This window comes from Staurois parvus, unplaced genomic scaffold (assembly GCF_062004578.1).
Source record: "Staurois parvus isolate SC_StPar_1 unplaced genomic scaffold, SC_StPar_1.0 ptg000832l, whole genome shotgun sequence".
In the NCBI taxonomy this organism is placed as follows: Eukaryota; Metazoa; Chordata; class Amphibia; order Anura; family Ranidae; genus Staurois; species Staurois parvus.
In genome coordinates this window covers 4,907,986-4,962,460 of record NW_028318628.1, presented here as the reverse complement: position 1 = coordinate 4,962,460, position 54,475 = coordinate 4,907,986, and the positions used below count along the sequence as shown (strand labels likewise).

At 40.4% G+C, this 54,475-nt stretch overlaps 1 protein-coding gene across 1 annotated transcript; it reads left to right on the top strand.

The window, feature by feature from the left end:
• Positions 1-6,349: 6,349 nt before the first annotated feature.
• NCAPH2 (non-SMC condensin II complex subunit H2) lies at positions 6,350-51,423 on the top strand. Its single transcript, XM_089655333.1, has 21 exons — positions 6,350-6,478; positions 11,270-11,386; positions 12,801-12,902; positions 15,641-15,696; positions 20,846-20,924; positions 21,360-21,431; positions 21,782-21,861; positions 22,390-22,544; positions 22,862-22,954; positions 25,007-25,107; positions 26,392-26,463; positions 29,952-30,021; positions 30,111-30,218; positions 30,653-30,706; positions 31,017-31,087; positions 33,513-33,618; positions 34,272-34,346; positions 37,047-37,102; positions 39,449-39,550; positions 42,511-42,660; positions 50,104-51,423. The coding sequence occupies exons 2-21, from the start codon at positions 11,279-11,281 to the stop codon at positions 50,242-50,244; spliced, it is 1,851 nt and encodes a 616-aa protein (XP_089511459.1). The 5' UTR covers positions 6,350-6,478; positions 11,270-11,278; the 3' UTR covers positions 50,245-51,423.
• The last annotated feature ends 3,052 nt before the right edge of the window (positions 51,424-54,475 follow it).

The following is a 54,475-nucleotide window of genomic DNA, read 5'->3' as shown; positions in this document are numbered from 1 at the left end:
ACAAAAGTTGACAAAATGTTGCATTTTTTCTGCGTGGAATGCATCTGGAATGCGGCAAAATGCATAAAAAACACACTGGAACACACATGTCCTCAACTGAGATGAAGAAAAAAGAGTGGAAAAAAACGCATGGGAACGCATGAAAAATGCACATGCAAAAACGCATTTGGAACACAGAAATTGTGGTGTGAACAAGTCCTAATCCCCCGGTCACATCAAGCCCAACTTTGAAATTGTGCGACTTACAGTGAAATTGCACGATTTCAAAGTCGGGTGAGATGGCGATTTCAGGTGCGATTTACAAGACATCTGACACAGATGTCTATGCAAATCGCACCAAAAGTAGTGCATGTACTACTTTAGATATCAGTGCGGCTCCGACCGCTCTAATTTATGTCAATATCTACATTTAACCCTTTAGGGATCAACGTCCCCATTTGATATATCCATTTGGTTTCATTTTGTGAAACATTTTTAACCATATCACCCCCTCTCCATGGGGCATCAATTCTATCTATCCCACAAAATTTCAGGGATGTCAGATCCCTATCATGACATAATCTAAAATGATGTGACAAACTATGATATTTATATCCTTTTTTTATATTTCTAATATGTTCCCCCAATCTTACAGAAAGTTTCCTAGTAGTTCTACCTAGTACTGGAAATGACAAGGGCATTCCAGCAGATAAGTAACATAGGAACTATTACACGATATAAACTTCTTGATTTTATATGATGAACCATTCGAGCAAGATTGAAAACTATCATGGTGTCTCTTATTATCACCTCTCAAATTTTTACACCCTATACGCCTTCTACATTTGAAGAAGCCGACCCTATCTGGGAAGGTACACACCTTCCTAGGTGCGTCAGGAACATTTTTTACCAGTCTAGTTCTTAATGTTGGTGGTTTCCTATAGATCAGTGGTTCTCAACCTGTGGGTCGCGACCCCTTTGGGGGTTGAACAACCCTTGCACAGGGGTCGCCTAAGACCATCGGAAAACACATATTTCCGATGTGTAAAGAGCAGCTACTGTGTAGAAAGCAGCTACTGTGTTGAAAGCAGCTACTGTGTTGAAAGCAGCAGTATTGGAGGTAAAATGACACTTCATGAATTATAAATACTGGGTAAATAATTTTATGGTTGGGGGTCACCACAACATGAGGAACTGTATTAAAGGGTCGCGGCATTAGGAAGGTTGAGAACCACTGCTATAGATAAACATGGGTTTCCTGGGTAATACCTTATTAAGGACTTCATCCCTTCTTCAAATCGCCAATATTTCCTAATGATCTTTTCAACCAATTTATGTTGACTTGAGTAGCTTGTAATGAAAGCCAAATCACCTATCTTCCTATTCTTATCCTTCTTTTCCAACAAATCATCTCTTTTAATTTTCTTTACCTGTTCTAATGAGCAGGCTAGAACATCTTCTTTATAGCCCTTTTCTCCAAACCTTTGTAATAACATGTCTGCTTGATCTTGAAAAATATTTTCATCATCACAATTCCGTTTCAATCTAATAAACTGACTTTTAGGAATAGACCTTAACCAGTTTCTATGGTGACAACTATGACTTGGAATGTATCCATTCCTGTCTACCTCTTTAAAGTGCGTTTTGGTGCAAAATTTGTTACCTTGTTTATAAATCGTTAGATCTAGAAAATCTATTGCCTCCCCACTGATATCATTAGTAAATGATATATTAAAGGGATTACAACCCATATTATGGATGTAGTCCTCCAATCCTTCTCTTGTCCCTTTCCATATTATAATAATATCGTCTATGAACCTCCTATAGACCAACAATTCCTGGTTTCTATTCTCAAAAATGGCTTTACTTTCCCACCTACTCATGAACAGATTTGCCACCGACGGTGCATATTTGGCTCCCATAGCCACCCCCATTGCTTGCCTATAAAACTTCCTGGAATGCCAGAAAAAAATGTGTGACATAGCTAAGTCAAGGCTTTTGAGTATAAAATCTTTTCGCTTGGATTTCAACCCCGATTTGGTATCCAATGCCCATTTGACTGACCCTAACGCATCCACATGTCTAATATTGGTGTAAAGAGAGTTCACATCAACACTTGCCATAACACAATCCCCTTCTTCTCTAATACCTTTAAGTATATTAATCAGATCTCCACTATCCCTCAAATACGCAGGAAAAACTGGAACCAAGGGCTGCAGAAACTTGTCAACATATTCCCCTAGCCTAGAAAATAGGGAATCAATCCCACTATTAATGGGTCTTCCAGGGGGTTTCTCCAGATTTTTGTGAATCTTTGGTAGTTGGTATATAACAGGTACTATTGGGGCATTAGGTACCAAATATTTAACCTCCTTTTTATTAAATAAACCTTCCCTCTCCCCTTCTTTAATGAGTTTCACTAGCTTCACTTTATATTCTTTAGTGGGGTTCCCTTTCAGAACTTCGTAAGTGTTGACATCATCAACTAATCTGTTGAGTTCTGTGTAGTAGTCACTCTTATTCATTACCACAACCCCTCCACCCTTGTCCGCTGGCCTGATTACAATATTTCTATTTTCCTCTAATCTTTGAAGTCCTCTTATCAGGTCCTGTTTCATTCTTATCCATGGGATAGACAAATTTTCTAAATCGTGTTCCACCATCTTATTAAATGTGTCTACACAACAATTATTTCCTATTTTAGGATTAAATACAGATTTATTTCTCAACTTCGTATGTAGATATGGATTCAGTTCTTCTCATACTCTCATTGTTGATACCTGAATATGGATCATCAATTCTAACAGAGCTGACATTCCCAATATCCTTTTTTGTTTTATTATTCCAATATTTCTTAAGATTCAATTTTCGAATAAATTTGTGCAGATCAATATACGTTTCTAGTTTATTAAGCTTTTTATCCGGTGCAAATTTTAAACCCAATGATAAAACCTTCATTTCCTCATCATTTAAAACAAAATCACTAAGATTGAAGATCCCTTCACTCACATCGACCTTTTTCTTTTTCCTCTTACCCCCTCTACATCCCCTCCTTCTGCCTCTCACCAATAAGGGTCTTGGTGGACCAAAGGTGGTCTCCATCCTCCCCTCCCTCTTCTGGGAGGGTGATAAGGTCCCCCTCTTCCCCTCATATGGAATGACCCTCTTCCTCCCCCCCCCCCCTCCAAGGGGGTCCTCCATAACCTCCTCTTGGAAAATCCTCTCCCTCTGTTTGATAGCCATATCCTCAGGGAGATGACATACCCCAATTGCTTAATGGCTCAAATCTATTTTTCGTTGGAACTTTATAAAGAAGTGTATTATTCCCATTGTAATTTCTACTCTTTCCAATAGGGGAGGAGTTCTTATTCCTAATTTGAGAAGAATTATTTGTGTATTGTTTATTTTTAGATGGAGATGATCTTTGTAAAGGATCACTAATTACTCTTTCTATTGATGAATTCCTAGACTCACTAGTACCCCTATTTTCATCCTCCTGCCATTTGCAAACAATATTGGATTTATAGTCTTGAATATCCCTACAATATGTTTTGATCTTTTTCTTTTGCATATCCTCATCTAATTTTATTATATAATCCTGGACATGTTTCACCCTTTCTTTAAAGTCATTAGACTCACTAAAAGGTGCCATTTTATCTCTCAAAATGTGAATTTTTTCTTCCAAAATCTTCAATTTCCTTTTCCTTCTCTGCATAAGTAATTCCAATAATTTCTTTTCCACATGGCTAAAAAAAAAGAACCATTCTTCATCTAACCCTTTCCCTATCAAACCATCACTAGGAGCCAGATCCCATCTTAACCTCCTAGGCGTAATCCCCTTCTTAATATATTTCTCAAGAGTTAGTACATCCCACCATGCCCTAACCTATTTATCTAATGAGTTCTTTAAATGTTTGAAATCTTTAGTTAAATCCGTATGTTCATAATTCTGTGAAAAAATATCCTCTACATTAACCCTTTTCTGGGAAACAAAGTTAAATATGTCCATGGCTGCTAGGTCTAATGAAGTATACACCTCAACCAAAAATTATAAATCACAAACCCCAGCGCCACATAAATAACACACCCTCAAAATATAAGGGTAAGAACTGCTGCTGTACACAAGTGTAATACACCAAATAATAAAAACAATATAAACAGCACAAATCAAAACCCTACATAAATTATATTGGTCAACCAATAAATCATATGTAAAAAAATTGATAATTAAATAAACAAATATTGTGATCAAATATAAAAAAAGTGTCCAAAACCATAAAGTCCTTTTTCCCAAAATTCATTCTTGGGTAATATACTATTGGAGCGGATTCTTTGTTCTTCTCTTTTCATGATATGGTGGAATGAAGTTTTAAATTATCCTGGCAATCAATCAGTAAGTGGGCTGTTCTTGGAGGAACCTCATGGTCATATTAGTGGATATCATATTGAGTATGCTTTAATAAAGGCAATATCTGGTAAGTGGACACCTGAGTGGGGGTACACGGTGGGCACTGCACAAGGTTTTCTATACCTTAAAGTTTTTCTTCACATGAAGTTATTTCATCACTGGACTTTAATTGCTTTTTCATCACTGGACTTTTTTAAATGATATATATTTTCTATTTTATTTTATATATATATAAACTTATATATGGACTTTTTTGAGATATCACATCATGTGTTGTATTTATTAATTTTTTTTTTATATTTATTTTTTGTTACAGAGATAATGTTTAGGATATGTATTAATCATTGATATATAATGCAATGGTGATAATTAGAGATTTATCAATAATGGTTTAATGATAACACTGTGACGTGTATGCGCTGTTTGTATTCACTAAATAGGGGTGATACTTTTTAATCACAATAAAGGACTGAATCAGTTTTATTCAGTAACAATGATTGCAAATATCAATTAAATACATTGGTATTAGCAATCATAATGTGTTTAAAAAAAAGTCCTGATCACTTGCCCCGAGTAGTTCAATGTTACTATGGTAACATTGTATTGCTTTTGTCACAGTGTGTTGAAAAAAAATATAAAAAAAATAAAAAATTATGTAATAAAAAACAAAAAAAAAATTGAAAAATTTGAAAAAAAAAAATTTAAATTATTATATTTGTTTTACATACTGTCACCAGTCAGTGTCCCCGATCACCGTCACACCAGTTATATAATCATGCTGTACTGGACTGATGACAATATGTAAAAAAAATTTGTTTTTTTTCTTTAATTTTTACATTTTCCCAAAAATTGTAAAACAAATTACAACCTCCAAAAAACTCACCATGTCTCTTACTAAATGGGTAATTTTGGGGGTATTTACACTATGCTGACATTTTTGGGTCTCAAGAAATGAGATTGGCCGTCAGTACATTGATTGATCGCTTGTCAGATATATACACCATGGTTTGTGGACTCTATAACTTTCCTACAGACTAAATAATATACACTAATTTGGGGTATTTTTACCAAAGAAATGTAGCAGAATACATTTCGACCTAAATTTATGAAGAAATGTTATTTGCAAAATTTTATAACAAAAACGAAGAAAAAGTAGTTTTTTAAAAAAAAAAATTCGTTTTTTTTATTTAGCAAAAAATGAAACACTCAGTGGTTATTATTATACAGGATTTATATGGCGTCAACAGTTTGCTCACCGCTTTGCAATATAAAGGGAGACAATACAGCAACAATACAGTTTAATACAAGAGGGTCAGGAGCAGGGGCGGACTGACAACTCATGGGGCCCCCGGGCAATAGGGGATCATGGGGCCCCTGTATCCTTGCCCAAGCTAAAAAAAAGCCTATAAAAAAGGTACCGGGGGCGTCTCATGGGGCCCCCTACTGGCCCTGGGCCCTCGGGCGGTGCCTGAGTTTCCAAATGGTCAGTCCGCCCCTGGTCAGGAGGGCCCTGCTCCTTGGAGCTTACAATCTAGGAGTGATTACTACTAAAAGAAAGCTTTATCTGTGTGAAAAAAATGATAACTTTTTTTATGAGTACAGTGTTGCATGACCGTGCAATTGTCATTCAAAATGTGCCAACACTGAAAGCGGAAAATTGGCCTGGGAAGGAAGGGGGTAAAGGTGTACGGTATTGAAGTGGTTAATTTTCTATACCGTTCGCCTGGATCAATTATGGAAGAAGGGAGACAGAACAGAGGCTGCAGGCAGACAGCGCCGCATTTCCGCACCTAATCACTAGATGGCGCAATGGATCCTTCAGGAAACCAAGGAGGGATCCTGTTGGCCACTTCCGTGCAGTGTACGAAGGGGGGGGGGGAGCCATCTTACTAAGCCCATCTCGTAGCCATCTTAGCACACCCAACTCCCGGCAACTGATTGGTGGAATTCGAAGCGTGAGAAAGACGTGGACTAGGCGGGAAAAACAAAAATGGCGTACAGGAGGTTGCCGTGACCAGGAAACGAGGAACGGGTTTTATTTTTTAGGCTGCTCTGTAATATTGTATGTAAGCGGACCAGAGGTTGACAGAGGTGAGATTAGTAGGCTGGTCGGGCGGTGTGTAGAGGAGATACGATGGCAATGAATGGCGGTTTGTTCTCCGTCCACTGGTGCTATGAGGAGATATTACCCGGCTGGTTTAGCTGTATTGGTTTGCAGTGGGCTCGTTAGATTAGTATTGGTGGCCGAGCACTCGCCTTCTGGGATGAGGTAACAGTGATGGTGGCCATTCAGGGTTGCCACCTCATCCCTTTACAACCGAACACATTAACCCCTTGCCCTCCAGAGGATCTAACCCCCCCCCTTCCTGTTCAGGCCATTTTATGCTTTACGGCACTACGTTACTTTAACTGACAATTGCGCGGTCATGCAACGCTGCATCCAAATAAAATTTACGTCCTTTTTTCCCCACGAATTTAGCTTTTTTTCGGTGGTATTTGATTGCCTGTGCGGTTTTTATTTTTTGCGCTTTAAAAATGACAGTTTTGAGAAACACTATTTTTGACATTTTGCTATTAAACATGTCCATTAAAAAAATTGAAAAAAAATAAAATTTCGTCATAAATTTAGGCCAAAATGTATTCTGCAATGTGTCTTTGCTAAAAAAAAAAAAAAAAATCCCAATACATGTAAATTAATTCGTTTACGTGAAAGTTATAGTATTTACAAATGGCGGTGTATATACTGGGATTTGTTTTTTTTTTTTACTAGTAATGGTGGCGATCAGCAACTTATAGCGGGACTGCGACAGACATTCTGACATTGGGGGGGAACTGACTTGGTGTTACTGACATCCCCAGCGACACCAATACAGTGATCAGTGCTAAAAAAAAAACAGACACTGTACTAATGCCACTGGGCAGGAAGGGGTTAACCTGAGGGGCGATCAAAGGGTCAACTGTGTGCAGGGAGTGTTTTACTAGGGGGTTGTGTCTGTGTGCTTCACTGTAATCACACCGCTTTGGATGGCTGTGCGCAACCATCCAGAGCAGTGTGCCCGAGCTGGCAGGGAGAACTGTTAGTAAACAAAGCAGTCCTCCTCCCTATCGGAGATGCTTGGTAATCACCGGCCGGGACCCGGTGATTGACAGCTGCGGCTGCAAATGGCGGCGCAAGTAGGGCGCTCGCACATGCCTCTTACCTGGAAATGCGAAATCACGTATATATACACGTGATTTTGCGCAACTCTGCCGCTCTGTAGCAGTATGTCTGCTATAGGGGTGCAGGAAAGCGGTTAATTACACAGGTTCTGAGGCTAGTTTATTGCAAATAAGGTACCAAGTGAATCTGAGCTGGGTTCACATCTATGCAGTTTGCGTTTCTGCAGTGGTTTACATTTTTTTTTTTTTTTTTCTTGTTGCTAGGCAGATTTAAAACTCCGCAAAACACACTGCATGCTTTTTCTTGCAATCCATAGAACCAAAAACGCAACACTTTTGCATTTGGAAAAAAGTCCCTGACCTTTCAAAAAAAAAAACGCACTGGGTGGAAACGCAGAGATGTAAACGTGTCCCATAGGAAATCCTGGTAAATGGACTGTAGTGCGTTTCTGCAAAATGCTGCAGGAAACCGCTTGGGTGTGAACCTAGGGTTAATCAGCCACAGAATCTGTGTAATCAATATGTGTTCGGATTTAAAGGGATGAGGTGGCAAACCTACGGCCATTGCTGACCTCCATTAGAAATATTAGATTTTTGGTCGTCTTGATCATTTTGCTTCAACGCTTTGAGGGCCGGCTCACACTATAGAAACGCAGTTCAGATGTGCTCTGTATGCGTTTCAGCATGTGCATTTTTGATGAGTTCCAGTGCGTTTTTAAGCATTTCAGTTCATCCCCCCCTTTTCTTCAATTTAAATAGGGACATGTGTTCCAGTTCATTTTTGGTGCACTCCGGTGTGTTTTTGATGTGTTTTACCGCGTTCCAGTACAGTTCTGTGCAGAAAAAATGCAGCCTGTTCTACTTATTTTTTTCTGCAACCAGAATGCACTGGAACTGCGAGCACTGATGTGAACTATGACATTGACAACCATATAACCTACTTCCTGTGCGTTTTGGATGCAGAAAGAAAGCTACTGAAACGCATGTAGTGGGAACTGGCCCTGGGTCACTAAGACCCCATTCACACCTGTGTAAAGTGCACTAGCCTAGGGCGGCTCATTCACTTGAACAGTCTGCCCTACGCGTAACAGTAGCTCCTGCACCTTTTTGTGTCTGTGAGCCTCGTGCATCTTTGTAATGCCTATATTGGTGTGACAAAATGCGTCTGATAGCCGCGTTTGGGGTGTTATTAGGAAATAATGACTCAGCAAGCGCAATACGTGTTTTCAGAAATACGCACAAAAATGTGTTTCTCTGCATGCATTCCCAGAACTTGGAGGTGTGAATGGGATCTAGAGGCTCGTTCTCACCAGGCGCACATTAATGTGTCTTATGCAAATCTGTGGGCAAAAATGCAACACATCCCACTTTTGTTCAGAGCGTCAGTGCAGTGTGGCGGTGTGAAGTAAACTAATGCTCCTTCCACACGAGCGCACTGTTTGGGTCCGCCTGTCAGGTTTTCATGCGGACCTCATGTGACCCTCCATTCTCCTCTATGGAGCAGGGGGTGTAAATGTCCTGATGCTTGTAAAAATGTGCTCTTCGTCTCTCTTCACAGCCTGTGGATATTGTCCTGAGCGGCTGTTTCCTGGTGCCTTATGGGTTGACGGCAGCTTCTGGTACAGTGAAGAGTTGCGCCACTCTCCTGCCCCATTGTGCCATTCAGACATCTTGTACCATTATTTCACAATGCAATGTTTTTGGGAACGTTTAATAGCAATATAGTGGGGAGAAAAGCTGACCTAAGGAAATGGGGTTTTTAGTAGTTTTTCAGACATGTTACCTTGGTTTCAGTATCTGTGTTTTCCCATTGCTTAACCTCCCTACCGGTCTGATTATGTCCATATTTCTGTGCTCAAAGTGGTACATTTTTGCATGGAAATGTATTTTTTTTATTGTAGGCCTGTAATTTTTAGGAATAACTCACTAAAATCTGTCCGAACAAGAGTCTAGTAAACATCCCGGGTATGATAAAATTTGAAACACAAAATCATAAATTATAATTTAATAAATAAGCATAAAAAATAATAATTTAATTCAATAATATAATCAAACCAAAAACACTGAAATTTGAAATATAGCGCCAAGTTCGCACATCACTTAGCAAAATCGCTAAATCGTTTTCAGTGTCTGATGACGAATTTCCCCACGAATCATTATCAGTAGTTCTAATTTACTATCACTGTTCTCTAGCCGGTCTAACTCCGCTTTTGACCTAAAGGGACGCTTTTTGGACACCATGGACGTTTCTCAGTTTCACAGCAGAAAGAACAGTAAAAATGCAGGCAGGGCACAGGACAAAGCACTAGGAGCAAAATGTATGTGAAATGGTTTGATACAGTAATGTTTTACTATGTTATTTTAGTGAATGTCACTTTTACAATTTTCAAATTTCCCGCTGTTCCGTCCCCCGTACGTCCTGACGTCGCAGGGAACGGAACCCAGAAGACAAATGCCGGCATCCGCCGGAGGACATTGCAGGGCACACTGCAGGAGGGGCATCGCGGGGAGTGCAGGACAAGGTAAGTGCAGAAGGGATCCCGGAGCAGCGCTGCAGAGTATTCCCGAGGTTAGCTCGGGGTTACCGCTTGTGGTGCTGAAACTTTACCCCGAGCTACACTCGGGAATACCGCCAGGGGGGTTAAAAAAGAAAGGTAGCTTTACCTCAGGGGTGTCCAAACTTTTGACTTTCCTGGGCCACATTGGAACAGGAGAAATTGTCTTGGGCTGCACATAAAATACACTAAACAGGATAGCTGATTAGCAGTACCTCCTGCACCTCTCAGCATGTGAGTGTGACTGATGGGCCCATTCACTATGACATGTCCCTGGGAGCCACACTTATTCACAGCTCTCAGAGCAGCCAGCAGTTCCCTGCAGTGATCGCTGATGTATGCAAACAAAGTGCGTCCAGCAGTGATTATGGCAGGTTATCACTAGCTGTGTAGAGAGCTGCGAATAGGTACAACTGCCAGAGAACTGTCATGAATGGGGCTCAGCAGTTGCACCCACCCGCTGAGAGCCGCAGGTGCAACTGCTATTACAATTCACATTGGCCCTAATCGCTGGTGAAAATGTAGCCTGTGTGTGGGGGAGCGCAATTGAAATCTGGGGGGCACAGTACATCCCTAGAGCTGGCCATGCAGCATTTACTTACCTAGCGCCCCTGCATTCCTTTCTGCTGGTGCTATTGCAAACATGGCAGCCCTCTCCTCCCTGCAGACATGATTTTGCCTGGCTTGTCAATGTTGGCTGCTGCAGCTGCTATGTTTGCTCCACATCTCCAGTGTCCCTACAGATGTGCATAGGCTGGGTTTGTCCTTCAACAAGCACAACCCCCAAAAATACCCTCTTCCAGAAGATGAAGATCCAGCTCAAAGGTTGCCATTTTGACAACATTTCAGAGATCCAGTGATTCGGCCAGCGATCCAAGTGTGTTTGGCAGGTGGTGAAGAGGCGATATGTTGCCTCCTCACCACCTGATTTAAACCCATGATTGCTGTGCAATGTAACTCGATTGCGACACGATTAGAGGTTTAAATCAGGTGTGAGGAGGCGACACTGTGTCTGGTGATCTTTGACTTCCATGTTGTTCAGGTAGATCTCCACCTCTTTAAGGTTGCCTACCCCTGGTGTAATGTATGATGCTGGAAAAAATTTGAGTCATATTGTGTTTGTGATTTATCAATATAATTATGCATTGGTCCTTTGTGTCATTTATAGTTATAAACAATGGAAGATGCGGAAACAAGATTCACTCACCTGCTGCAACCAATCAGGGATCTGACCAAAAACTGGGAGGTGGATGTAGCTGCTCAATTGGGGGAGTACTTGGAAGAGGTAGGTTGTTATGAGTGCTCATAGATGGTGTTGTCTGTCATTTTAACTACTTTCTACTATTTATTATTTTCACTATTGTTACATGGTTGACTTATTAATATGGAATTTCCATCTTATTAACAAAATAAAGCCCAACTCCAGAAGTATAAAAACAATTCACTCTGGCCCCTGCACTGCAAGGGTGAAATGCCCATGATGTCTAGGGATAGAGGAATAAGGAAAAATATTTACCTTTTTCCTCGCTCAAGCAGGGTCCCTTCAGTGCTGTGATTGGTCCCCCAAAACTGCCTCATTAAGCCAAGACTAGCTGTTGTCGGATTCACTCAAGCCTCTTCAACGTACAATACAAGGTCGATGCCCTTGTATTGTGCGTGATGAGGCCGAGGCGCCTGCCACAAACAGGAGCTTCAAGGAAAGGAGGTGACAGGTAAGTGATACCTTACCAATTCTTACGTAACCACCTAGACATAACAGATATTTAACCTGTGTAGTGTAGGGAAAAAGATAACTTTTGGATATTCCTGGAGTTAAGCTTTTGAATCCATCCTCCAGCACCAGTGTTTTTTTTGTTTTTTTTTTTGTTTTTTTTTGCTGCATTCATCTGCATCTTGCAAAGAGTCAACAGAACTCTTGACAGAAATGACAACTGTCAGCCATGTTTCCTAATACAGTAGTATAAATATTTCGCAATTTACTAATGTAGGATGGTGGCACTAACTAAACTGCAGACGTCCCCATGTATTTCTCTCCCCTTGAATAACTTTGAAAGTTAGTCTAGCTATGGTCAAAATGAAAAATTGTAATTTCTACTATTTCTTGCCTACTTCTGTTAATCTGAACAATCTTTGTATATGTACTCTGTGAAGTTCCCTACACATTTTCTTACTTGACACATATTCACTATGTCGTGTGAATAGGCACTGATGTGTCACAGAATTCACAGAGCCGGCCTTCTGATCTACAGAGGTGCTGAGAGGACGAGTTTTCAGTAGCACCTTCAGTACAAGAATTACTGCTTGCAAGCAGCAAGGTACCATAGGATATGTAGCTCTTTGGAACACAGAGCAGAACAAAAAAAAAAAGTTAGATTAACTAATTTTCTCATATACTTGAACTTGGGTCTATATAAGGTAGAAGAAATATGTAATGGCGCTTAGTGCAAGGACTTTGAGATTTTGATAGAGATAGTAGACTTCATGCCATGAGAAGATATAATAACAAATGGAATGCTTTTGTTCCACATCTGCATAGCGTGGTTATGAAGGCTTATCAAGCATAATCATAAGTGCAGCTTTAAGGGATGTAAAACCGATCAACAAGCTGTCGCCTACTCTAGGTTGTCTATATGTCTTTAGTACCTGTTTTTTTAAGACTTCATCTAAATGTACAAATTTTTTTTTCCTGTTTTATATAGTTAGATCAAATATGCATCTCATTTGATGGAGGTAAAACCACCATGAACTTTGCAGAAGCTGCTCTCCTGATTCAAGGATCAGCATGTATCTACAGTAAAAAGGCAAGTGTCACTTTTCTGACAAAAAAGTTACTTTAATAATGAGTAACTCATGTCCTTTTAACAAATTTCTACATAATATAATCTATTTGTAACTGAATAAAGCAGCTCTATATGTTTTCTAAATATATGCAAGTAATCCTGTTGTTAAGCTGAAGTGAACAAATGACCATTCCAGCCACAAACAACCAGGCTTGGTTTTTTTGTAAAGTGCCCCAATGAATTTGAAATATGGGATTATGTATCTGCTAGAAAGAGACCAATTCTGTCATTGTATCTTTGCTATGAAGTCAACTGCGTTTGTACATGTCTAACCTGATTGGCTATAAACTGTGACGAGCATCCTTGGAGCATAGGAAGGCAGACTACACAGGTACCATATGAATTCTAGCCACCCCTTCCCGCACATCACCTTGAATTTTATGGTTAGTGTGGAAATTTGAAGAACTAAATCTGCATGCAAGACTTAGGGGATGCCTGTATTATCCTGCCAGTAGTTGTATGTAGCTGGAACCACAGGCAACAGTATAGTCCTTTGCTTCAGTTACACATACTATATTGTTTAGCTGTTAATCTCCTGATACCATGGCCTGTTCTGCATACTCCTGCTGGGAAAGGAAAGGGCTGAATCTGGATCAGTCGCCTATAGCCCTGGGACCAAATACAGTGACCTCTCTGGCAGGGTGCTATACAGGTCAAGGGCAGTGGTCCTCTGAGGGGTAGTCAGGTCCCTGAATGCCCTATGAGGTGCGCCCGCCCTATGAGGCGTGCCCACCCTGAGGGGTAAAGATTGGGCCTCCATCTCTATGGCTAGAGAGATGTAAGTTCCTTTTATGTAGAACCTTTGTGGCAGTCCCCTAATGTGTTTGGGCAGCTAGTATAATGTGTGCACATTTGATTGGCAGAGCTTTTGCATTCCTGAGCAGCACTTGCACAGCAGCCTTTGGCAGCAATTACTGGTGCCTCTACAAATATTGAAGCACTTTTTTTTTTTTTTTGTAGGGAAACTTGCAACATAGATGTCTGGCCTTGGCAGACACTCCTCAGCAGGGTGCCTGTCCCTATTATTCTGGTGACAGACTATTAACTCTCAGCAAGCCATGGCACTGTGCAGGAAGAGGTGGGGGGGGGGGGGGAGGATGATGGGGTGGGCTCCCATATTCCAGGTAGGAAGTACCTGCTACATTGTTTGTCCTGCAATAGCTTCCCTAAGGGTTAACTTGGTTTTGAAATGCCCTATTTGGTTATTTCCACTGTTTCAGAGGCACAATCCTCCAGTTCCTTTGTGTTCAGGGTGAAATTATCTGCAGTCATTTCTGGTTTCCGAGACCAGTTCTCAGGGGTCCTTACTGGGTTGGAATGACTGGGATGAAACGTGGTCAGAACAAGCCTTGGGCTCTAAGCTGAAGCCTATGTCTCTTGCATAAGAAGAACTGGACCCTCAAGTCCAAAGGCATGGCATCTTCACAATAAAGGGGCACTCCCACTCAGTCCTCAGTCTTATCGCATCCGGAGGGCTGCTGGGGATGCAGGAATTCACTGTAGTAGTCAGTGCTACATACAGTCGAATGACTTGCCATATATATAATGAACATGACAATGCTCGCTCTTAACTTCTGCCATTTATAGAATGTTGTGTTTTTTTGTTTTTTGTTTTTTTTTCCTTCAATGACTGCAAAGTGTTCTTTGAATGGACAACATGGAGAAGAGTGATGGATAGACAGATTTAAAGTTTAATTGAAAACATTTAATTCCTGTAATCCTGCTTTAACTAGCTGTTAGGGCATGCAGCATGAATCTAAAAGTAAAAAAAAAATGAAGTTTCATGCTGTGGTCTTTCATATGTTTTTGAAACTTGTCCTGGGCTTCATCAGCAAGTTACTAAATGAGTTAAATTATTACTTGACCCAGGACCCTGCATTCAGTATATCTGGTCTCCCACAGTACACAGAACATGGAAATGCAATCACTTTAGTAACTATAAACTGCTAAATACCTTTTTTCATCAGCAGTTAGTGTAGTGTTGTAACTTCTATCAGTGTCCAGCAGAGCACTGGTTAAAGCATGTAGGAGGAGTTTTCATTCTCCCCTCTGAGTCTGCAGGACCCCTTACCCTCTGCCTGGACAGTGCTGATTGGTCCTATGCTGATCACTTGCACTTTCCCAGCAATACACACCAATCTGAGCATGTGCAGCTTGCCTCCAAGCCTCTGTTCTGTCAAGAGATATATTGGGGACAGTAGAAGAAGGGAAGCATCAGAGAAGAGTGGATAAAACATCCTTTTTACAATGCAGAGGATTAGCCCATTAGGTTCCACAGTGAGTATAACAAGCATGCTTTACTGCATATACAGACTGATTTTACTGTTGTGGGTTTAGTAACACTTTAAGTCTTCACTCAGTAAATTCACTGAAGATTTACTTTGGTTTCCTATAATGTGAAAAGGCAAATTTCTGTTTATTTTCTACATTTGACTGGGTATTCAAAGTGGACACGGCTACAATTTTTTGAGTGAAGACTCTCAACCCCTTTAGTAAGCCTGTAATTATGTGTTCCAGTATCTATACAGGCTTTATTTCAATGTGGCATGTAAGAATTTCTAGGCATGTAATAGCATGTAGCTGTAGGGACCCACCAGATCAGACAGTGGACTAGGAAACCTATGCTTTGACTCTTGCAATGGATGTTGTGAAAAATGTTTTGTGTGAAATCATTAGATCTATTTATCATCCATACACAGGTGGAATACCTTTATTCTTTGGTTTATCAAGCTTTGGATTTCATATCAAATAAAAAGTATGTATCTTTTTTTTTTTTTTTTTTTTCTTTGTCTAGTGTTTCATGTTGTTGGTGTGTGTGTGTGTGTGGATTTTATTTTTTCCTAAGTATAACAGAGGTTACACTTTAAGGTAGCCATACACAAGAAGTTCATTCCAAAGCTTTCCTTTCAGGAACATTCGTTCAATCTTCAAATTATTAATGGGATGAAATCATTGTATGTTTTCAATTGCAGTGATGAGAAAATCTGAAAGAGCAGGGTGACAAATTTTCTCACACCGTGAAAGTGTTTTTTGTTCAGGAAATTACATTAATTCCAAATTGAATGCTAAAAGTAAATTAAATTTCCAATGTCTTTTTGTCAAGTCGTTGAATGTACTGATAATTTTCATATGAAAATCTACTAGTATATGCCCAGCTTTAGTCCACCCTAATCTGATATAGGTTTGGGTCCTGTGTGGCTTCTTACAACTCTTGAACCCCAGTGCTGCGATATGACCTTTATAGTTCTGGATGCTGCAGTCAATATCCTTTAGGTGTTATCATTCTTCTCGTTGAAAGTTTCATGATATAAATTATAAATCCAACAGAATATAGGAGCTCCTCCTGGTAACTACCTCTGCACAAGGAACATCTTGCAGCCAGAGTCACCTAAAAAAAAAACTGTTAAGTTACATATTCCAGCATCAGCCAAACCTGAAAGATCAGGGCTCGTTCACACCTTTTGCATTGCGGTCAACTTGCATTAACCCTTGACGTTGACCATACGCAAAATGTGGCCTCTTGGCAGCTGGGCCTTGACGCCGAGCAGCCGCATATTTGTGTACCATTTGAAAACACATACGTGCTGCTCCCAGCACATATGTTGGTGTCTCATGGAAAGGTCCCGATCTCCCCTTTGCGATCGGAACCTTTTCGGATCATGTGACAGCGAATCATGGTGGTCACATGAACCTAAAGCCCCGCCTCCCAACGTCTGAAACCCCTTAAAGGTCCGGGAGGCGCCGTCGTGAAGAGGTTAAACTAGTTGATGCACTGCTGTGCTTTTCATTGTGCATGTTATCCTAGTGCACCTCCAATACGCACGCACACTGCAGCACAGTGTACAGTATCGTGTGTTGCACTGTTCTAAAAGGAAAAAAAAGGCACTTCTTTTTTTTTTTTTTTTTTTTATTTTATTTATTTATTTACTTTTTTAATTCCATGTGCTACTCTTATGATGCCTAATGCAGCACACGAAATTGCATATGGCGTATATAATTTGTTTTTCTAACATAAATTTGCACTCACTGGTAAGATTGGGTTTGCATTTTAAGTCTCCTGGCAGTTAAAGGATCTTGCCGTCCCTTCTGTTTTGTGTTAGTTTACTTTCTATAAAATGCAACAGACACAAGACACTGTTTTAGTAAAGACAGGGAGGTAGAATTTTGTAGGTGTCAGCTAGCAATCCAGATTGTCAGTTAACCTATATATGAAATGCTGGCTGTGGAGCGTTGAAACTAGACATCTGCCTTGTTGCCAGTTTTTTTTCTCTTTCATGTACCACCTCCAAATTTGAAACTTATTTCCAAGCAAAGAAATTGAAGAAAAGTAGATAAAATTAGATAAACTGTGATACGCAATGCTACTGTACATAAAATAGCAGAGCATAAAACACATTAAAATAAACCATTTGCAAAATATAAGTAACAAAATGTTAATAATGATGTTTGTATTAAATTATATCAGGCCTGTACAAACTTCACTCAGCTAGCAGCCTGCATTAAAAACCTATGGAACCAGCACTTCACAGCCTATCTGACATGGTGGCTCTGTTTGTCACTGCATGCAGCAGGTCATTTTATATGAGCACTACAAATAATACTATTAGAGATGAGCGAATTATTCAAAAATTCGATTCGGCTGATTCGCCGAATTTGAGGAAGAAATTCGATTCGATGCGAATTTATTCGCTGCGAATTTAACTTATAAAAAGGGTTTCTAGGCTTCAGAGAGCCTTTATATTAGTGCAGAACACTGTACCTTTAATTTAAATGCCCTTGGAGATGAGGAAGGAGAAGAAGGATAAGGAGAAGGATGAGAAGAAGGAGAAGGATGAGAAGAAGTAGAAGGATGAGAAGAAGGAGAAGGATGAGAAGAAGGAGAAGGATGAGAAGAAGGAGAAGGATGAGAAGAAGGAGAAGGATGAGGAGGAGAAGGATGAGAAGAAGAATTCCAAGCCGGCAAAAAGTGTATCTGCAGAGCTCTGCTATTTCTTAGCGGAGCTCTGCAGATACACTTAGCGGAGCTCTGCAGATACACTTAGCGGAGCTCTGCAGATACACTTAGCGGAGCTCTGCAGATACACTTAGCGGAGCTCTGCAGATACACTTAGCGGAGCTCTGCAGATACACTTAGCGGAGCTCTGCAGATACACTTAGCGGAGCTCTGCAGATACACTTAGCGGAGCTCTGCAGATACACTTTTTGCCGGCTTGGAATTCTTCTTATTTTCATCCTACTTCTTCTTCTTCTGCTTCTTCTTCATCCTCACCCTCAGAAGAAGAAGAAGAGGATGAAGAAGAAGAAGAAGTAGGATGAAAATAAGAAGAATTCCAAGCCGGCAAAAAGTGTATCTGCAGAGCTCCTCTATTTCTGACAGTTCTCTGACATTCACATTTACAGCGGTTGAAACATTGTATCTATTTGTTTCCATAAATGGAAACAAATAGATACAATGTTTCAACCGCTGTAAAATGTGAATGTCAGAGAACTGTCAGAAATAGCGGAGCTCTGCAGATACACTTAGCGGAGCTCTGCAGATACACTTTTTGCCGGCTTGGAATTCTTCTTATTTTCATCCTACTTCTTCTTCTTCTTCTTCATCCTCATCCTCAGAAGAAGAAGAATGAAAAGAAGAAGAATGAAAAGAAGAAGAATGAGAAGAATGAAAAGATTCTTCTTCTTTTCATTCTTCTTTTCATTCTTCTTCTTCTTTTCATTCTTCTTCTTCTTTTCATTCTTCTTCTTCTTTTCATTCTTCTTCTTTTCATTCTTCTTCTTTTCATTCTTCTTCTTTTCATTCTTCTTCTTTTCATTCTTTTCATTCTTCTCTTCATTCTTCTTCTTTTCATTCTTTTCATTCTTCTTTTCATTCTTCTCATTCTTCTTCTCATTCTTCTTCTCATTCTTCTTCTCATTCTTCTTCTCATGAAGAAGAGAAGAATGAAAAAAAGAAGAATGAAAAGAAGAAGAATGAAAAGAAGAATGAAAAGATTCTACTTCCTCTTTTCATTCTTCTTTTCATTCTTCTTCTTCTTCTTCTTCTTTTCATTCTTCTTCTTCTTCTTTTCATTCTTCTCATTCTTCTTTTCATTCTTCTTTTCATGAAGAAGAAAAGAAGAATGAAAAGAAGAAGAATGAAAAGAAGAAGTATTCCAGTACAGCAAAAAGTGTATCTGCAGAGAGCTCCGCTATTTCTGACAGTTCTCTGACAGTTCCTTCACATTTACAGCGGTTGAAACATTGTATCTGTTTCCGAATAAAAACATCTGTATCCTAAATGGAAACAAATAGATACAATGTTTCAACCGCTGTACATGTGAAGGAACTGTCAGAGAACTGTCAGAAATAGCGGAGCTCTCTGCAGGGACACTTTTGCCGGCTGATCGGGAAAAATCCGATTCGCGCACCCGAAGTATGGTAATATTCGGATTCGCCGCAAATCGAATTTTTCCTGAAATTCGAAACTAATTCCACTTCGCCTGGTTCGATTCGCTCATCTCTAAATACTATTCCTGTTCTGGTGGTAACTAAAAATATTGGATTTAGCCTATCATTCATTCCTGGTGACATTCGTGATAAGGACTATTAAAGTGAATCTCCCCAGTGGGGACTAGGCACTAAAAACTTGACAGTGATTCTAGCCCCTCACCAGTCTCAAATCTGGGGAAAAAAGCTTTACGTTAGTTATATTTTAAGGTGACCCTTGGAAAACTAAATGGCAGTTAACTGCAGTAGATAAGTTATTCTTCTCTATAGTGGTCCTTGTCTCCTAGTTTTGATCTGTCAGACTCTGCAGGATTCCACACTTCTTGCAGTGTCAGGTACCCATGCCCTTCCACTAAAATATTGTGATTCCATCATCTGACCACTAGTACATTACACAGAAATGACCTAGGGATCAAAAGATAAAACCACTGATCACAGAAGGGGCACATAGGCATCTGACATTCCTGAATGTGTTGAATGCTGACTATAGGAGACACGGGCCACCAAAGAGGTGAGGAAAATGGCTCTTCTGTTGAACTTTTTAGGTGACTAAGAGGGTCCGTTCGGGCCCTGATCACACCATACTGCACTGCAATGTACACCTTTTCCTGCATTGAGGTGCATTGTTCTTTTTTTAGCATACAAAAGAATATTATGAAAGGTGCAGCTGTGACAACAGAAAATTTAGATGACACGCATAAGAACAGGCTTGCAGAAATTGGGACATTAAGCTCAGACCCTGAGTGTGCAGTGAGAATGAGGCTCCTCACACTCAGACCTGGCCTCTCAAGCAGTCTTCTGGTTCACGTGGATAGTCCTTCCAGCCTCTGGATGCATCTTTACCTGTTTGCTGCTTCCAGCAGGCTCGATTTGATATGGCGACTCTTGTCTCCTTTCCTGATATCTCCTTGCTCTAGAAGGTGAAGAAACTCTTCTTCCTCAGATGCTTCTCTGGTCTCCCCTCTTCTTCTCTGCCCTGACTGGCTGTTCATCAGCAGTGCAGCTCTTTGGAACTGGAGCGTGGGGCTCAAGCTGCTTGCAGGCAGGGATATAAGAGGAGTGGCAAGGCCCCGCATTCAGTCTGTGCCTTCATTCCCTAGGTCTCTCCAGGGCCTGTGCCAGCCTGCACTGTGCCTCATATTACACTAGCAGGTGTTTGTCAAGCTCACTGAAGCTGAAAGTGCTGCAGTACCACAAAGGGATTCTTTCTAGCTGGCATTAGACGTGAACAGGGCCACTTATTTCAATGGACAACAGTGATTTGTCCAGCCCTGCAATTGTAAACAAATTAGCACTACATTATATAACTCACGCCAGCTCTTTTCAATAACCAAAAAGTCTTTTTTTTTTTTTGTTTGTTTTTTAAGGTAGACCTCTGTTTCCTTATGGGTGATTGTGATAAATTTTTATTTATATAGGCGGAACCAACAGCCAGCTTCTGTAGGACTGGACGGAATAGACAAAGATGCAAATTTTGCAAACAACAATGAAGAAGAGGTGAGGAAGTGTATGTTATTTGTGGGATGTGCTTTTCAAGGCGCTCTGATCCTGAGCACAGGATGCCTTGGAAAGGTTTGCTGGCGTGCTGGGAAATGTTGGTTTAGTCACCTCTTTTTATATAGAAAAGATCAAATATATAGAAATAATCATTTTATGCTGCAGATCTCTAATGTAAACATTGTATAAATCAGGAGGAAGGTGAAATTGCTATTTTGGATGATGGGTTAAATGTAAGCTACATTTGTGTGGCCTCTTTACCAAGTTAATAAAGGAATATCTGACAAATTGATATCTAATATTTTTTTGATTGGACATTTCAGTGTTTAAATATTTAGTAACTAAATATATTCATTGTTCTGTAATTTTTAGTACAACCTGTATTATTGCAATATCAGTATGTCCTCTAAATTTACATTTTGGACTTTGTTCTAGTTTTTGGTCCTAGATGATATTGGGGATCCCAAGAAAACAAATGTGAACATGAAGACGGATCAAAATTCAAATGTATGCTATTCATTTTCCATTTTATACACTATCCATAAAATTACACTGCAAATCTTAAGCCACATAGACTCATGTCTGGCAAATCTAGATGTAATTTTTTTAAATATAAAACTCTCTCTCTCTCTCTCTCTCTCTCTCTCTCTCTCTCTCTCTCTCCCTCCCTCTCTCTCCCTCTCTCTCTCTCTCTCTCTCTCTCTCTCTCTCTCTCCCCCTCTCTCTCCCTCTCTCTCCCCCTCTCTCCCCCTCTCTCCCCCCTCTCTCCCCCTCTCTCCCCCCTCTCTCCCCCTCTCTCTCCCTCTCTCTCCCTCTCTCTCCCTCTCCCACCCCATTTTTTATTTTTATCGTTGTAGCCTGTGAATATTGTTCCCCTAACGCCTATGGCTCTAGTTCCTCCTGAAGAGGTGGAAAAGAAAACTAACCCCCTTTGCAGGTGAGCATTTCAGTTTGTTACCTTTCTTCTCCTGGAAGTACTTCCCTGGACATCTTTTGTCTAGATGTAATTCACTTTTTAATTTGTATGCTTGAGTTATTCAGATTAAAGCAGAATTACAAGCAGACGGGTAAATACACTTTAGAAATGTATACAGACTTTGCAATTCTCTTCATACATATATCTGTCACACTGTACAGCTGGGCAAATCAGGTATCATTTGCTGTACATTCTCTTGTAACCATGCTTGCTCATTGTGTAGCGATTCAACAGTGTGTTTATGCTGATTCATTAACTGTTGAGCAGGCTGAAGCTAGAGAGGTGACATTGGAAGTTGTAATGCTGAACCAGGGAATTAAGTATTTACACTTTCAGTACCAATCATATGGTTGGCTGAACAGAAGTACAAATCCTTTTGGCAGCTAAAACTACTCACATATATACATTCCCATCTGTTTGTCTGGAGCACTGAAGCAATGGCCAACTTATGTTGCTTAGCTGTTCAATCTATTTACTTTTCTTTTCCAGCCGAAAGGGAGAAATTTTGGCCAGCAGGAAAGATTTCCGAATAAACACCTGTACCCCTCACACATGTGGTGCTTTTACATTAGAGCTGGTAATATTGTCACCAACGCAATTTAAGCAGAATACACAAAGGACAGAGGATGACAACAATTGTCCAGGTTTGGACTTCTCAATTGTTTAAGATTTTGCATTACATCTGTTAATATAAAGTTTTTTTAAAAATTTCACACAGAGCAATTTACATCCCAAAGCCACGTGAAAAAAACTGTATGGAAACCAACCCACCTAATTTTACAGTATTATCTTTAACAATATACAAATATGCCTCTACCAGTGGGCTTAACCCTTGAAATGAAATGCTGCATGTTTTGGAGTGAAAATGTCAGCACAGCACTTGAATTTAGAGCTTAACTCACAAAATCCCAGTAATATTCTTGATCACTAATGCCATGCAGTCTTTGTTCTTTGTCATTAGGTTTGATGAACGCAGAACAGGCAGAAAGGAATGATAACATGGAGGAAAGTTGTGGTGATCCAGTGCCAGTTTTGAATTTCTCTGATGCCGATGGTGAGAGCAGATATCTTTTCCAGTAGTATGCAACCTAAAATGATCACATTCCAGATGAAAAAAAATTATGGCTGTGCCAATGCAGGTCGCTCTTCAGAGATTACCGCACAGTGTAAAAGAGCCTGGATACAGTTAGTGTTAACGGAAGTATACTTCCACTACTAGATTTGGTCTTGGCATTTAAAGTGGGCCTTCACGCTCCTAAACAAGTATCCCGACACTTATCTGCAACTTGAACAAGAATGACTTGTGCTGCTTCCACAACCTCCTGGGATACCATGTTACATAATCCAGAGGTTGCAAGAGCAGGAAATCACAACATCATCGGGGGCTGGATGCAAGAACCCAGAGGAGGCAGCCAGGGGTTAAATAAAAAAAAAAAACCACAAAAACCGAGTAAGAAAATTCTTTAAGGTTAAAGTCACAAAAGCATTAAAATCCCTTTTCTCTGTTTTGTGTTTACTTTCAGTGATGAAGGCTTTCACTGCTGTCTATTAGCATGGTTCTCTGCACTTAGGTGTTAGTAAAATTTAGTTTGCAGTTTGTCAGTAATAGCAGCTTTTACAAAATCTCAAATATAGCAACCGTGTGTACTTGGCTGCTCCAATGTAAGGCAGTAGTTATGTTTTTGTGAGATACCATATTGTCTTTAACCCTTTTTCTGCCAGGACCATATGGTGTATGGACCTACAGAATTGCTTCCAGCTGGTCAGGTCCATATGCTGTACAGACCTATTCCTCCTTTTGCTACAAACTCATGGTCACTAAAGTAACCATGAGCTTAGACTCTGCTGAACAAACGGATAGCTAACAAGCCGCTGAAAAGAGATATTCGTTTAAATTGTGACACGCCCTTTACCCTACCCCTGTCACTGCAATCACTGGCTTCCCCTCCAGTCCCTCCTTTAACTTTGTTTACTATGCCTCAATTTGTGAATGAATAGGAGTCTATACAGAGACTCCTGTTCATTCATCTGCATTGTAGCTGAGGCTGCAGAGAAAGGGACTGTCTTCAGTCTTTTTCTGTTTCAAAAAAGAGACATTTGGGGTCTGATATCTCACCAAAGCTCCCCCCCCAATATTAAAAATAAAATTTTACTCCTTTAAAAAAAAAATAAAAATAATTGTAAAACAAAAAAAACAGGTCTCGTTCGCGCAGGACATACTACAGCAAAGCCGTGTTTGACTGCACAGGGATACACAAGTGTTCCATGCATCCCTGTGCAGACAGTTCCATTCATGTCAATTGGGACACAGTGGCTGCTTGGACACAGCCACTGCTCCAAACATGACATCTGTGTGGATGCATGTCCCTGAACTCACTCTGTGTTTGGGGTAATGCACCTACCCCCGCATGGATGTCAGATGGGGAGCAGTGGCTCTGTCCTTGCAGCCTCAGCGTTCCAGTTGACCTGAATGGGAATCCCTGTGTTGGTAAACGTGGTCCTCCATGGGTGTATGCTTTAGTATGCCCCATGTGAATAAGGCCTTAGTAGGAATTTAGCAGGAGTTTTGTAAGTTACATTGTATTTGTGCAACTATTTTGGGGCAAACAGAAAAATCAGCAGCACCTTCTTTTTTTATTCTTCTGGTTCTATGCTTTCAGAAAATGTATGGTTTGGGGGGGTGGTACTTTTTTACAAAAGTGAAAACCTCTCAGATTGTTAGAGAAAGTTATTTACAGTTTTCCAAAAGCGTGCAATTTATAACTTACAAATATTAACTCAATACAGGTTTAGCTTTTATATTTTGTAGGAATTTTACAAAATTTGCTGTGTTTGTATCTGCTAACCATGATGAAATATCGTAGGGCCTTAAAAAAATTAGTAGCGCCTTGTTTTTATTCTACTGGTCATGTGCTTTCAGAAAATATATAGTTTGGTGGGTCTTTCACAAACTCGGAAAGCTGTAAGGGAGAAATAAAAAAGCAATGGAAAAATTGCAAAAATGGTTTGGCCACCTGAGTTTAAAAGTGGAGCGCAGGACCTGTCCGTGAAAGGGTTAAAAGAAATCTAGATATAACCTAGTAAAATGTATGTTTCTCTTACTTAGCCCCGCCAAATAATGGGGATGATATCTTTGTCCCTCTAAATGATCACCATGAAGCAGAAGATGAAAACATGGAACCTGCAGAACATATTGAACGACAACAGGTATCATTAAAAGTTCCTTTAAGTTTTCTGCTTTTAAAGTGACTGTTCTTTGTTTTGTAGTCCTATATGAAACAATAGTAAGAATATTTAATTGTTTTCTGGGAACTGACTAACCACGGAGGGTTTGGTTCTTTTCGGTTTTACACCTTTTATAGGGCATTCATAGGAATACCTTGTTTGTGACTGTTAGTATTTCATATTTCTGCTCTGGAAGATTATACCCCCTTCCTGACCAGGCCATTTTTTGCTATTTAGCACTGCGCTACGTTCACTGGTGATAGCGCAGTCACACAATGCTGTACGCAAACAAAATTTATATAATTTCTTTTCACATAAACATAAACGAAAAAAAATCGAAAGTTTTTTAATAAACATTTTTGTTTACATTCACAGGGCTCTGTCCTGTCATCTGCTTCGCTGATCAGCAGGTCCTGGCCATCAGTCATTGGCCGGAACCTGCTGATCGGCTTGTGCTGTAACTAATCACAGCACAGCCAGGAGGGCTGGTGCATGTGATCCCTACCTGGAAGAGCTGGATCACGTGTTAGATACCTGATCCAGCGTAGGAAAGCCATTCTGCCACCATACATCTAAGTGATGCAGTCAGCAGGCGGTTAAAACTAAGTGAAGACAGCCTCTTGACAGCGTCCTTATTTATGTAATAAACATTTCTTCCCACTTGACAATGATGGGCACTGCTGATAGCTAATACACTAGGAGTGCAACTCTGAGCAGTTTGTAAACTGCAGAAGGTTCCATGTGATGTTGAAGTGAGAATTTAGCTTAAGCCAGGCATGTCAAACTCAAGTGAAGCAGTGGGACAAATCTTGAGAGGTCAGCGGGACAAATCTTGAGAAGTTCGCATTAAATCTACTGAAGGATGCACCTTCTTAATTCCTGAAAAAGATTTTGGAAGTTATTTTAGTAAAATTGCAATTTACAATATTTTTGGTGGCAATATTACATGTCAGAGCTGCAGATGTTATGTCCTGAGAGCTTTCAGAGGATATGGAGGGCAGGAGTTGTGCAGACTCTGTTGTCTGTCACAACTTCTCATGCACTGTCAGTCAGAAGTAATTAAATATTCATCATGGCACCTATATGCTTCCAAAAAAGCTTTCACAGAGAAATATCTTGGATGGCAGCAGGCCAAGCAGTGAGGTACTTCAGAAGACTGCTTGGTGTCCAGTATGTTTGTATAATCTGTTTCAGTCCATAGCTTTCTGTGTGTGAAGTGATTGATAAAACATATTTTTTCTTTTTTGTCTGATTTTTACATTGTAGATTCAAACAGAAGAGAGAGGCTATGTACTTCGGCAAAGGCAAGTCAAGGAAATACCCATCACAAATAACAAGGTAGAGTACCTATATTAAACGATTAAACCCCAAACCCAAAATGTAATATATTGCAGCTTCACAATCCTTAAATGTTGTGCCTGCATTCGTTTTTATTTTATAAACTTTTTTTATCTTTACCTGGTGATGTGGCCAGTAATACACTTCCTGTCTCGGGGTACCTACACTCTTGATGAAGGGACACAGAAGCCATTGAATGGCAGCATTGTTCATCAGAGGAGAGGGCAGTGTTAAGTTGACCATAGATGAGTCATATTTTTTTTTTCGTTCAACCAGTAGGTTGAATGAAAAAGAACTGATCAGATTCCCCCATCAACACATTCTCAGTGGATTCTTCCCATGGTGTTTTTGTATTCTGATAGGGAGTCTTCCTGTCGCCAGAGTACACTGATTCGTGCCGCAGGCTATAGCAGAGTTAGACAATTGTTGTCTTGTTTACTGAAATCAATTCAGTCTCCTTTATGTGGGGGAAAAAAAATAGCCTTTCATTTAAAGGGATAGTTCACCTTTACCAAAAAATAACCTACACAGATAAGGGATGTCTGTATATAAAAGCAAGCTGTGCAGCTTTTATATACAGACTATGGGCTTTAGGTGTAGGCCATTTCCGTACCCCATGAAGTCTGTCTGGAAAACTTTTAGGCTTTTCTTAGCAATGTCCTATCTGTTACTCTTCACCGTCACAGGAGTTGGCTCTCTCCTATTTAAACCCCCTCAAATGCGCCTTCTCTCCCTTGATTCAGTAGTGCTAAGCTCTGCATTTGAGAGCTCACTCCTGTGATGGTAGGGGTGATCAGTAACAGCTGGGCATCTGTTAGCAACAGCCTAGAAGTTTTCCAGTCAGGCATCATGAGGTACATAAATATCTATAGACACCCCTTATCTGTATAGTCAGTTTTTTGGTAAAGGTGAGCTAACCCTTTAAATACCTTACTGGCATTTTACATTTTTGCTCACTTGGTGAGCTGTGGGAACCACAACTATCTGACATTTCCATTTGTGTCAGCTTGTCTCCTGCTTGAAGATTTTTTTCCTTCTGCACATCCCAATATCAATACTGTCTTGTAGAGGTGTAAGGAATAGTGCAAGAAACTAGAGAGTAGCACCGGTCTGAGCTCTTCAATAGAGTAAAAGATTTAACATCGCCTTTGACAAAGGCAAGTATTTAGCTTATTCTTTTTACAGGGTGGCTTTACCCTACATTTGTTACAAGGAGAACGGGGTCAATTTAAAAATTAAATCTTTCTTGAGTTACAGCATACACAGTTGTTACGCAAGCCATATTGTAATTAAATGTTATTTAAAAATAGCGCTGTAATTGTCTGTACATTTTAATGCAATATGGCAAGCCTTCTGTACACAGAACTTCCCCAGAAATGTCATTTTGTGCATGTGCTCATATCTCGCTGATTTTCCCAAAAGTCTGCACTCGGATACAAGTCAGATTTTAGGCTTCCTTTGCAACAATTATTTTACAATGGGTGAGAGACTCCTAAGGGGTTAAGCACTTCTAAAGGGATGCAGACCCAGCAGCTTTTCTCATTAGAACACTTTAAGTGCATCAGCTGATAAGGGTCCACTCACACACACACTGGCTTAAAAAAAGTGCCAGTGCTCTTGGCAGAAAAAAAAAATGCCAATTTTGAGCGTTTTTTTGCACTAGCGTTTAGGAGCATGTAGCAGCTCTGAAGAGCATTTAGCATTTTTTTTTCTGCCAGAAAACCGCTCTCAAACACAAAACAGAAGGGTTTTTTTTTTTTCTGCCTCTAAACGCTGAGCTGAATCCTTTCGCTGCCAAGTACGTACACTGTAGGGGGGGGCCGGGCTGCAGCCACCGGGATTGTGTATAAAACTGTCAGGTGGAAGCAGTCAGGTGGCTCTGCTGCCCCCGGCAATGATAAGCTAACACACCCTACCAATGCTGTTTGAATTGCAATACATCTAATAGGTCACAGAGGAGACATGCAGGGTCTCAATAAAGAGAAACCTGTCACGAAAACATCGTCACATAGGGGAATTTGTGTCCCCTATATGGTGGGAAAAAAAAAGTTAAAGTTTACCTTTTTGGACAAAAAATAAGTGCACTTTTTTTTTTTTTTTTTTTTTTGCTGGTAAAAAAAATGTGCATTTGTTATTTTTGTCCAAAGGAGCCTCTAAAGCATTGCACCAGCATACCATGCAGGTCTCTTGCAGACCTGTCAGAAAATCTTGCTGTATGGGATGTACGGTTAAGCAGATATTCTGACATGAAGTTTCCGTGAACTACCACAGCGCTCCACAGCATGTCTGTGAGGTTTTACCCCCCTTCCTGACCAGGCCATTTTTTTGCATTCCGGCGCTGCGTTACTTTAACTGACAATTGCGCGGTCATGCAACGCTCCACCCAAATGAAATTTACGTCTCCCCACACAAATTGAGCTTTTGGTGGTTTTTGATCGCCTGTGCATTTTTTTGTTTTTGTTTGGGTTTTTTTGTTTTTGCGCTATAACAAAAGACTGACAATTTTGAGAAACAAACAATATTTTTGACTTTTTGCTATTAAAAATGTCCAGTGAAAAAAATTTTAATCAAATTTCCTCATAAATTTAGGCCAAAATGTATTCCGCTGCATGTCTTTGCTAAAAAAAAAAAAAAATCACAGTGTGTAAATTAAATGGTTTACATGAAAGTTTTTTTTAGTGTTTACAAATGGCGATATAGATACTGGAATTTTTTTTTATTTTAAATTTTTTTTTACTAGTAATGGCGGCAATCAGCAACTTCTAGTGGGACTGCGGGCATTCTGACACTGAGGGGAACTGACTTGGTGTCATTGATATCCCCTGTGATACCAATACAGTGGTCAGTGCTAAGAAAAAAAAAAAAGCACTGACTGTACTAATGGCACTGGGCAGGAAAGGGTTATGAGGGATTATCAAAGGGTTAACTGTGTGCTGGGAGTGTTATACTAGGGTGCTGTGTCCGTGTGCTTCACTGTAAGCACACTGCTTTGGATGGCTGTGCCATGCACAACCATCCAAAGCAGTGTGCCCAAGCTGACAGGGAGGAGAACTGTTGGTAAACAAAGCAGTTCTCTTCCAGGTAGGAGATCGGCGAAAATCACCGGGCTTCGGCGAATAATCAACGGCCGGGACACAGCGATTGGCGGCCGCAAATGGTGGAGCGGGTAGGCCGCGCACCCCCTACCCAGAAATGCAAAATCACTTGTGTGTGTATATATATATATATATATATATATATATATTATGATTTTGCGCTTCCATGCCACCCTGTAGCAGTATTTTTGCTATAGGGCGGATGGGAAGCGGTTAAGCCAGTGTGAATGGACCCGTAAGGTCATTCCCATTCAGATTCACATTGCACAGAAGAAACCTTTTTTTCTTTAGAGAAGAAACGGGTAGGGGAATGTTTCTTCTCAACAAAAATGGTGTTACTCTTTAAGTATGAATCCTATTTGTAAGAAGTATTTCTGTCTCCCTATTGCCTAGGATAACCTTTTTGATGCATGGCACAGTCTGGACCCCTTTGAGTCCAGGGAAGATAAACCTTTTAAAAAAGGTAAGGTGTTTCTCAAATTTCTCTTCTCTTTTTTTGAGAATTTTATTTCCATAACCTAACTTTTTTTTTTTTTTTTTTTTTAATGTAAGGAAAACACTACACAGTTCCTCGAGGGGTAATAGATGCGTCCTCAAATAAAAGGAAGAGGAAACTTCCATGTAAGCTGCAGGATTTCTTAAAGTGGTTTTCCTCTACATGTGAGTATTTTTTGTGAGGGTATGCTTAAAGTAGCAGCAATTTTGTTTAGGCAGTACCCATTTCATACAAGAAAAATATCGTGTTCAGTTATACTGATCACTCACCAAGATTATTTTAGGCGGTCTTGAATTTTTTGGACAAAACTGCAAATCACACCTTTTTCCTAAAGTGATTGCAGTGGAAATGTTTATTGTTGAACGCCAGGAAAATGGCAAAGTCCACATGATTACATATGTATGAACTGTATTGATTATTAAAGATTTGTATTTCATTTGATCAGTTCCTGAGATTTGCATAGATATGCTACACAGCCAGGCTGCTGACTCCACTTTTTCGTTTTTACCTGTATAAACTGTTAAGAACGTTGCTTTTCCTTGCCCGCAACCTTTAGCTTGATATTGAGTCATTTTCTATGCAAATGATTGTTTTTCAGATTGGGATGGGACAGAAGCTGTGAAACATAAAAAGAAAGGTCCCACATTTTCAGGTACGTTTTGCAGTGAAAATACTGAAAATTTTTCTTAGCTGTTAAATATAAATGGGTTTATTTGAAAAAAGCCATACGTAAAGGAAGTGTTGCAGTTTTTATTGAAGAGTTTTTCAGTTTGTATGTGCCCCTTTATTGACTTTAGCTACCTGCAATGAGTGTAATGTCTGTAACATCTAGAAATATCTTGCACAGCCTAAAACCAAGTGTTTGGTTTTTTTTTTACTCTTTTGGGGCTTCATTTGAATTTTTCTGTTTTTGAGTTTTCTCGTTAGTCTTTTTTGAGTTGTTTTATTTTTGCTCTTTGCAGATTTGGATGTGTTGTACTGGAAGCATGCCAAGGAAAAATTAACCGTTCAGAAGCAACTCCAAAAAAGAATGGTAATGGTGTTTCACATCAGTAATGCACAACTGTTCATAGAAAGTTCTATGCTATGCTGTTTTTACCCATTGAGCTAAGAGTTTTGTAGTAGACACCACACACCTGCCCCTACATTGCAAAATCCAGGATCACTGGATCTGAAGGGTCGTTGAAAGGGCACTTCTGCTAACCTAAGAGCCCACATCCCTGGGGGGAAAACACTTTGTCTGCCTTTATCTGTCATCCTACTGGATTGTTTTACCTCTGACCAAGTCACCTCTTCCCTAGCGCTTCTTACCACCTCCTAGGCTTTTATTTTGGGCTCCCAGCCCTTTATGAACTAGTAGACCCATTCCATCTAGTCTTACTCTTGGCAAGCTTCCTATGAGTGTCTGCTTACACTGTTTACATGTACTCTCATTAGGCCACAGCCATTTTGGCCTCAAAAACACTGTGGAATGCATAGTCTATAGAACCAGAGGTCCAGGAGGTTTGTGGAACATCTTCCTTCACGTGTGAACTGCCTGAGCAGGATTCACACTCATTCCTCAGGCGTTAACTGTCTTGGTAGCCATGTAAACATAGCATCTTACATATACTGATCTATTATACAACTAGATCACATTACTTGCTTCCATCTACAAGGCCCTAAGTATGTGCCTGAAAATGTTTAACACCTGCAGGACCTCCTGTTCCAAAGTGGACCCTTAATATTGTCCTCCCAGTTCTGCCCCTCCCTCTTGAATTTGCAAGATTCCTTCCCTCTTGCTGGTGGAGAAATTTGCCCTGCCAGTGGCTGTTAGTACTGTCTGGCATGTTTCTAAACTGGCAGACCTTTCCTGGTTATTTCTTTCCTGGCCCTGCATAAGGACAAGGAAGCTATTCAACTCCTTTTTTGCTTTTGCGAAAAAAAAGAAAAAAAATCTCTTTATTTCATTAATGATTTTTTTCTGTCCCTCTTTGATTTGCTGCAGGAAGATTCTTATCAACTGGATGTTAAGGCTCTTTACCTTAATGTGCACAATCTTTTAAAAAGTTGGAAATATTGTGAACATTTTTTAATACCAGAAAGTCAATGCAGAATTCTGTAGATATCCAAGGCCATAATCTGCTATCCAGTCCAACAAGCCATCATTTACCCTTAAGCTACTCCTTAAGCTTTCATGGAATTTTTCGCAAAGGTGATTCAGACCAACTTAAAATTACCGCTTCATGAGCCCTCGGTCCCCCTAAGGTCATTGGTATCATGGTACCCACCACAGCTTCCCAGTCTTTCCCTCTTTTACAGGATATGTTGTATGCAGCCTGGGCTCACCTTGAAAAGGTGTTCACTCAACCAAAACATTTTGCTCAACAATGCCCCATGGACAAGTAGTTGTGAAGGCATTTTCTGCATTAGGCTAGGTTCACACCTATGCAGTTTGCGTTTGATCCATTTCTGTGGTGCGTTTTTGCAAACACGTTTTTGATGGGTTTTGCATTTTATATTTCAATTTTTTTTTTTACATTTTGGCCAACTTGTTGCTGGGCAGATTAAAAACGCACCACTTGCATTTTATATGTGGTACCATTTAAGTCTCTTTAGCTAAAAATGCAAACTGCTGTAGGAAATAAGTCCCTCACCCTTTCCAAAAAAATGCATAGATATGAACGTGATCCATAGGAAATAATGATCAATGGCATGCAAAATGCATAAAAAACGCACAGGTGTGAACCTGGCCTTTTAAGGTAAAAAAACTTCCGCTAGCATCAGCCCTCCATTAAATACTAACCTGAGCCCCATCTTGATCCAACAATGTGCACAAGAACAGGGGCTCTCCCAGTTCTCCTTCTCCTCATTGGCTGAGACACAGCAACAGGAGCCATTGGCTCTTATAGCCAGGCTATATATCTTCTAGGTGTGTTTGATCCCTAAGGGCTCGTTCACACCATGGTGCAGACACGTCCGTTTTTCTGCTCGCGTTCTGCAGGGCCACAATGAAATCCGTTGTTTTCTGTGTCCTGTTCACACTACAACACTAGTATCTCATGCAGATTCCTGTGCAGAAAAAAATCTGCAGCATTCATAACTTATTAAAGCGCGCATGAAAACTGATGTCTCTGCAAGTGAAATCTATGCTCCAGTTTCCATCAGTTTTTCTGCACTTATGGTGTAAACGAGGCCTTAATGAACTTAAAGAACTGGAGTTTTTAAAAAAAAATCATATTTTAAGTTTCCATATAATGCCAATCTTGGTAACATTTAAGTAGTGTTTGTTAAAGATAAAAATCTGATGACTGGCATACATAGGCAAAACTCATTGTTGCACATTTTGAGACGACAGCAGGCTGTCTGTGAATACAAAATGTGATGCCTTTCTAACACTTATGCGTTCCTCCGCAAATGTAATTTTTGGAGACAGCCTCAATTGCAAATCTTTTATTAGCTTGTACATTTCTTGTTAGGGACCACTAGTTACCAAGGTAGCAGACTTGCTTGCTGAGGAAGAACCAGCTAATCAAATGGAGGAGCCACGTGAAGATGACTATCTTGATCATGAGGATTGTGCAGGTTTGCTTAAATTCTCTGATTCTCCCTATTTGCATGAATTAAACTAATACTGGTCCTAAAGTTGACATTTCCTTGACTTGGAGTAAATGAGCTGATAAAGTATAATGGTTTTAAAGTATAATTTTTGGGGGTTTGAGAGCTAATATGCAAATAAGCATCTGACATTAAATACCCTGACATATTCAGTATCTGCATTGTACTATACATGTGTCAGGATGGCAAAATATAAGTAAGTTGAACTCAACACAGTCACAGGTTCTTTTAAGGAGTGTAGTTTCTATTGAATACAAATTGGAAAGGGATTTACCTTCGATTGTGGATAGGCCTCTTTACTGTTAGAGCTGTAAGTATGTAGAAAGCCCTCTGCCAGAAAGTGGTACTGAGAGCGTCAGCAACTAAAGACTTTCAGATGTCTTCATCAGAAAGCATAATACACGGGACTATGGGAATTGTTAGAGAATACAATACACACGCAAGCACGCTGGAAGGAGGGACCTGCGTGTTTTTATTTATTTTTTGTTTCGTTTTTTGTCTTTTTAACCTTATAAACTATGTAACGTTGACTCTGTAACTGATCTTACTGTTCCATTGCAATTTTCTCAATTACCTTTACTCAGTCTTATTTGTTGCTCTTTGATTTTTTTTTTATGTAGACCTTTCTGACCATGAAGATTTGGGGCAAAATTTTCCTGCCGTTTTGACAGAAGAGCCAGCGTGTGAAAATATTGGTAATGCTAGAAGTGGGATGTTGTGGTCCCTTGGAAGGAAGAGGTGGTCATGTTATTTGGAAATGTTTATAACAGGGTTTCACACTTAAATACACTCCAAAAAGGCTTAAGTAGTTAAGCACTTTGGACAGACGTAGTACATCTAAAGAATGAAGGGTTAAGCACAAACTGACTTTTTTTGGTGGGAAAGAAAAAAAAAAGTGAAGATTCTCTTTAATTTCAGCTATATACACACCTGCTTGTGAATTATCTGTTCTAAGATGGCTTTGAGATACTTAAAGTGGTTGTAAACCCTTACATATACCCAGTGAAGTGACTGGCCTCAAAATGTACTGTACATAAATTGTACCTGTTTATCTGCAGTCTTCATTTCTCTACATCTGTTCAAAGCACAGAATTCATAAAGCTTGTCAGAGTTGAGAAGAAAGGGGGTGGACAACTGAAATTACACTTTGCAGAGCTCAGTAAGCGGAGCTCTGAGAAAATGATTGGAGGGAAGAAACCTTCCCCCCTCCACACAGCTCACAGGAACAGAACACCAAACTTGTTTGAAATATAGGGAATTTTCAGGTGCCAAAAAGACAGACAATCTATAAAAGCATCCACATTTTTATTACAGAGACAGAAAAGTTAAGACAACATATTTTGTGTTTGTACAGTTTAAAACCACCAAAAGAATCCATGTGGCTCAAGAACATATGTGCAGCAGCTTCAACTCAACATGTTTCTCCAATCATTGGCTTCCTCAGGAGATTTACAGATTACTGCATAGAATTGCCACTAAAGACAAAAAAACCCCCAAATATTACACACAGATTTATACAAACAAACTTTGTCCTGGGAAAATCCCTAGACAAAAATATATTCCCAAGGATAGGACAGCAAAAATATACAGTATATTGCCAAAAGTATTGGGACACCCCTCAAAATCATTGGATTCAGGTGTTCCAATCACCTCTATGGCCACATGTGTATAAAATCAAGCACCTAGGCATGCAGACTGCTTCTATAAACATTTGTGAAAGAATGAGTCGCTCTAAAGAGCTCAGTGAATTCAGGCGTGGTACCATGATAGGTTGCCACCTGTGCAATGAGGCCATCCGTGAAATTTCCTTCCTACTAAATATTCCATGGTCAACTGTCAGTGGTATTATAACAAAGTGGAAGCTACTGGGAACAACAGCCATGTGAAACAATAGAGGGGGGTACGCGCATGCTGAAGTGTGCAGAATTCGCCAACTGTCTGCAGAGTCGATAGCTAAAAACCTCCAAACTTTGTGTGGCCTTCAGATTACCACAACAGTGCATAGAAAGCTTCATGGAATGGATTTCCATGGCCGAGCAGCTGCATCCAAGCCTTACATCACCAAGTGCAATGCAATGTGTCAGATGCAGTAGTGTAAAGCATGGCACTACTGGACTCTAGAGTAATGGAGACGTGTTCTCTGGAGTGACGAATCACGCTTTCTGTCTGACAAATCCGATTGACGTGTCTGGGTTTGGCGTTTGCCAGGAGAACGGTACTTACCTGACTGTATTGACTCGTGTGTAAAGTTTGGTGGAGGGGGGTTTAAGGTGTGGGGTTGTTTTTCAGGAGTTGGTCTTTTCCCCTTAGTTCCAATAAAAAGAACTCTTAAGGCGTCAGCATACCAAGACATTTTGGACAATTTCATGCTTCCAACTTTGTGTGAACATTTAGGGGATGACCCCTACCTGTTCCAACATGATTGCGCACCAGTGCACAAAGCATGGTCCATAAAGACATGGATGAGCTAGTTTGGGGTGGAGGAACTTGTCTTGACTGGCCTGAACCTTATCCTGACAGAACATCTTTGGGATGAATTAGAGTGGAGACTACGAGCCAGGCCTTCTCTTCCGACATCAGTGCCTGACCTCATGAATGCTCTTCTGGAAGAATGGTCAAACATTCCCATGGACACACTCCTAAACCTTGTGGACAGCTTTCCTAGATAAGTTGAAGCTGTTATAGCTGCAAAGGGTGGGCCAACTCAGTATTGAACCATACGGACTAAGACTGGGATGCCATTAAAGTTCATGTGCATGTAAAGGCAGGTGTCCCAATACTTTTGGCAATCTAGTGTATGTACTAATAGTCCTGTTATCTAAGATAGAGCTACACAAATCAACTTATAGTATGGAAACATTTATAATAAACCTTCCAACTTCACAGAGGTGACAAACATCAGGCACAGAAGTTTCCTCACAACTAAAAGATGAAGGCTGTCAATCTGCTGGAGGTCCCTCCCCTGTCACCATTTTTGTCTTGGTGTCAGAAAGAGACAGTTGAGACATGTACACACTATAGAGGGATATGCTTTGTTCATATTTCATGTCTGAGGTTTACAACCACTTTAACTCTGTCTTCAGGTGTAATAAATGTAGATGAGAAAGATTTTTAATATACATGTAACTAGGAAGCGGTCAGGGGTTGGCTTTATATTGTGAGTTGTGACACTATATATGAAAAGAAATGTATCCTTATAGTAAATATGTCTCGCTGCTCTTATTTAAAATTGCCTTGCTGTGCAACAGAATTGAAGAACGTGTTTGAAAGTTTTCAGTGATTTGTTTATAAGGCAAGGGGGGCTTTTGGTAAAATTTACTGGCCATATTGCAGTTCTGGTGCAATTCTTACATTTTATACTGATTTCTGTGTACTCTATTCTTGTCCCCCTATAGAACCTATTGACTTGGAAGGCCAGATATCATATGAAGAATTAGTGAGAAGAAATGTGGTGAGTGCTATGAATGTTTGTTTTTATTTTTTTTAAGTGATTTTAAACACCTTGCAAAACAACCCAAATGATAGGCAAAACATTTGTGTATAGATATTTAAAAAGTTATAAATACCCTCACACACCCCCCACCCCCCCCCTATATTTTTTTTTTTCCTTAAATGATTACATACCCTCTGTTATCAGCTGTATAAGAACTAGGGGAGAAGAACATACAGCACACCTTCCCAGTGAATGGCGGGGGGGCATAAAAGGTCTGATAATTGGAGTAGAGCAGGCTTGTTCCCAGCACAGCTAGATAACTGACCATGATGTATTCTCCTGCCCAGTGCAGTCAGCTATAATAGGAAAGTAGAGGTACTGATAGGAACACCAGGGATTTCACACAAAGGAAGCAATACAAAGAGAACAGGATACTTTTTCATACAAGTACAGGGTACAGCAGGCACATATCAGTAATATAAAATGTTGGGTTTATATACGCTTTAAACATTGGTGAATCTTTTATATTATCCAGCCAGATTTGGCTTAATGTCATTGTGTAATTTTGTTTTTCCAGGTCAAATAATTATCCAGCTCTTTTATATCCTCAGCATTCTTGTTCTGGAAATAAATGTTTTGGAATTGGAAACCATTTTAATATTCTAGATCAGTGGTCTCCAAACTGTGGCCCGGGAGCCTTTGTTTGCTTTTTTTCTGGCCCTTGGAGCACTATTTCATCCACTTGAAATAGGTAGTGAGCGCTCTAATAGATGTCAGCAGCTAGAACACATTAGGCAACCATAATGCCTTAAATATAAACAATCAAACTTAAATAATGAAGTGCAGCGCTAAGAAGGATGAAAAGTCAATAAAGTGATAATCTGGTATCACAATGGTGAACTGTAGAGATACGGATTCCCGCGGCTTCCACTTTGTCAGAGTAACAGAAATGCGCACTCACCGGAAACGCATGGGTTATGCGCATGTGTGATTATGCATCACGGGCAATGGGAACATCAGAATCCAGGCAATCAGGCGTCTCCCTCACGGTGGGTCATCACAGACTCCTGTTACAGGTCCGGGGGATCCCCTTAAGGTAAGCCAGGTGCTTCAGGAGAAACCTCCTCTCAGGATGGCAAAAGTGCTTTCTCTATGGGAGTGAAAGCTCCAGACAGGAGCCCCAGAAAACAAATGCCCAAAATAGTGTAGTATGTTCAAAATCTCAGGTTTATTAATAAAAACAGCAGCAGGGCAGTATGCATATGGTACATCATGAAAATGTGAAATGCATATGATAAACAATGCAGTACTGACCCCAGTGGTGTAAAACGCCGGGCCTCCTCGTGGCTCCAGGCGGGTAAATGACGTCACGCTCTGTACAGTTCCTCCTTAGGCCTTTCGTGCTAAAGGCACATCATCAGAGGGGAGACTGCACACACTGCAGTGTGCAGTCTCCCCTCTGATGATGTGCCTTTAGCACGAAAGGCCTAAGGAGGAACTGTACAGAGCGTGACGTCATTTACCCGCCTGGAGCCACGAGGAGGCCCGGCGTTTTACACCACTGGGGTCAGTACTGCATTGTTTATCATATGCATTTCACATTTTCATGATGTACCATATGCATACTGCCCTGCTGCTGTTTTTATTAATAAACCTGAGATTTTGAACATACACTATTTTGGGCATTTGTTTTCTGGGGCTCCTGTCTGGAGCTTTCACTCCCATAGAGAAAGCACTTTTGCCATCCTGAGAGGAGGTTTCTCCTGAAGCACCTGGCTTACCTTAAGGGGATCCCCCGGACCTGTAACAGGAGTCTGTGATGACCCACCGTGAGGGAGACGCCTGATTGCCTGGATTCTGATGTTCCCATTGCCCGTGATGCATAATCACACATGCGCATAACCCATGCGTTTCCGGTGAGTGCGCATTTCTGTTACTCTGACAAAGTGGAAGCCGCGGGAATCCGTATCTCTACAGTTCACCATTGTGATACCAGATTATCACTTTATTGACTTTTCATCCTTCTTAGCGCTGCACTTCATTATTTAAGTTTGATTATTTCATCCACTGGCACCAACAATGGGCATAATTCCCCCCAGTGACACCAATGTAGGGCACAATTCCTCCAGATGACACCATCATTTGGGCCCAATAACACCACTGATGGGGCACAATTCCTCCCAATGACACCAACGATGGGGAATTGTTTGCTCCCACTGATGCTGGGACATTTTCTCCTCTCAATGTCCACACTCCAGCCCCCCTAATGTCTGAAGGACAGTAAATTGGCCCTTTTGTATAAGATGTTTGGAGACCCCTGTTCTATTAGATTTAAGGAATGCATTTTGTTTACTTTTTTTTTAGGAGCTTTACATCGCTAATTCTCAGAAGTATGCACAAGAGACAGTACTTTCCTTACGTGTGCGAGAATGGGAGGATAAAATGGGGCCACAGCTGCGAGAACAGGTAGAATATAAAATGAACAGCCACTGACCCTCTCCTACCCAGGGGAGAATTTTTTTTTTCTTTCAGGATAATCTGTATCTGTAGCATCTGATCTCTGGGATGATAATATGTAGATTAAAGATTGGTCAGGAATGTCCTAAAACAGCCTATTTCAGGCAGTGCTTTGGAAAGCTAGCTTTCCTCCAGAGTTTGCTAAGGTTTCCTTGAGCAGAGGCAGATTGTTTTTATGCCTTCATGTTCTGGCAGCAACAGCACTAGGCTGAGCTTTCTGTAAATATTGATGGCCCTTTTACTGTGCTTAGGAGCGTTTTCCAACTGACCACTGATGTAAGTGGCATCCATCCTAGTGACCCCAATGTAAAAAGACATTCTTCCCTCTTCATTTTAAGATGGCAGCTTTCACTTTTTTTAATTGTGCTTGTTTTTTGCTTTACTGACTGTCAACGTAAGGGGTGTTTTTGCCACTGGCCACCAATGTAAGAGGGTCTTTCTCCCCACTGAGCATCAATGTGAGGCACTAGCTCTCCCATCAAATCCCAGGTTAAGGTGGCCCCACGGTTTCTTAATCATACATCACAGGAAAGTTAATTCTTACGTCATTGGGTATGTTCCACCTCCAGGTGATTGGATACCAGCAAATAGGAAAGCTTTAGTCAGCCCTGCATATAGCACTACCCACACGCAGTATTGCCTCAGTTTATTTTGCTCCCCTTGGCAGGTAGTTGCATTGCTTGGGTTAGCTGGTGGGGTGCTGTACAGTTTCTGCGTCATGGGGTGAAGGGGAGGGGGAGTTCCATATAAATTAGGAAGCTGTCACTTGCTGGAAACTTCAGGACCTGAAGTGACTGACTTGGGGTCGTGGAAAGCACCCAAACAAGACAAACCCTTTCACATGCATCCTCACACTGAGAAAGGTCTGTTATTCAACGAATTAGTTGAACCCCACTAAAATCATGAGACAGTTTTTTTTGTTTTGTTTTTTTTTGCTATCTATTATGGTCTTGCCCAGTCATTCAAGGTAATTGGACTATTGGTGGTTTGGTTTGTTCATGATCGCATGGGCTCTCGACTAACCATATGCCCTAAACAATGCCTTCTGGGTCCTTAATTGAGACCTTGATAAACATTTACATGTTTTTCTTCAAGTAACATCTTTTGTTGCCAGAATGCTAACCTCAAGGGTCTGACTTAAGGCTTCACCCCTGACACTTTAGCATTTGATTGCCGCTATTAATTTCACTCTGCCTTAAAAAAAGTTATTTATATTCACAGAAGGTGACCAGCTAAATACAATAGGATATAGGACAGATAGTTAGAACAACCCTCTACATGTAATGTGGATGAGTCTGAAGACTGAATAACTTTTTTTTTTTTTTTTGTTTTTTAAACTACATTGCTTCATGTCTATACTACATATGTAAACAGCCACTCCTGTTATTTCTCATTGCATTTCAATCCTTTGCTTGTGTATGAGCTATCACAGAAGTATGCTTGCCATTAGGATTTGAGTAGTCTGTCTTGCTCTCTCTGATGGTAGAACAATTCAGTGGCTACTCACCGAATTGTTGCTCCGCTACATTTACATGGGTGTTACTTGTACTTCTCCTTTGTATTTTATACATGTTTATCTTTTTTAATAAAGAGCTTCTTTTGATTTAAAAAAAAAAAAAAAAAAGCACAGGAGACCTGAAATAGTAAGGTCGTGTAGTTCTGGTGAGTGGTGGACATACATGGTGTTGAAGTTTGGCACATTTTCAAGAGGCTGAATGATGATTTAGTGTTAGACACTTTTCACTGATAATAATTTTTCACTGCAGAAGTTTATTTTACTGGGAGTTTATTATTAGCATATTATTGATCCACTGTTTTGGTTTGACACTGTGCTGCCTGATTTTTATACGCTATTCTGGGCATAAAGCCCTCAAACAAGTTTCTGCCAGTTATGTATAGAATAAGTGTGGTTAGTGATTGCCTGTCTCCATCAGGGGCACTTTCTGGCCTTGGTGGACATAAAGGATGCCTACCTCCATATCCCCATTTTCCCACCTCATCAACGCTATCTTCCTTTTGCAGTGGGAGAGCAGCATTTTCCAGTTTGTGGCTCTGACCTTTGGGTTGGCCACAGCACCATAAGTATTCACGAAGGTGCTTTTTCAAGCATTGGGGCATCCCCATTCTGGGGTATCTGAACAATTTGCTTCTGTGGGAACAATCGGTGGAGAGCCTTTAGGCCATTGTGCTACAGTCACTGCAAGTCTTAGTGAACTTTGGGTCCACAATCACAAAATGTCAAGATCTGCTCTGTGTCAAATAAGTTTGGTAACAACAAAACTCCACTTTTGTTGACAAGAAAACATTCCCCTCTGGGTGACTGAGTGATCTATGTACATTGCATGGATTTTTACAAATGTTGTTGCAGAGTCCTACATTTTGTTATTCTGAGGAAATAGATGTTTGTGTCCATGTGCTGAGCAAATCTGCATGGGAGTTGTTTTATAATTATCAATCTGCTGTTGCATGTGCATGGTTCTAATAAGGAAATATGCAAGGTCTGAATCCCTTTAGAGCTGATTTTTATTGCAGGGGATGCTTAAAATCTGACTGGTATCTTAGTGCAGACTTCTGGAAAAATCAACGTGCCAGTCAAACAAGCAGGAAATACATTTCTGAGGGGGAATTCTGTACACCATCTGTGTACAGAACACCTCCAGGTAGCCATATAGCACTGATTTTACAGAAAATTACAGAGCTGTATATTGAAAAGGAAAGGTAATTTTTAAAAATATACAATTGCAATATGACTTGTTTAGCAATTGTGTAATTGCCATTTGTTTTCCCAGGAAAGTGGAGTTACCCTTCAAGGGTTCTTCTGTGGCATAAAGGTTGAGAGGGTGAGGATTTGGTTATATAAACCAATTATCACAATGGTTTCTGAGCTTTTCTTTTGTCTCTCTACATAGGAAGAACGAGCAGCATTTGATATTCATGATTATGGCGATCGTCTAGTTTCACAGTACAACCAAGTAGGAGAATGGCGCACCTTTGCAAGTCTAATGGCCCATCGAGAGCCCTTTGAGGTGTGCAGGTACATGCTGGCTTCTTTGCAGTTGGTGAGTGTCCTACCTTCTTTTTAATCTCTGTTTATTCTGAGTTTGTTAAAGTGGTTCTAAAGGCAAAAAGTTTTTTTTATTTATTTGTTTTTTTATACCTTAATGGTGGGTGTTAGCAACCAGTAAATCTCGATCTGCCAGTAGATTGTGGCCAAGTGACTGGTAGATCGCGGTCTGGTTTTGCTGACCTGCCATCCAAGAGCATCAAACAGAGTGAAATGCAGAGGGACTACTTGTAAAGTTGGGGCTTTAGTAGGGAGCAAGAGCTGATGCTTCTTCTCTATTGCTGGCTCCAATCCCATGCAGCGTGATACCAATGGCACTCCACCTCTTATCCCGGCTAGCGGTTTCCAGAGTGGTGCCAGCAACTGGAAAGAAGAGATCTTTAGGTCCGTGTGAAGCAATACACTGGGCATTATAGTATAGGTCTGCTTTCACACTGATGTGCTGTGGGTTAGCCACACCGCGGGTGCAGAGCAGTGTTCCTGCGGATTTGTTGTGCTTAGCCATGGACTTCTATTATATCCTGCGGGTTTGGTGCACTCCTGAATGCATCAGAAAGTGCACCACACCTGCAGAATATAACAGAAGTCTATGACAAAGCGCAGCTAACCCCGGAAAGTTGCAGATGCACCCGTGGGGCAGGTAAATCACATCAGTGTGAAAGCACCTTTATAGGGGGCTCAGAACAGTAAGGGTTCATTTACATTTGCAGTTTGGGCAGTGGTAGAACCCCATAGTTGAGATGTGGTTTTACCACACCCCCTTTAGCTGCAGTGGACATTGGTGTACACATGGCACAGCCGCAGCAGGAGTTATATGCCTTGTCATGGTAGGTGAATATAGCACCTGCCAAGCATGACCCATTCCAGTGAATGAGGTTGCACTGCAATTGCCCTGCAACCTCGTGCAGTACAGTAAACAAGGGGTTAAAGCAAGGGTTATGTTGCTTTCCCACCACCTGCTTTAACCCCTTGGACCCCGCAGAAGCATGCAGTGTCGGGGGCGCTTGCAGAGTGACCCCATTTAGTTGAAGGGGTCATGATTGGCAGGCAGTAGCACCCACCAAAAACGACAGGGGGTTTAATTCCTGCTGAGGCATGTGTGCACCTTTTGGCTGCTGCCTCGGCAGCTAAAGGGAATAAGGGTTGGGGGCAGTAAAACTGCAACTCAGCCCCAGGGCTTTACACCCCCAAACCCCCCCCCACACACAACTATAACGTGAGTGAGCTCTAAGAGTGCCACTGCCGAATGCAACTAAGGGCTCATTCACAAGTGCTGCTCCTCTGAAAAGCGATCTAAGTGTGTTTGCCAGGTGGTGAGGAGGCAATATGTTACGTTCTCACCACCTGATGTAAACCCATGATTGTGACAAGGTAGTACAGCAATTAGAGGTTTAAATCAGGTGTGTGGAGGTGACACTGCCGGTGATCTTTGACTTCTCAAATGTTGTTCAGGTAGATCTCCACCTCTTTAAGGTTGCCTACGCCTGCCCTTAATGCATGTTTTGCATTAAGGTAAAAAGAAAACCCTGTGTTCAGCCCCCCAAAATCAGTATTGCACTATTCAACTGTTTGTATATATCCATCCTATGAGAATTTCCTATGGAAAAAGAAATCCTTTTATAAAATACGCATTCCTATCTGGATTTTTTTTTTCCTACGAAGGGTTTGGATATAATGACAATGCACATCTGACCTTTTATAATTTGAGGTCCAAGGTGCTGGATAACACAGTTGGGGAGCCTTAGATGTGGATTTCAGTGTTGTGGATTATTTAACTGGTAAAAGGTGGTGAATCTATTTCCAAGGACATGTGCTAAATGAAACTGTTACATTACAGAATTACAGAACAATTGCAGACTTTGTTGCAACATTGCATGTTATTTGTAGCACATTTTTGTGTTTTAGCATTGGTTGTGCATGTGGATATTAAATTATGTGTATACCTGAAAACAGGTTTTTCTTGTACATGAAAACCTTCAAAATGTCTGCTCACAGATTTCTGATTCTTCAGTTCAAGAGTCGCCCAACCCTTTGCTTTCTGCACAAAAGTTCTAGGGCTGATGGAAACCTCATTTAGATTACATTCCTATTGACATAGGGCAAGTCCGTCCAGTCCTTGGACAGACCAATTCATCTGGCAACAAGGGTCAGGTTATCCCTGGCTCAGAAAGCCAACTCTGGAGTCCTTCCTTCTGATCTCATTGAAAATCCTCATGACTGCAGCCAGCCTGCCAAGCTAGACAGATTTGTCTGTAGATACAGGGGGGTCCCCCTGGTGCAAACAGCTTGATCTACACCTTTCCTTGCTTGGGATTTCTTGTCTGCTCCACAGGATTGAAATTGTGGGCATTCCAATAATTCTTATAAGACTGGCTCAGGCAGTTGCGGTATTCAAACCAGAACAGAATCCTGGCAAATGATCTGTGCGCTCTTCCAGATCTGTACCAAGGATTAGTTTACTCCTTGCTTCAGTCACTGGCTTTAACAGCATGACTATTGAAATCCAGGTTGATATTCTGGCCTCTTCTGTTGAAAGCTTTAAAGGCTGTTTGAGCGGCAGGCAGTCCCCACTTCTGGGTTTTTTTTTGGTTGTTGTTGTTTTTTTTTTTTTTGTTTTTTTTGTGGGCCTGTTGGTGTTTTATTGCTATAACCCACCTGTCTTTGAGTGGTTTGGACATCCCAGCAGTTGTGTGAACAGGAACAAAAGAGAACAATTGATTTTTTTTTAAGTTTCAGTGTTTTTGGAGCTTCAAGCTACAAATCGCTCAAGTGTGAATGCAGCCTTAATGAACGAGTGAGAAAATGTTTTTTTGTTTTTTTTTACTTGCCCTAAAATCCATTTCTTGGAGTTCATTGAGGGACACAGGTCCCACAACTCTGTATAAATTATCATGCTCTTGGTACTGCTTTTCCACAAAACTGAGGCATGCTTGGGAGTAGGACGAATAATACCAGGCTGGCCACTTTTTATTTTTTTTCGTTTGCCAGTGTCCAACTCCTGTAGGTGGCAGTGTAACATGGCAGTCTCAAGGAACTCCATGAGAAAAATTTCACTACTAGGTTCAGCATTTATAGGTCTTCATCAGCATCTTGGTCTGTTTGGCATAGTTCAAGCAAAGCTGTGCTTGGCACCAGGTGATCAGGTTTTCAATGAACCATCTGGGAGGGTGCAGATCTATCTATGCAGGAAAATGCATGCTAATAATTTTGGTCTATTTCCTAGTACCCTGTATTAGAAAGTCTGAGGTGCTTTCACAATTCTTGCATTCAAATCTATACAGGATTCATTTATCTTCCAAACTTGATAGTGCATCTGTGTCAAGACTACAGTCATTAATATGAATGTAATTGCTGTACCTGTAGGCCATTTGTGGCAGCTCCAAAGCCTGACAGAAAAACTCCCATATTGTCTGCATTCCCCCGTTCTGAGTAGCTGCTAGGGTGCTGCATACGTTGAGCTCCTGCTCCCAGCATCCCAGAACTATTGCTGTCCTTCATTTAGAGACCTCCTATGCACAATTTATTCTCTCCCTCTTTTCTGCCAGGCTTTAGGGGTGCCTCAAAAAGACTACAGGTATGACAATTGCATTGCAATATTTTTAAAACTTGCACAGTGTATTTTAACTTACTGGGATCCATTGACTGTCCTTTTTGTTCAAAAGGTGGACTAAGCCTTTAACAAGCAGTAGAAGGGACTTCTTGGAGGGCTGTCAGCCTGCCAAGCTGTTGCCACAGAAAGAAGCTCATATTTCACTGGGACTGTTATGAACTTGGAAGACAAGTTTCTCTACAATGCACATAACTAGAGGGGTTATATACAGCTTTTATTGCTTGTTCAGAATATGTAGATACTTTGGTGTGCATAGCCTGGGGATAGGTTTAATATAAATACATTGGCCAGTCAGTACAACATCTCTTTTGGTGTCTGTATATTGCATACTTAGAGGAGTTCCAGGCTATACTCAAAAAATGTAAATTCAGCAGCTACACATACTGTAGCTGCTGACTTTCAATATAAGGACACTTACCTGTCCAGTGCCGCCGTCCCCCGGGCTTCCTGAGTTCCCAGCACCAGCATTGCAAGTAAAGGAAACTGGAAGTGAAGCCTTGTGACTGGTCCTGTAGTCTCTTGGGACCCGTGAAGTGTCCCAGAAGACTGCTGGGGGAAGGAGGGGTGCCAAACTTCCAACTCAGTTCACTGTGGAAAATTGAGCCGGAAGTGGGAGTGGGTACCTGTCAAAACCAGGTACCTGCTCTCCACCTACCCCACCCCAAAAAAAAGCTACATTTGGCTGTGGGGGGTGCAAACAATTGGAGCTTGCCCTTATGGTTGAAGCTCCACTTTAATGTTTTTTTCTTGAGTGGTGCTTGTCAGTTGATGGGTGTTTTTTTCTTCTTTTTTTTTTTTAAACCCCATAAAAGCATTTTCTACTGCTAGCTCAGTTAGCCATGTGCTTATTTTAGACTATTTGCACGGTAAGATATTTTATTTCCACAGATAGAAAATTGACTTTATAGTCCAAACTGATACAAAAGTGGATTGCTGTAAATTGGCAGCACAAGTAGGAGGAAAATTTGTCTTGCATGAAGTCTATGTGTAATATGGGTTCCTCAATATGATTGTTAATTTACAAATAGCTTATGGGATGCTGAAAATTGGAAAATACTGAGCCATTTGGGACTGTGGATGGCATATACAGGTGAAACTCGAAAAATTAGAATATCGTGCAAAAGTTCATTTATTTCAGTAATTCAACTTAAAAGGTGAAACTAATATATGAGATAGACTCATTACATGCAAAGCAAGATAGTTCAAGCCGTGATTTGTCATAATTGTGGTGATTATGGCTTACAGCTCATGAAAACCCCAAATCCACAATCTCAGAAAATTAGAATATTGTGAAAAGGTGCAATATTCTAGGCTCAAAATGTCCCACTCTAATCAGATAATTAAGCCATAACACCTGCAAAGGGTTCCTGAGCCTTTAAATGGTCTCTCAGTCTGGTTCAGAAGGAATCACAATCATGGGAAAGACTGCTGACCTGACAGTTGTACAGAAAACCATCATTGACACCCTCCATAAGGAGGCAAAGCCTCAAAAAGTAATTGCAAAAGAAGTTGAATGTTCCCAAAGTGCTGTATCAAAGCACATTAATAGAAAGTTATGTGGAAGGGAAAAGTGTGGAAGAAAAAGGTGCACAAGCAGCAGGGATGACCGCAGCCTGGAGAGGATTGTCAGGAAAAGGCCATTCAAAAGTGTTGGGGACTTTCACAAGGAGTGGACTGAGGCTGGAGTCAGTGCATCAAGAGCCACCACACACAGGCGGATCCTGGACATGGGCTTCAAATGTTGAATTCCTCTTGTCCTCCATTTTCCAGCAGCACTTGGCACCTGTCCACACTGCCAAAAGCACCAAAACCTGGTTCAATGACCGTGCGATTACTGTGCTTGATTGACCAGCAAACTCGCCTGACCTGAACTCCATAAAGAATCTATGGGGCACTGCCAAGAGAAAGATGAGACATGAGACCGAACAATGCAGAAGAGCTGAAGGCTGCTATTGAAGCATCCTGGTCTTCCATAACACCTCAGCAGTGCCACAGGCTGATAGCTTCCATGCCACGCCTCATTGAGGCAGTAATTGCTGCAAAAGGGGCCCAAACCAAGTACTGAGTACATATGCATGCTTATATTTTTCAAAGTTCCGATATTGTTCTATGTACAATCCTTGTTTTATTGATTGCATGTAATATTCTAATTTTCTGAGATTGTGGATTTGGGGTTTTCATGAGGGGTAAGCCATAATCATCACAATTATGACAAATCACGGCTTGAATTATCTTGCTTTGCATGTAATGAGTCTATCTCATATATTAGTTTCACCTTTTACTTTGTATTACTAAAATAAATGAACTTTTGCACGATATTCTAATTTTTCAAGTTTCACCTGTAGATGAGCCTTTGACTACAGTTGCAGATACAAATCATCCAGAAAGGCACTGTTCAATTGACCATAGCTGCGTTGTCAGGTGACTGTCTTCTGGAACAAGGAAAGCCAAGTGTAAAGTGACACCAGAACACTGGCTGCACCTGATCAGCCAAGATCTTTATATTTTAGTTATATTATTATTTTACAGGATTTATATGGCGCCAACAGTTTGCTCAGCGCTTTACAATATAACGGGAGACAATACAGCAACAATACAGTTCAATACAAGAGGGTTAGGACGACCCTGCTCCTTTGGAGCTTACAATCTAGTTAAATGAAACTTCAAGGGATGCTTCCACCAAAAACTTTCTAGGACACACAATGAAAAGCAATAACCGTTATTCTGTAAATAAGGACCCATGAACCTGGGCCAGAGAATTTTGTTTTACAGAGAGAATCCAGAAATGAGAACTGCAATGATCATTTATGCAGAAAAACTGTGTCCTTTACAAAATAGTAGAAAAACAAGAAGAAAAGACCAAGAAAGTGGTGGGAAGGTATAGAAGAAGGGAAAGAGAGGGGAGGGGGGGTCCTGGGGGGCCTATGTCGCAGAGGGAAGGTCACCAGTACTGATAATAGATAGGAGTATGTTATGGTTCTAATAACGAATCTTAGTATTTTCTTTCAGTTTTATGTGTTTCTAGCAAGCAGATTCACATTCCAGATTTTTAGACCTCTTCAGCAGTTAATTAGGCAAAATAACTCTGCCAGAACTTCAGTTTTGCCTAGTTACCACAATCGTCACAAACCAGAATGATGGCGGTCCCGCTCTATTGACATAATGTAGAATAATCAATTCAATCCAACTGAGGGAAAGTACAAAATACTGTTGGAATACAGTATTCTGCCAATGGATTTTAAAATGCAACGTGTGTGTGTCAGAAGACAGAAGGTACCCACACCGGAACCCAGCCACCATACATTTAACCTAAATGCCTCCTGGATACGCTCCTCTGACATGTTTTGCCCTGCCTACAGGGCTTAATTATAGAGATGAGAGGGGTAACTGAGATAGCAGGCCACTGCTGTCACAGGAGCATAGCTAGGAGGAGTTTAGGCTGAAGCCATATTATTTACCTTTCTATATAGTGGCTGGGTTTGGGTGTGCGGTATCTTCTTTCTGTCTTCTGATCTAGGTCTGCTAGCCTGGATGAGCTTGTTTGCTTTGGATTGCAGGGGGAAGTTTTTGTAGCGCTTTGGGTAGTGCTCCAAGTTCTTTGTATATGGGCGATGGTGTGTGCTTCTTCCCCAGAATAGTGGGGGACACAAAATGGATGTTCGCTTTGGGTGGTGTTGATGGTTGACTTTCATAGTATGTTTGGCATATTGTGGATCTCTGTTTCTCACAGGTCTTGCAGGCTTTGTTTTTTTGCTTTATTGGTTGGATGATTATTGCTGCAGTGAAAACATTTACTTATATTTGTTTTGTTTCCCTCCCTCACCCTAGGCCAATGATTACACAGTAGAGGTGGCTCAGAAGCCAGGGCTCCATGAAGGTGTAGATACGATGGCCTTGCGACTCCTAAGTCAACAAAGGGCTCATGAAAGATTCAAGACATACACAGCACCATCTCTATCACAGAAATGACCTCCAGTCTCTTCCCTGTGTTTAAAATTCAGCGGTGACAAGTTCTTCCTTTTTGATATTAGAACACATTTTACCAAGATGAAGTCCAGTCATACCTTTCATCACCTGGCTGCAAAGAAAAAAAAAAAACAGAAACATAAAAGCATACTGGATTGTTATGTCGTGTTGACATGAGGACTTGTATACAGTCAGAGCAAAACACAGGCCTACAGCTGTTATTTTAATGGACAACTCTTTGGCTTGCAAAAATGCATGTTTCGGGGACTTTACCTTGGTCGCAACACAACTTCTCCTTTAAATAAGTGCGCTATCCACTTGGGTCCACTCTTAACCGTTGTGATCAGGTTTTCCATAGATTATGCTTACAAGAAATGCTGCTTCTCCATGACCTCCAATATGCACCTTACGTAGAGCTACTTGGCTTAGAAATCTTCCAGTCAAGTGTTCTCCCACATACACCTACTGTCATTAACTTGGAAAACAGCTGGCCTGGCTATTGCATGTATCTCGGAAAGTAGAGTTTCAGCCAAGTAAAGTCTAATGCAAACAGGATCAAAATAAGATGAAGAGGGGAGGTAGAGTCTTGGATAGTGCCTTTTTAATGGTTTTAGTCTATCAATATTCTGTACATATATATATTTTTTAAACAAACTTTTTGTATAGTCTGAATTTTTATTGTTTATGTATAAAATGTACATGTACACTGTTATTTGTGAGTTTGTTGTAAGTTGTGATTTTTTTTTTTTTTCTTCTGAACTTTCAAGGCTTTCTTTTGTAGTCATTTTAAAGCTGAAGCACAATCTAAATGCTATTATATGACATACAGTGAATTTATATTCCTGGCCTAACAGTATATTTAATGACTTTAAGGCTGGGGTTACATAGACATTTTCCACTTTTAATTATTTAAGATCACAGTTGCATAATTTGTTCTTCCAGACATGGAGGTCAATGGAAGAGTTCTGATCATGCAAGTAAAACTTTTTTTTTCTTAATTTAATGTGTGATCAAGAGGATTGTATTCTCCTATGGTTTGCCATTTAAAAATAGTTTTTTGTTTTAATATATATTTTAAAAATATTTGCTTGGGGGTGGCCATATTTTCTGACCACATATGCAAGCTTTGATTCCTGCTTAGCAGCTCTGTACAGTGGATATGCCTTAAAACTCCTTAACATATGATTGCGTGAGAACTGCCATTTTATTGTATAATTCACAAAAATGCAGGTTTTTTTCTTTTTATTGTTGCTGGCGGTAAACATGCATGTCTTATTTACATCAATAGTTGTGCATGACCAAATTAGTTTACAAATGCAAATTTGTAATCCCATGTTCATCAGAGGGGTTTAAGCTGGCCTGCGATGGCTTGACTTTTGGCCACACTAAAATAGAAACGGAATTCCTTGGTGGCTGTGCAAGCACCACAAAAATTAATTAAAAAAAAAAAATCACTTTAAAAACAGATGCAGTGACTGTTCAGGTATTAGATGGAACTGCAGATTCCTCCATCCACACACTAATATCCCACACTGTTTCGTGTGGATGGAGGGATCGATTAAACCTGTGAGGCTGGAGAACAGAAATTGCACCATGCATGGCTAGCTTTCCTGATTGGTGCACAGATCTCCACTATAGGACATACATATAAAAATGCACTTTAGTAGTTCTTTCTCAATTTGTCACACAGAGGTCATTGATCTCCAACAAGGTGGCTGCAAACTGAGTACCTTTTTCCACAGTATTTTCTTTCCTTTTTTTTGTCATCAAATAAATGTACTATTTTTTACACATTTTTCTCCTAAGCATAATGTACAATTGCTACTGCAATTGATGCACACTACACCTGCCAGGTCCTGTCAAATATGTATATTTCTCAGAATGTGTTTTTAAAATCCATACTGGATCATTAAGGGCCACCAAAGCTAATGACACACAAGGTTTTTCATCTTCAGCCTTGTAATATTTCTTAAATGTTGAGCCATTGATTGCAATATATCCTTTTTATCTTTCCAGTGCAGAATGTCTTGTGCAGAACCAGTCTATCAAATTTGCATTGCGGTCTGTTTCCCTCTGTAGCTGATTCGCATATGTGCGGGAGCAGATTGAAGCTCAGGTTTCATAGCTAATGGACCCAGTAGTCATTTAGCAGTTCAGGTCAGGTTTACATCAGGTTCAGGTCAGGATTTTAGCTTGTTCACATGTGTGGTTTAGAAGCGGTTCCCAAAGAAGTCAATAGCCTGTAATTCGCACCTGAACCGGACTGCACTGCTCAAAAATTGTACAGGACTTTTTTTCAATCTGCACTGCCAGTGCACTGGATATAGGCACCATAGGAAGCACTGTTATTTCACATGGCATGCAGATTGGATGCGGTTCAAACAGCATCCAATCCAAATGTATTTTTTTTTTCCTCACAACCTGTTAGAACAGTAAGACTGGATTCACACTTGAGCATTTTGTAACTCCAAAAATGCTCAAACCTAAATAAAAAAAATCAATTGTTTTCTATGGTGTCTGTTCACACCTGATCGCACAAACAGGCATCATGGAGAAAAACTGATTTTTTTTTTTTTTTTAAGCTTGAGCTATTTTGTAGCTTGAAGCTCCAAAGATGCTCAAGTGTGAATCCAGCCTTAGTGATGGGAAAATAAAAATCTCTCAAATGGGGACTTTGCCACAACAAATTTTAACCACCGGAGTACCAGCCTGCATTACCTGTTTGTTTTTCAGGTCTTTTTGGTGGCTGCTTAGTTGTCTGTCCAACTTATAAAAGTTGTATATGATTGACTGACATACCTGTAACTGCCTTGTCAAAAAAAGGCTTGCAGGTGTTTTTTTTTTTTTGTCTGTGTCTGTGTGTGTGTGACAGTTTTAAGAGAAGAAACAAGCTGGTCTTGAAAACATGGAGCTTGGTCATAGTGCATATAGATCATACACAGAGCAAGAAGGTAGTGAAGACTATTGCCCGATTTTCCCCCCATGACAGTGGGTGGAGGATACTCTCCCTGCACTTGCTGTGACAATTTGAAAATGTCATGGCTGTGTGGGCTCTGCCCATGTAGCCTCATCATTCATTCAGATTCCAATGAATGCCTACAAGTACCATTAGCTGTTTGGGGCTGATGGTTTGTAGTTAATGGTGAGGGCACTGGTGCGTATTCTTGCAGGCCATTGATTCTTCCTGCCATTCAGTAACTGCCAGCCTATATGAGGTACTGGCTGACAGCTTCCTAAGTATCTGCAGGATCCATGTATGGCAAGCCATGATTTCTGTTGCAAGCTTGGTTGAGAGCCCCAATTGTTTATATTTAGAAATTAATGCAAATCCCAAGTGTTGCTGTTTACCTATGCAGTAGAGCTAAGGAAACTGACCCAGTACTGGTATGTATACAATAAGGGTACAATTAAAAAAAAAATAAAAAAATTTCTTCGGTTATAGCTGGCCCACAATGTCCTCCTTGAGCAGGACTTCAGCTATTGGATGTTCAAAAGAACATCTCTCGTGCAGCTTTGATGTCACACTTTCAGTTTGCTGCTGGATTTTTATTTAGAAAGGTGGTAGCTATTCCTACATCTAGATCAAGGAAGTGTTTCTAGCTCCAACCTCCAAGATGGCTGCATAGTATTATGCGTGGCATGGGTCAAATATGTTAAAGTGCAACTTTACCCATAACAACGTGAATAAAAATGTTCTTTAGCAAGGAACATACAGTCCACATTAATAATTATGCTAATAAAATGAGTGTGTGCTGTAAATTGCCTCTAGCATTGTTCATATTTTTTTTCTTGCTGAAGCCCAAAGCCCCTGCGCAACAGTAAATCTTTAGGCCTCTATCTTTTGGGCACAGTGCTGAAAAATAGAGAGCAACTGCACATGTGCAGATCAGGGTGAGACAGTGTAACAGTATACATATAAAATACCTCTCACTATACCACGTGAATATACGGAGTATAAACTAATCAAATATTCTCAAAATAAATAAATATATGGAAAAATAACTAAATCCCCCCCCCCCCCCCCCCCCCCCCCAAAAAAAAAATGTTCAATAAAAGTCCAAAATGTCCACCAAATCATATGAATAAATCCAGTAGGAAGGATTCCAATCCTAATTTAATCCTCGTGATATCTCGAAAAAAAATACTTATATAGTGCATTATTTTTCAAATAGTCCAATATCAAAGTGCAAAATTAAATCCGTGCAAAATCCAAACCACTCCAACTGTGATTAAA

What these genes read in the sequence shown, in the direction of transcription:
- NCAPH2 (XM_089655333.1), top strand. Translation starts at nt 11,279, where the DNA reads ATGGAAGATGCGGAAACAAGATTCACTCACCTGCTGCAACCAATCAGG. An exon ending in AGCAACTCCAAAAAAGAATG is followed by an intron (nt 31,088 to 33,512) that starts GTAATGGTGTTT and finishes ATTTCTTGTTAG; the next exon opens with GGACCACTAGTTACCAAGGT. An exon ending in TGCTGGCTTCTTTGCAGTTG is followed by an intron (nt 42,661 to 50,103) that starts GTGAGTGTCCTA and finishes CCCTCACCCTAG; the next exon opens with GCCAATGATTACACAGTAGA.